The sequence below is a fragment of the Hibiscus syriacus genome, unplaced genomic scaffold, assembly GCF_006381635.1.
Source record: "Hibiscus syriacus cultivar Baekdansim isolate YM2019G1 unplaced genomic scaffold, ASM638163v2 tig00111427_pilon, whole genome shotgun sequence".
NCBI classification, from domain to species: domain Eukaryota; kingdom Viridiplantae; phylum Streptophyta; class Magnoliopsida; order Malvales; family Malvaceae; genus Hibiscus; species Hibiscus syriacus.
Genome location: NW_024063088.1, coordinates 5172520 through 5233467, shown reverse-complemented (window position 1 = coordinate 5233467; position 60948 = coordinate 5172520). Strand labels below are relative to the sequence as shown.

At 33.9% G+C, this 60948-nt stretch overlaps 3 protein-coding genes and 1 pseudogene across 3 annotated transcripts; 1 reads left to right on the top strand and 3 right to left on the bottom strand.

Annotated features, from left to right (window-relative positions):
* Positions 1-312: 312 nt before the first annotated feature.
* LOC120163194 (integrin-linked protein kinase 1-like) lies at positions 313-18114 on the bottom strand. The gene is made up of 13 exons (XM_039173188.1): positions 18022-18114; positions 10369-10662; positions 10195-10269; positions 9359-9475; positions 8922-9016; positions 8488-8608; positions 8293-8372; positions 7942-8001; positions 7611-7732; positions 7449-7534; positions 7247-7362; positions 6955-7066; positions 313-654 (listed from the first exon to the last, which is right to left on the bottom strand). Exons 1-13 carry the CDS (start codon positions 18112-18114, stop codon positions 313-315), a joined length of 1713 nt encoding a protein of 570 aa, XP_039029119.1.
* A 10-nt stretch (positions 18115-18124) lies between these two features.
* LOC120163193 lies at positions 18125-20599 on the top strand (annotated as a pseudogene).
* Positions 20600-20707: 108 nt separating this feature from the next.
* LOC120163169 (sphinganine C4-monooxygenase 1-like) lies at positions 20708-21717 on the bottom strand. Its single transcript, XM_039173169.1, has 2 exons — positions 21461-21717; positions 20708-21414 (listed from the first exon to the last, which is right to left on the bottom strand). Exons 1-2 carry the CDS (start codon positions 21683-21685, stop codon positions 20863-20865), a joined length of 777 nt encoding a protein of 258 aa, XP_039029100.1. The 5' UTR covers positions 21686-21717; the 3' UTR covers positions 20708-20862.
* A 5457-nt stretch (positions 21718-27174) lies between these two features.
* Positions 27175-28739, bottom strand: LOC120163170 (sphinganine C4-monooxygenase 2-like). Its single transcript, XM_039173170.1, has 2 exons — positions 28463-28739; positions 27175-27727 (listed from the first exon to the last, which is right to left on the bottom strand). The coding sequence occupies exons 1-2, from the start codon at positions 28682-28684 to the stop codon at positions 27176-27178; spliced, it is 774 nt and encodes a 257-aa protein (XP_039029101.1). The 5' UTR covers positions 28685-28739; the 3' UTR covers position 27175.
* Positions 28740-60948: the final 32209 nt, after the last annotated feature.

Below are 60948 nucleotides of genomic sequence, written 5' to 3'. Positions count from 1 at the left end.
CGTGATCTTATCTGGGTGTCATTTTTATTATCTGTTTGAAAACTAACCTTGCTTTTGTCTTTCAGTTTCCTCAGCCAACTTGCATTCTTCACAGAGCCAATCACCTTCAGAAACTTTTCGAAGCATTTCTCGCATAAAGTAACTGATCAATAGCATAATAACATAAAACTCACCACTTTTATCCAATGGGTTCTCGCTATTGCCCTCAATATTTTCTTCTAACTTGGGATGGATTTTGGGATAAATCTCAGATCTGCCTCCAACGACACTCTTGTTGCTTCCAGAATGTGAAGATGAAATTTGGATCATAGTTTAACTACCACCAGAACCTCCATCCTTCATAGAAGGAAATGACAAGTCTAGCTTCTGGGAAGAGGGCACCTTTTCGGATCCTAAACTACAAACTGACACTGAACTATGAGATGAATTATTACAGTCTAAATCCTTGTTACAATAACTAAAATCTATATTTCCATCACCGGCTCTACCAGCACATGAAATACTATCAACACGGAATTCAACAACTTTAGAAGACGATCTTGCAGTTGCTTTACTTTCAATATTTTCAGACAAAATAGAAATAAACAAAACCCTAAATGTTAGAATAGAGAATGAGAAATACATGTGAAAACCCTTGAATTCTGACTCCCTCGTCTGCGGTGAATGGCCAAACCAGTGGGAGGTTGCAAAGAGAAAAAGGGAAAAGGAGAAAAATGGGGAAGCAAGCGGAGTGAGGGAAGGAGCGAGAAAAGATGAAAATAATATAAGGGGAAAAATTAAAATATGACTTTTAAAGATGACACACAATTAAAACTGTACTCCGTTTTTACAAATTTTTTTGATTATGACTATTAAATATGACACATTATTGTAAGTCATAAATCGTTCAGATTTTAAAAATAACATTTTTTTAATGACACACATTTTTTGTAAGTCATAAATTAGCGTGTGTCATCATTCGTGTGTCATCATTAGTGTGTCATTAAAGGTATATTTTCTTGTAGTGAAGCTGGGCTTTGTGTAATTCGACATATAACTTGTTGCATGAGACTAAAGGAAAACGGGTAGAAATTCCCTTGACATCATTGTTTCTTTACCACTGCTTTCTTAAAGATCTTGTGATCGATAATCAAAATGTTTGCTTTGAACATTTGACTTTTAACCATCATCATGATAGAGACTATGATTTGAAGATTTTACTTTCTCAACCATCTTTGAGCTTCTGAGGATCTTAGGTTTTCTATCTTCAAAACATAACAATCCTTCTGCCATAAGGTCTTGGACTTTTAATTTCATAATTATTCAATTTTCTGTAGAGTGACCAAAATCTCCAGAATGATAACTGCATGGATTCTTGACATTTTGCCAATTTGGATGCAAATAAGTGCTAGGAGGAATAGGTGTTACAAGACCACTTTCAAAGAGAAAGGGTAACAATTCTGAATATGAGATTGGAATTGGAATGAGATGTGTCATCATTTTTTTCTTCTTGCCTTTTTTATTCTTTTTTAATGGGACTTGTTCCATGTTCTCTTCTTTGAACCAACTTTAATTTTCATGTCCTCTTTCATATCTCCCAATCCTTGAAGCTCAGTTGGTTTTCTGATTTCACTAACATGATCTTGGTCATTTTTCATCATATCAATAATTACATTATTGAAATCCAGACTTTTTTCCAATGCCTTCATTTTCTCATGCTCAATAGGGTCTTATAGCGTCTTCTCTCCATACAGTAGAGTAACCATCATACTCATCAGTTTAGACATTTGTTTTCTAGACTCATATTAGAACATTCTTGTTTATTCAAACATTTCTCGTTGAGTTTCTATAAGCTGCTCTTGGATTCTCTCAATCTTTCCAACTCGAGCTAATATTCCATTCATTATTTTGAATTTTTTTAAAGACCTGCCCCTATTTTCAGAACTCCTGATTCTAAATCTTTCACTGATTACTCCCGTGTCATATGTTATCATGTTATGCAGAATATGAATGTAAATACAAATATAAATGTAAATGTATGTATGAAAAGGTGTAATTCAAGAATGATCATTTTAAAACAGCTTCCATTGAACACAAAAAGGGTTTTTTTATTACATCCAAAATATCATTACATATAAGGGATATCTTTCTCTCCTAATTTCTCTATCTCCTTAAAAAGCCAAGTTAATTTCCATTTGTGCTCAGGAATTAATTCGTCATTCTGCTTTAATTCCCTTTAAAACCAGCTAAGTTTACCAGTTTGTGGGCCACCTTGCTTGCTTGGGTAGAAGCTTTCTTCATGTCATTATCTTTCTTTTGAATCCTACTTGTCATCTACTAAAATTATAAACAAATTGCCCATTTTCTTTCATAAGAGAGCCCTTGTGTTCAAGAAGTTCTTGTACTAGATCTCCATAATCATCTACCATCTTCATCAATGTGTGATTCTTGGCTCTAGTGGCTTTTAATTCAATATCCATCTCAAACTGGCTGAACTGATACAAGCTTCTATATTGGCTATAGTGTTCTTCAACATCTGGTTTTCATCTTAACATTTCCTAAATTGATGATGGTTGTATTTCACAGTTCCTAAACAATCTGTAAGTTATAGGAGAACTTCCTTGCTTGATCCTCATGCATCTTTTTCCAGTGATCAACATCACTCTTCAGTTTAATAATCCTGTCACCTATTCTTCTGGGGTATTTCCTAAGTCAGCATTCTTGAAGGTTTGAATGATTTTTCGAAAATCATTAAGCATGGCTTCAACCTCTATTCTCAATTTCTTGTTTTTGTCTTTCCAAAAACGGGCTTGAGCTTCATAAAAACTCTCTCCCTTGTGACTGCTTCTATTAATGCTCTTACCATAAAATGCTTTTGGTACCATTTAACATGGTCTTTATGTGTATAACCTTTCATTATTTTGAGAGCTTCCTCAATATACCCTTCTTTGGTTGTATCATAGTTTACTTTATCATGAAACCCTTTGTGCATAATGAAAACCTTTGATTTTGATGATCACTCTTGAATCAATACTCTTGATCATGTCATGATTATGAAATGCAATCAAAAGATCATATCTTAACCTCATGCTTTCTAGTTTCATACTTTGTTTAGAATAACAACCCTAACCACATAATTTCTAGTTCGCATGCATTATTCAGAAAATAAAGTAATACTAAATAAAAATAAAAGGCTCAACCTGTTTTTCCTTGTGTACTAATCTTAAAATACCTAATCAGGTTAGGTTTTGACTTGACTCAAGTTCTAGGTTTATTATATGCTGGGTTTTGGCTATAAGGTAAAAAGGGTCAACGAATTGTCCTTTTGTTGATGCCCCTTGGACTGCCAAACCCTCAATCCTGGTCCATTACAGACTTTCGAATTAAGTTCAATTCGAAGGAACACACTTCCTTATGTCCATACGAAGGTGAAAACCACACGAGGAATATAAGGTGTGAGCTCAAAGAATGGTCCCTATCCCATACGGAGGTGAAAACCACACGAGGAGTAGTTTCTCATTCGAACTAAATACGTTAAGAACGGGGTTTTAGCTCATGTCATGAATGCAGTGCACAGTGGGTGAGGAAAAACATAAAAGGATAAAATAATACAACCTATTACTTTATTCTAAATACTCAAAATTAAATATGTACACAAATAAAAAACAAAAGTTAGTATTAAAATTATTAAGGAAGAAAAACTAAATTTAAAACAAATTTATAATTTTATTGCAAAGACAAATAATTAATAAATTGGTGGCATGACTCTCTTTTAAAAAACCAAACTGTCGAGACGTTTCTCTGTACGGTGATGGAGAGTGCAAATAGTACACCCCAAAGGTGTAACTAGTCACGAAAAAGTGAGTGTTTATCTTCCTTGAATCAGATGAAACACTAAGTTGTAGAGTCGCCACCAATCTTTTAATAAGGTAAGATTGGTCACCAAAGTATTATATTATTCTAATAAAATTCCTAAGAACAATATTAAAATAATACAGCACAGGGTCTGCTTACCAAAAAATGAGTTTGATAGTCAGTTACGTATGGGGAAGAATTAGCACCCCCACAATGCTCAAACTTGGTATCGGGGTTTTATAATTAGTGTCTTTGTAATAAATTATAAATTTTTTTCTAAATTTAAATTTACAAATAACTTAAAATAAATAATTATTAAATAATATTTAATATAAATATTAATAATCCTATTATAATATTTAAATATTATAAAGTTACCTTAATATATAAAAATATACTAATATTATAATTAATCTTATAATAATAAGTAATAATTAAAATATAAAATATCAAAATTAATTAATCTAATTTGAAATAATATTAAAACTATGTACTAATAATGTAATTTACCATAAATTAATATTCGGGACTAAAATATAAATAATTAAAATATAAAGGACTAAATCAGTTATTTTACCTTAAAGTATATATAGAGTAGTGACCAAAATATAAATGGATAAATTAAAAAAACGAATTAAAAGGATTAAAAACATGGTTTCATGACCATAATTGAAGTTTACAGAACCAAGAGGAGTGCAGATGTAATTTACCCATTCCCTGTTTACACAAAAGCCCCCTCTCCCAAAATGACACCGTATGGGATTGATATATGACCCAAATTCGGCCCTAAAGGCCTTACTCTTCCCATTTTCCTCAAAACACAAGCTCTTGCTTCTCTCTTTATTTCCCTCATAGGAAGGAATTTGTCCCCGACCGACCGCCTTGTTCCAGCGTCAATTGCCACCGCCGACCACCACTCACAATGGCCGAAAAATTTCAGATACACCAAATCGAAGCCTCTTTTACCCTAAACCCAAATCTAAGCTTCGTTTTGCCTAAAAATCTACCAAACTCTGTAAATCTATGTTAATACCTTCGGCTTTTAGACTTCCCGATGACGTTGAAGCTCCTCGGACGATGGTAAGCGCTCCTTTCAACTCTTCTTTCTTTCAGTTGTTGTTTTTTTTCTTGTTGTCCTCTATATTGTTGTTGCTTGGTGTTTTCGTTGCTTGCTCCCTCTGTCTCTGTCTGTTTCTATCTCTGTATCTTGTTTGTCCTCTTTTGCTTGCAGGTTCGGGCTTTTATAACCCTCAGAAGTCAGCCAAAATGATTATCCCTACCGGTGAGTCACCGGACCTATGGTGGTGACTCACCATAGAGTGATGCGTTGTGCGGCTCTTGTGTGGCCTCTGGAATCTTCGAGAGAGATTGGAGAGGCGGTGATGCCATGGCATCGTATGGTTGGAGCAGTTGGACGGTTGTAAATCGTCAGCGGCGAGATGATAACCCTAGGGTAATGAAACCCTAGGGCTTCTGCTGGAGTACTGTGGGGCGTTTATCTACGTCTAGATCAGACGATTGAGCTGCTGGCGGCGTTGAAGTTGAGTATTGAAAACCCTAACAACATTTGGGTCTTCTTGGGGCCTTCTCAGTTATTGGGCCTGAACCAGGTTATTGGGTTTGAACCGGCTGTAGACTGAGCCTATGAACTGGGCCTGAATCTGTATGTTGTAATCGGACCTGGATCTGCTTGTTGTAATTTGGGTCTTCGGGTCTTGTAAATAATCATAATAATTATATCATATAATATTATAATATATTAAAATACGTCACTCGGACGAAAACGACTGTCGACAATGCTCTACTTCTCATATGATTTTTCATTTTTATCCCTATTTATTGAATTCAGTAATCATTAGATTATTGGCACATATTAAGATTATATTATACATATCTAGATTATTTTATATGTAATTATAATATTAAATATTATTTTAATATTAAATATCTAAATAATTATTAAGAAGAATCTAAAATAAAAGAAGTTGATGAAATACATAAGAGTAGGTGACGTCGTTGATGAGTACATTATTCAGTCGATACAGAAAATGGAGAAAGGTGAGTTTGCATTTACGGCAGCGGAGCAATTCGATTACATGGCTTGCTTTATGGCGTCGGATCATTCGCCATTGATTATGTTGGCCATTGATTTTGAATAGAGGACGAGTGTTCAATTTAAGGAATCAGTTAATATCGTCAAGAAAGGCCAAGTCTTGATCCTCTTAAAAGGAATTGTTTTTGTATTGCGTAAGTAGTTGGTTGTTTAGTAAATTTCTTGATATTATTTATATAAATTTTGATATATGGGGTGAGATCTAATTAGATAGTGTAATTTTTTTTTATTTTACAAAAAAAAAACAATTTACAAATAATTTATTTATTTTTATTTATTCTTACAATTTATTTTTTAACATTTATTATTGGAGGCTCAATTTCTATCGTCCACCAAAATTTTAGAAATAAATCTGATCACAGTGATTCCAATTATATCGACAGAGAAATTCTAAAGCCTTGAAAGAAATAAATTAGTGCATGAAGACTTATATCGACTTGGCCTATCTTGGCGAGTCAAAAAATGATAAAAAAATAATTATATAAAACTTGAAAAAATAATTTAAATGTTTTATGTCCGCATCACTTTTATTTTTTAACGGTGGATGAACAAAACAAAAATAAAATTAACTATGATTTTGAGGAATATAATAATTTGATGATCAACAGAAAACTGAATAAATAGTTTATCCTTTTTAATTATATGTGGACTTATTTTAGGCTCTGGATAGGTGCCCCCTACCCTGATTGTGACGAGGTTCGGTGATAGTATTAAATTGTGGTTGTAGTTATAATATCACATAATATTATAACATGATTTGTCTTTTTAAAGAATAATTATGTATCAATACAATTAATATGTATCATGTTCATATTTGACAGCTGAAAGCTATAAAAGAAGTAGCAATGATTCTAAAGTAACAAATTCATCATATACGAAGACTTTCATGATTGGATTTGAAAAGAAGAAAGGAAATCCAGTCAAGTGGAAGAATCTACGTATAATAGTATTATCAAATGGGTTGTATATCATCGAATTCATCAGATTGAATGTCATGAATTGAATGCCTGCCAAGATTGATCGTTGGCTCCATTTTCCTTGCCCTTTTCAAGCCTCTTGAGAATATCCAAGAAGGATGGTCTCTGGTTCATGTCAGGAGCCCAGCACGCACTTGTTAAGCTAACCCAAATTCAAGATACTTCATTAGCATTCATCACTAGACACCTTTGAAAAGAGTTCATGCAAATCTTCATGCAGACATGATAGTTTATGTAACCAACTTATCTTTTTAAAGCTCAAGTTATGGTTTTAGCTTGTAAATGATGTAGCCAGACCATGCAACTTTTAGAGATGGCTTACTCTCTCAATTCAGAGACGAATGACTTTGAGCGGAAATTAGGCCGGTGTCCATCTGCAACAAACTTAGCTGCTTCATAAGGCTCGTGATTTGAAAATGGTGGTTCTCCTTCAATCATCTGCTCCAAGTAAAAGAATATCATCTATGTGAAGTAGAGTCAAATATATCATGATCAACATCGTTTCGATAGAGGAAGAAGATTACCTCGTAAAGTATCATTGCAAAAGAGAAAACATCAACCTTTTTATCATATTTCCGGTGCTTGAAAACTTCAGGAGCCATATAACGATCTATTCCAGTTCCAAGTAAAGGAAGTAAGTATCTGAGAATCATATTTTATGCGAAGGAAATATTTAGGAGACTCACAACTCCCGGTCTCGCCTGTCATTTTGTAGACATCATGAGAATTTCGAACCTTGATGAGCTTGCTCAGGCCAAAGTCTCCAACTTTCAAATGATCTGCGCTAGAGTTTACCAGAAGCACGTTCCTGGTAGAAAGAAACATATTTTGCCATGAAGAAGTCCATGTAATTGAAAGTTTAGTCATGGAAGAAAAAAAGAAAGAAAGCGTTGTGCTTTGAGAAAAACCCCAAATTCCATTAAACATCCAAATCCTAGAGCCTTGAACCAGCAGATTGTAGAACAAAAACAGGATTGTGCCACAGCAAAATTGAAACTGAAATACAAACCGACTCGCCTTGGTTTTAGGTCTCGATGAATTATGACATTTGGCTCATTGTGAAGATAAGCCATACCCCTGACAACAAAATTTATAAAGTTCCTATTAGCAAAAATAGGCATATATATGAGAATTAATAGTCACACAGCAAAAACATATTTTGTGGATTACTACCTGTCAAAAGGAAGGGAAGTTATTCAAAACCAAAGACAATCAATGATTTTATCCTAATTAAGAAAAAAACATTATTAATGTTAAACTATATCATATTATCTCATTCTTTCCCCCCAACTTTTACAAAGATGTCAAGAGCGTTACACAGAGAGCTGCTCTGACTACACAGCTTCAGATAGAAGCTTTCTTATATACCTAGCAATGTCCATCGCGAAGTTGACGGCTGCTGATGAATTTAACCCATTCTTTAACTTGAGATACTCATGAAGATCACCCTGTAACAGCATATATGTGTATGATAAGAAGTAATTAAAGTAAACATTTTTTTTAAAATACTCTACAGAGAGAAATAAACTACTTTGAATGAGAAGTATGTATGCATTGACGTACCCCTCTTAAATACTCAGTAATTAACATAAGAGGCTTCTTCTCAGTGACAGCTCCGAGGAATTGGACTATATTAGGATGGCGGAGCTTTACGAGCAAATTCACTTCATGCCGGAAATCCTGTCTGAACCAGCACAGCAGAAACACAAGAGTTGCAATCTTAATACCCAAAAACAAAGGACAGGGAGGGAACTGATCACAGCTTCAACAAGCATCAGATAAACCATCAGAAATGTGGAAACGGCTTTCATCATTGAAGCTAATTACAAAAAGAAATGATAAACTAATAAAGAAAAATTTTCATGACTTTTTGGGTGAATTCATTCTCAACGAGTACATAATTTTCAACATATGACATGCATCAAAGAAAGCAGATATTCATGAACAGAACTTTGAAAGCAAACTATAGAGAAATATTCAAAAAATAGTGGGCTTACATCACCAGTCTGTCATCTGAAAGTGATGGAAGAATGCGCTTGACAGCTACAGGTGTTCCTCGCCAAGTGGCCTTTAAAATCTCACCAAATGACCCCTGGAAATGTGAGATATAATCAGTACAGAAAGCACACATTGTATTAGGAAAATAGGCTGGGGGCTTTATATTAGAAATTTAGAGGGCGCTTTATATTAGAAATTTAGAGGGCGTGAAATTATAAAAATTTAGTATGTGTGAAATTAGATAATTAATAGAAAATACAAAGAAAATACATAAACTATGCGGAAATTTAAAATTTCCAGTGTATGACCACACCCCTCACTCCATTCATGCTTGCATGCCGAATTGCTGATAACCAAAACTTAAGCAGCTTATAATGAACTCAAGTTCAAAGCTGAGAGATTGAAAGTTAGCAATGTTGATAAATTGAAATCACACCTTCCCTATGATATTTGAATATGAGAAGTCCAGCTCAGAAGGGTCAATTTCCCAGTCACACTTGTTTGGTAGAGGGGGTGGAACTGGCCTTGGCTCAAAGTGGCTTCCCTTTTGGCCCTGCGACAATGAAATCTTTAACTTTTGGTCCATAAAAGTAGTCAAAATGCAAGCTCACAAGTCTAAAAGTGTTTCCATCAATTAAACTTGTTCATCTATCTCCAACATCAACAGATCACAAGAAATGATGAAGAAGCAATAAGATCCCAAAATCAGTGAGCATTTCGTATTTTATGGGAATTGCTAAGGAATTACAGTAAAAGATAGCATGGTTACATCAATGAACATGGATATATGGAAACACACAACATTTGGTTCAAGAAGCTGTCTCTAACAGGACAGAAGCGTGAATTTATATTAGCAAGAGAACTTATAAAATTTTAAGAGATGAATTTATAAAATGTTGGGGAGAAAAAATATATTATGAATAGAAAATAGAAAAAAAAACTTAAATTATATGGTAATTTCCAAATTTTCAAGGCCGACCTCCCCCGCGAGTCACTAAGTCCATCCCTGATCTCTAATATAATATGATATACCTTTGACAACATGTTATGTCTAGTAATCCATGATAGTTGGCCAAATAATATCACAAAAGATCATGATCAAAGTTCCGATTCCCGCAACCAAATATCGATCGTACTGTTCAAGCTGGCTATTAAGGTTAAAAGCAATTACAAGAACATGCATTTTAAGAATTCCTCTCATTTTAGCTACTGAAAGAAAATAGTTAAAAATAGATGAACAATGAAAAATGCCAAGTAAAAAGCGAAACTTACGTAAGATAATCCGCCATATGATTTCAATAGCTCGATCATTCTATGTTTCTTAGCTCCTTCTGCATCAGCTAGAGGCTGCAATTACCAAAAACAGAACAACAACAACAACAAACTAACGGTTAATTAATCCAAAAAGAGAAAAAAAGTATGGAAAGTGTGAAAGCGAAGAGGCACCGTATTCCTCCATCGATCTTGGGAGTTGACATCGGCGCCATACTCGAGGAGGCACTTGGCGATTTCGATCCAGCCATAGAGTGAAGCGACGTGGAGAGGCGTACGGTTGTCGTAGTCCCTGGCATTGACCAAAGATGCATCCTCCTGGAGAAGCTTTCGTAGAGCGGAAGCGTTATTGTGATGAGCATGCCATAAGATGTGCGAAGTCCTGCTCAATCTGGCCTTCTCCTTTTGCTTGTCGGACGAGCTCGTGTTCCCGCTCGATCCGCCGGATGAGCTCATCGTCAAATATTTCTGGGGTTACACTTTGAAGCGATATTGGCAGTTTTTCCTTCTTCGTGAGGGAGTCTTCGTCGATTCGAAATCGGAGGGAAATTAAATAAATACATTTGGAACAGAATACAAATTAATTATAAAACCCTTTTACTTTTTCAACACCACTCTCCTCAGGGAAATTATTTTATATATAAAATGTTGCATTTCTGTTATTATAATTGCTTATGCTTATTTTAATGAATGAAGCCATGATTTATATTTAAATAATTTAGATTTTATCTTTATAACATATAATCTTCTCTAAATAACATTAATGCAATCTATTTATAAAATATTTTATTTCATGAACGTATATAAAATAATAATCTTTTTCTTTATTACGCACTAGTTATATTTTCAATTTTTTTCTTACTATTATAATTAATCAACTTTTTTTTTTTAAATTTCAAAACTATCCAAAATGTTGCAACTGGGTCGCTATGGGAGGTTAGTGGAACATAATTGAGTATTTTTAGTTGTAAAAAAATATTATTTTTTGTTATATTTAAATTCAAATAATTGCATTTGTGATAATATATTTAAAAAATTATAAATAAATATTATTTTATAATCACTTAAAAGTATAAAAAGAATTCATCATTGCATGCCATAAAATGGATAGAATATCATTGGATTGATTACTAAAAAAATCATCGTTGTTGTTCTTAGAAGTTATGGGTTTAAGCACCAACAACTATAACGATCATTCAAAATTTATTGTTAAATAATTAAAAATATTTAAAATAAATACTATTTATAATTACTTTGATTTGATAAAAAAAATACTATGGATAATGCGACAAGATGGCAATAGGATGGACTGCTTATTGTTTGCATCGATTCTGATCCCACATACTAATGGAGTAATTCGACTCCAATTTTAAAATATTTTATTTTTTTCAATCCAAACTTAAAATTAGAAAATAATAATAAAATTATTGATATGGACTATTAATGTTATCCATCCATATGTATTATTTTTATATATTTTTAAAAACTTAAAATACTTAAAATTCAATTAATTCTATTTAAAATTAAATTTTAATCATACGAATCAAACGACTTCAATAATAAAGATATTTATTTTTATTCTTTAAAACTTAATCAAATCTTAAATTTAATATATATATATATATATATATATATATATATATATATATATCAAGAATATAAGCGACAAAATAGATATGACTAGTCCAGTGACCCTGAAGTCATCGAGTTGGTGTGAAGCTTCACGTTCAAAATCAAATGTTTGTAATTCTGGTGTTAGAGAAATGGATGTTAGGAACTTAGTCCCTTGTCTCAAAAATCTGATTCACCCGGTCTTCAATTTCAAATAAAGTTAATAAATAAGTACATTTGGTATTAAACAATGGGCGTTTGGATGGGGAATGTGTAATTCCCATGGGAATAGAATTCACATTCTCCCGTTTGGTTAAATCGGGAATCTCATTTTCGGTAATGTAAGATTATCAATAGTAGATTTTTTGAAGTATATTATTGGGAATGTCATTACCTCCATTTCCTTAGGTATTGTTGGATTACCGGTGTTTTGGACTAAAATGCCCTTAATTTTTTTAAAAAAAATATCATTCTTCTGTCATTGAATAATAAAAATTCTACGAAGGTTAAATTATAAATTTATCCTTAAACTATTTTAAATTTACAAAAAAATCTATAATTAAAATTTTATATGAAGTTCAGGGGTTAAAATAAAATTTTACCATTTCATTAACCTTTTTATATTTTCAATTTTGTATATATATATATTATGAATTTAAATTTGTTAAAGAAAATATATAAATATTTTCCAATTTGTTAAAAAACAAATATATAATAAGGACAATTTGGTCAAATATACATTTCAATAATCTTTTATTCCTTTAATCAAACACCGTAATCTTACATTCCTACTAAACTAACCAAACATAAAATACAACATTCCCAGTAATCCTATTCCCTGGTAATCTTATATTCCCATTAGTAATCTTACATTCCGTGAACCAAACGCACACTGTAATACTCTAATTTTATCCTAAAATTAAAGAAAGAACAAAATGTAAGGACCAAACTTGTAATTATATCATTGTCCGAAAATTAAAGAGGGAACAAAATATAATGATCAAGCAAACAGTTCTACCATTTGTAATTTGGTGAGGGCTTTAAAAGCCAATAAAAAACCGGGAAACACCCCCTCTCCCTGTTTTTTGTAAACCAGAATGAAATAAAAAAAAAGGGTTCTCTCTCTCCTTCTTCACGTTTTTTCTTTCATATATATATATATATATTTGGTTAAATGTTAATGCTTTCTCCATTCTTTGAGTACCCATTTGATAATATATTTTTTTGCGGAATTTGTAAATTGATTTGATCTATTTTATTTTTTGAGTTTCTTCTTCATCCTCCCTTCATGTGTTCTCTGTCATCTAGCTTGAAAGCTCCTCAAATCTGTCCGATTTTTAGGAAATATTGTAGATTTTTTTTGTTAATGATAATCTGGGATTTGGTTAATGTTGATAAACAAAATCTACGCCATCCTCATTTCTAGCTGCATCTTTATAGAGTTGAATGTAAATTAATGATCGGCTTTGTTGTTTCTTTACTTTGTATATTTGTATAGTTCATTGTTGCATATAGGCCCGACCCAATACATGTGTCACATGGGCGACGACCCATGGCAACATGTTGGGGGCAGTTTTCTAAGGCTTAATTTATATGTTACACGGTTTTATTCGCCTAAACCAATTGATTTTTAGTTTGTTTGATTGCAAAAAAAGCTTAAAATCGATCAAATTGTAAGCTTTTTTTTTTTTTGCTTTTTGAACAAATCAATCACAGAGTGTAGTTTGTTTTTGTCATTGTTTGTCTATTGGGAAAGGAAGAGGCAAGGTAACAAAAATTTGATTTTCCCCTCTCAATTTTTATTAGTATGGAAACGGTTTCTGGAATTTGATGTGGATTAACTTTCTAGGGTTTTGTAAAAGCTTACAATTACTGAAAATTGATTAATGATTACTTGATTAGAGCTAAGATTGAAGCGATTTTAATTCACTTTTGCACGTTTTACTTTGTTTTTATTCAGATATTTTTTTTCCTGTTTGACCTTTTTAAAGAACATTACTAGTTTAGTTGGAACTAGAATAGATCATTACTAGTTTAGTTAGAACTGGAACAGATCACAAATCATAAAATAGTGATTAGATTGTATAAGAACAATGGAGGGAAAGATGCTCTCTTTTTTTCTTTTCGTATTGAGGTGGTTTAAGAGAACAAAATTCTATCTTTCACTCTTCCCCTGTTTGTAATCTTATAATATTCATTTGTTGGAGAACAAAGTTCCCCCACTTCTTTATGTTAGATTATTGACATTGTCAGCCTTTGTTTTTGAGTTTGGAACAATTTTATTTGTTGGTAATTCTACTTTGGGGTCCAACCTTTTGAATTGGGTTTAACATAAAAGCATGTTGCTGGTATGATGGAACAACCAAAGAATGAATTATTGGTGCATTTTCAGGTGTCTTGAGAATATGAATACAACTTTTTTTTGTATACCATTTGAGAGTTTTCATTTTTATTTTTATGACATATGAAGTGGTTTTATCCGATCCAATGAAAATTGGTCAATCGTTTCACATTCATTTCTCAACATGCTTGTCATTTGCTGCCACTAATAAGGACCATGGTTGAACCATTGACTATTGATGTTTGTTACTACTACAATAAGACTGGAGAACTTTGAAAAGTTTGGAATACCAAGTTTATCTTGCAAGCAAATATATTGCTAAGTTTTCGATTTGTATGTGTATCAGTTTGGCTTGATTACAGAGTTCTAAGTCTTGCTTAAGTTTGATCCTATAGTTTTAGCTTTTATTGCATCACTAGAACAATGTTTTTTTATGGTCAAATAAATGTGGCTAAATATTTTCGTTCAAGACATTTTTTAGAGTGATTCCTTCTTATTATTTTGATTTCATAATTAATTTTTCAGATCAGTTGATTGTGAGAAAGAACAAGTCAACAACATAAACTTCGGTCACCGGTTAGGTTGTATCTTTCCTTGCTAATTTATCTGTTTTATTGTTTACTTGCTACTATATTTGTTTTATTGATTACTTTTAAATATGTTACCTCGAAAACAACCATCGGGTGCCCAAAATAGAAAACGAAAAAAAAATGGCTAATTCTTTACATGGGTCTTTAGATAGATTTATTTTTAGACCGGTTAAACCTTCTAATAATCCGATTGGAAATTCCAATGATTCACCTAATGATTCGGTTGATAATTTTAAAGATTGTGAGAATAATGAATTTTTTGATAAAGATAAATCAAGTGATTTTAATATTTTTGATCCTAGAGTGTGGGATGACTTAGATTCAAAACTGAAAGATTTACTTTGAAGAATATAGGGAAATTGAGTTTGACAATGCTATTAATGAAGCTAAAGAAATAGCATATAATATTAGGGTTGAACCTTAATTTCTTAAAAAACGTATTTCTTATAGAAAAAATAATTTGATGAAATTCCAAATACCGAAAGAGAACATCAATCTTCTCAAGAAGCATTTCGAAATGATTACTTTATTATTCTTATAGATATGACTCTTATTCAATTGAAAAGTAGATTTGAACAAATGCAACATTTCGAGTCTATATTTAGTTTTTTGTTTGATGGTTCAAAGTTAATTTCATTACTTGATGACGAACTAAAAAAATGTTGTTTAAATCTTGAGTCCAATTTGACAAATGGTGAAGAATTTGATATTGATGGAAAAGATTTATTTATGGAGTTACAAATTTTGCAGAAAATGTTACCGGATGAAGCACACAAAAGTGAAAGTCCATGGACATCTATTCAAATAATGGAGTTTGCAAGAAGAATGGATATGTTCCCTAATGTGTTGATAGCATATAAATTTTTGTTGACGGTACCGGTTACGGTTGCTTCCGCGGAAAGAAGTTTTTCAAAATTGAAGTTCTTGAAATCCTATCTTCGAAGCATGATGACTCAAGATAGATTGAACGGATTAGCAATTCTAAGGATTGAAAGTCAATTTTTACAAAGTCTTGATTATCGTAAAATAATAGAGGTTTTTGAGTCAAAAAAAGCACGAAGACATTATTTTAGGTGATATTTGTAGCCTTGTAGTTTTTGGTTTGTATTAGTATTGATATTGTTTGACTATAATTTCTATTACATTTTTGTTTTAAAAAAATTATTTATGTTTTATCTATTATATGGTACAAGTATAGGGGCATAAAATTATTATCTCGCACAGGGTATTAAAACTCATCGGACCGACCCTGGTTGCATATCAACTATTGATGGATTGCCCCTTTGTTGATTTTGATTCACCTCATCATGCTAAACAAAAGTATGGGAAAACAAAAGTATGGGAGGAATCTTCTCCTTCGTTAGATTCTTTATATGTTCTCAAAAACATGTTTGAACGAAGAGATGAAAAAGCTTCATATTGTTTTGGGTAAATTATGGTGAGGTCCCTGTACCTTTAGTTTGTTCTTACCTTTAGTCACCTATTTCGTGGGTTAATCGCTCATAAATCTCCCAGTTTCAGAGCGTTTCACGCTTTGGTCACTAATAGGGGGAAATCACATTTAAGCCCCTTGTATTTTAGCGTTTGTTGCACTTTGGTCAATAATTTCTTATTTATTTCGAAAGTGCATGCACATTTTACTAACTTTTAATTTGGTCACTATTATGTTATGTTATTTATTTCAAGTTAACTATTAACTTTTATTTTATTGCATGTTAACCACTAACTTTTATTTTATTGCACTTTAACCATTGTTATTTATTTATTTACTGTTTCTAATATTCAATTCGACCTTGTGGTGACCTATCCGGGGTATGATATGTGTTATTATCGTTCGGATTGTGCTAACCACTAACTTTTTTCATTTTATTTTATTTTTATATATTTGTTTGAATTATTTGATTTGACTTTGTGGTGACCTAATCCAGGGTATGATCCACATTATTATGGTTCGGACCCTGCTAACCACTAACTTTATTTTATTTTATTTTATTTTGTTAATTTGTTTGAATTATTCAATTCGGCCTTGTGGTGACCATATCCAGGATATGATCCACATTATTATGGTTTGGACTCTGCTAACCGCTAACTTTTCTAACAACTAGCCTTTCTAACCACTAATTATTAACTTTATGCACTTTTATTTTCATTGCATTTTATTTTTGTTATTTAACTTTATGCACTTTTAAATTTATGCAAATTTATTTTCTTTAATTAATTGCTTTAATGTTCTAATTATTTATTTTTATCTCTTTATTTTACAGTACTTTAATTTTATTCGTTTAATTATTGTGTTTTATTATATGTTTATTTTACTTCTATAATTTAATTTTTGCATAGTTTGTTTCCTTACATTTTAACATGTATAGATATTATATATTTATTCGTATTATTTATGTATGTATATATTCCTTGCTCTTGGGAATTGATTTTGAACGCTTGTACAAAATGTTTGTTTTATTCATTTTTAACCTTTTTTTACTCTAATATTTTCAAGAAAACTTATTTGTAGAATGGGCGTGGAAAACATTGCTTAGTCGAAGTAGTGTGATCCGATACGACATTCGAACAAAATGTGACTTTAAATAAATCGAAGTTCTTAAAAGTGCTAATTAATTCATTGTTATTCTAATTCAAATGATGTAATGCATGTTTTTTTCTTTAATAGTAATTTATTTTATGCAAATGTGGATATTCAATTTATATTTGATTTGTTTTTTTATTTATAAATTTAGGCGGGAATATTCTTTTTAGACAAGAATTAGAATAGATAGTTTTTCCGTCGGAGGATGAGTAAATCTCGATATTTCTTTTCGAATTAAAGTATTTTCCCTAATAAATAATTCGAAGCAAATTAATTAAACTTTAATAAATTAATCATATTTTAACTATATATTCGATTCATAATTTCCACCATTTACGAAAATGTATAAGTGACTAAGTACCAACTTTTTGGCATTGTGGGGTGCTTATCCTTTCCCACATGTAATTGACTCCCGGACCCGTTAAATCAAATTTTTGGTATCAATTTTCGTCTCAAAAAACATTTTTTTCCTGAAAATTATTTTAAATGACATATTTAGATATTCAACCTACCTAACACAAAGATCGATGACGATTCCTATTCAAAATTTTCAAATTAATTAAAAATCACTAATTTTTCTCAAATAAAAGTCATAATTATTTTTTAAACTTAATTGTTTAAAAAAATGGATACACCACTCACTATTTGAATATGAAATTTTAAAGAATGACAATAATTATTTTAATATTAATATCTTGTACGCGAATCGAGCTAAATTCTATCGACCTGGTGAGGAGACACCTTTGGGGTTTAGTTGCAACACTGTCGGGAGGCTCTGAAAGGGCCCTTTCCATGTGACTATATCAAATGGGTAAAAAACCGAAACAACTGTGTGTTGCAATGGTCAGTTTGTTCTTCCATTTCTTAGCAGCTACTTTCTTTCCACTCTCAGTCACTCGCTTCTGCAATGACCACCATCCTTTAGATGCCATTATTCAGATCATGCACCAATCTCAGATCACTGGCACAACTCCATGCCCACTTTTTCGTTACTGGGCTTCACCATGACCCACTCCCTTCTACCAAGCTCGCTGAATCCTATGCCCAAATGGGTTCCTTTCAATCTTCATAGCTCGTTTTCAACTCCTTCCCGAACCCAGATTCTTTCATGTGGGGTGTTCTACTAAAATGCTCTGTTTGGAGCAACTTTTTTAAAGAAGCCATTTTTCTCTACCTTACTGTGATTAAGAATGGCCAAGTCCAGATCAGTACTTCATATTCCCTTCGATTCTGAGGGCTTGTTCTGGTTTTGGTGATCTGGTTATTGGCGAAATGGTTCATGGGGCCATTGTAAAAAATGGGTTTGCAAAAGATTCTGTTATCCAGTCTTCACTTCTTTCAGTGTACGGTGAAATGGAATTCTTAAGTTATGCTAAGAAAATGTTCGATGAAATGACTGTAAGAGACTTGGCTTCCTGGAGTTCGATTATTTTGAGTTACGTCGAGAATGGGAAATCAAATGAAGGATTGGAGATAATTCGTTTAATGGTTTTAGAATGTATTAGACCGGATTCCGTAACAATGCTTAGTGTAGCTGAGGCTGGTGGTGTCTTGGGATTTTTAATATTAGCAAGGTCGATTCATGGTTATATAGTGAGGAGGAACATTGAAAGTTATGGATCATTGACCACTTCTCTTGTTGCTATGTATAGCAAGTGTGGTGACTTGGTTAGTGCAGAGAGTATCTTTCTAAATGTAACGAACCGTAATACTTCATTGTGGACAGCGATTATTTCTAGCTATTATAGAATTGGTAGGTTTGTAGAAGCGTTAAAATCCTTTGTTTTGATGTTAAACTCGTGTGGAACCCAATTCAGTGACCATGACGAGTGTTTTAGGTTCTTTTGCAGGGTTAGGCTGCCTTAGAGATGGGAAGTTGGTTCATTGTTACATAATTAGGAAAGAAATGGATCTTGACTATGATGTTTTAGGGCCAGTTTTCATAGAACTATATATGAAATGCGGAAAGTTGAATTATTCAGAAAACGTTCTTCATGTTGTCAGAGGAAGGAATATTGTGGCTTGGAAAATGATCATATCGATTTGAATCGAGAAAGGGTTGATAACAGAGGCATTGGCACACATTGTGCAGATGCAGACCAGGGGACTAATGCCTGACGCATTTAGCCTTGCGAGTTCTCTCTCAGCTTGTGCTGATGGAGGTTTCTTGTTATTTGGAGATCAGATACATGTTCATATCATCAAAAGAGGCCTTTTCAATGAGTTTGTCGAGAATTTGCTAATTGATATGTACTCGAAATGTGGTTTTGCGGAACTAGCATACATGGTATTTGATGAGATCAAGGAGATAAGTGTCGTAACATGGAATTCTATGATTTGTGTATTCCATCAAAATGGAAATTCTGTGGAGGCGATTAACCTCATCGATCAAATGTACTTGAATGGCCTTGAGATGAATGATGTGACCTTCTTAAGTGTGCTTCAAGCATGCTCCAATTTGGGTTATCTCGTGAAGGGAAAATGACTTCACCACAAGCTCGTTTCCTACGGTGTTAGGAAGGATCTCTATATCGATACAGCTTTAACCGATATGTATGCCAAGTGCGGAGACCTTCTAACAGCCCAAAGGGTTTTCAACAGCATGCCAGAAAAAAGTGTGGTGTCATGGACCGTCACGATTTCCGGATATGGAGCACACGGTAGGGTGAACGACGCCATCTCACTGTTCAATCAAATGATGGAGTCGGGTGTAAGAACTCATCAAATTATCTTCATGAATATTCTTTCGGCTTTCAGTCATGCAGGATCCATGGAAGATGGAAAATTTTATTTCAACTTGATGAGGGATTTCGCTGTGGAGCCTAACTCAGAACATTACACTTGTATGGTTGATCTTCTAAAGTCGTGGTGGTGACCTCAATGAAGCATATAGAATCATCAGATCGATGCCATTTCCAGCAGATGCAAGCATTTGGAGTGCACTACTTAATGGTTGTAGAATCCACCGCAGGATGCACATGATCGGAACCATCGAAGAAGACCTTCTAAACATTCATACAGATGACACTGGATACTACACCTTGTTATCTAATATATATGCTGAGGAAGGAAACTGGAAGGAATTTGAGAAGGTGAGATCGGTAATGAAAGGCATAGGTCTTAGGAAGGTTCCTGGTATTAGTTTAATTGAGCTTGATAAGAGAATTTATAGATTTGGAGTTGGATTTACTTTTCTTCAAACTGAAGAAACTCTTAACTTTCTTGGAAAATTTCCAAAATATGTCTCAAGAACAAGTTTATTATTTAGAAAACCAATAATATTTTTCGTATAATAATTATTTTAATTCAAATGCATGTCCACAACGATGTTCTTCATGGTGATCTATGTGGAGAGCTTTACATGAAATTGCATTTACATCATATTCAAAGCATACAAGCTTCAACTTTTATTTATAATATTTAGTTTCACACCAGAATTACCTTTATTCCCAGTGAAGCATAGTAGTATACATAATACATGTATTGATACGTATAAAAACTAAACGATCATTCATCATAATTGGCTAATTATAATTAGCCAATCAATCATGTTTTTGCTCTCGATCACCACGTCGTACTTCAAGTCTTCCTTGAGGATTCTTCTCAAGTGAATAAGGCATATAGGTTCCCAGAAGTTTATCCCATATGACAAAGTAGACAGAGAAGTTGTATTTGGCACCATAAAGCTGATGGTGGATATCATAGTATGCAGAATTGTTGTTGAAGAGGTAAAAAGGGTTCCCCGGAAGCTTCATCCCGCAATGATCATCCACTAATTTAACGATCGCAACAGATATGAAAAACATGCTGGTTCGAGGAGACATGCCGGACAGGAGTATAGCTAATGTCCCACCCATGATGTCGAACAGTCCCTCTATCGGATGCATATACTGTGCTCCGAACGAATACGGAACAACCAGCCGGTGATGCGGAACATGAACGTGTCGGTACAAGAACTTGTTCTGATGCAAGTACCAATGCACGAAAAACGCCCATGTATATATAAACACCATTGCTATAATCACTTGCTTAGCTAAAACAAGGAAGGTTGAAGGTTTCATGTGAGATGCCTCACCCTGCTGTTCTCTTGTAGCCTGCAAACAAAACAAGAGTAGAAATAGAACAAATTACTACTCGTACCGCAAACATGAAGAGATTAATAGCAATTTGCATGGTTTGATGGATAAGAACGGCTTTCACGACTGTTTTTCTGGACACCAAATTCTTCTCTTCCCCTTCTTTCTGGGAGTGCAACTTGTATTTCTCGAACCACGACTCGAACATCACATACATCAATGAATATATCCAATAAACGGCGATCGGCACCAGAGTTGCCAACAATTCCTCTGACGTTACCAAAGCCATCCCAACTTAATTGCCCTTTCAACTGTTGAGTTCTAATACTATATAGCAATGGATATGTGTTTTGCTTCTCCAATTACACCATGCAATAGTTTACATATACTTCATATTTTATAGTGAGTAGTGACTCTAGTTTTTTTTTTCTTTAATCATTACAATGTAATATATGTTCATATATTTCTTAATCTTTAATAACGCACACACATCCTGTAGACACAGCTATTCGAACACATGACCTCAAGAGAATAACACTCTCTTTAACTACTAAGATCAATTTTTAAAAGTGACTCAAGTTTTTAAAATGTAATTGGAGCATAAAATAGGGAGAAATATACATTCCATTAATTGTTAACTATTCAAATAAAAGAAAATAAAGAGACTTTTCTAACTTTATGGTAAAAAATAAAGATATTCAAATAAAAATTGTTTTTATTCGACGTTCACATATCATTAATGTAATACCCTAATTTTGTCCGGGCCTTTTAATTTCATTTTGAAGATGATCAAGAGTTAATTTGAAGATGTTAGTGCTCGATGAAGAATTAATTCAGCGTGGAATTTCACGTTTGAAAGCTTTAGGTGCTCGATTGGAATTGGAATCGTATATGGAAATCGGGGCACAAATTGAAATCCAAATTCTAAAATTAAAGTCCATTTACAAGCCCAAGTTCAAATAATTGACTCAACAATTACAAGACCCGAGTTGACCATTGCTTCCCACGTGAGACCACTGGTGGCTGTCATCCATGCCTTCCATGTGCAGCACAGCTCCTTAGCAACTGTCTCCCACGTGAAATGCTAGAACCGAGCAGCTTCCCATGCCAGCACCAAACCCGAGCAGAACATCTCGATTCTCTACTCCACTCCCAACAGCAGCTGGTGCCTCCCGAGGCCTTGTCCCATGTTCCCATGTCTCCTATGCCCATACTGCTGAAGCTCCACTGCCCATGCCAACACCAAACCTGAGCAAAACAGCTCGGTTCCCCATCACCCACCAACGACAACAGCTCGTGCGTGCCCTGCAAACAGCAAATCCAAGGTAATGAAGCAGCGCATTAATATAGAAAACAACATAACAGGGGGTCACGGGCAGCAGTGAACAAGGAGAAATCAACCACGAGACAGAACGAAAAATAGCAATCAAGATAGAATCACGGGGATATCAATTAATGAGGGGGCAGATTAAAGGCAACAAGGATTCACGGAAGAGAGAGATTTCATTAACCAGGGGAGGCAGGAACGAAAGGAATTTTGGAGAGGAATGGGCGTAAGAAGGCTCTGGGTTCACGAACGGAAAAGGATTCAAAGGGTGGGGGGATTTTGAGAGTTTGTAATAGGGGGATTCCCTGGGAAACAAAAGGGAGGAAAAACATTGTAATTCTACCCATTTCGGGAAATTAATACAAAAAGATCTTCTCATCATTCAAAGAAAGAAAAAGCAATCTGTTAACAAGCAACAGAAAATTCCAGAGAGTGAACCCAAAGAAATCAGTGCCTTTCGAACCAAAGCAAAGTTTAGAGAATAGAAGAGAGTGAAGCGTTTACCTTGTTGATTCGAGTCCTTCGTCGCCGGTAACCACCACGGCGGTGGTCAGAGAGGTAAATAGAATCCATGTAAGTTATTTAGGAGTTTTTTAGAATTGAAACCTTGTCCATAGGAATAAGAAAGCATATAAAAATTTACCTTTTCTTCTTCGTTGTGGAAGTTCTTTTCGTCGTTAGGGGGAAACTCGGGCGATAGAGGGCAGCGGTGGCCGCTTGGCTTCGGTGGGGGTCTTGCTTGGAAGGTAATAGAACGTAGGTGTTGGGTTTTAGGTTAGGGGCTTCTTTTGTCGTTGGTTTGGGAGGTAGTCGGAGGCATAACGGCCACCGATTGGCGGTGGCCGGCTTTGGTTGTTCTGAGTTTCTCTGTCGGCCATTAGAGAAGAAGAATGAAAGTGGTGAGGGAGAAGATGAGAGGAACGGCTGGGGTAGTGTGAGTTTAGGTTAGGTTTAGTTTATATTTAGAATATATATTAGAAATTTAGGGTTAATCATCTATATGTTATCGTGTTTTAGGGGTTATTAGCGCGAGGTCCTGTATGTTTAACCTGTTTCATTTTGGTCCCTGAATACAATCTTTTTGTTAGTAATTTGGCCTTCTTATTCTCGGAGTTTTGCGTTTTGATCCTTAAATCATGGTTTTCGAGTTTCTGCTTGTGTCTCTATATTTTTTCCGTATTTAATTTAAGTCCCAAGTTGTAGTGTATTTAATTTTTGTTTTTTTAGACATTTAATCTATAAATCGTTGCATGTTTCTTTTTAGTCCAACTTATGTGTTTAGGGTTTAATTCAATATTAGTGTTGTGTTTTAATTCAGTTTATTTGTTCAACTTGGTAATAATTGTATTTTAACTTTGATTATTATTTTGCTTCTAATTAAGATAATAAACTTTTATTTAATATTAAATAGTCCCTATTTTAACAAGTACACGTATTTTCTAAAATTGGTAGTTTGACGTGCTTTGTTTCTATTGTTGTATTTAAGTCAAGTTTATGCATTATACGTTAGTACGCGTCTAGTTTGTACTGTATAGTATAAAAATTATATGTATATAATTTGTGTTTCTATATGTCACTTTACATTAGAATCTATAATATTTCTTTATTAAAATAATAATCATTTTTTTATCATTGTATGTTATCCTCTTTTGCAACTCGACCTAATCACATAATTGGAATAAGGGTAATACTCTTTTAATTTAAATATGTCGGAATGGCTTCTCCTAACTTACTAGAGAGTTGTTTTGGCAATTTTAGATTAAAATTATATCCCGTCAGTAACGTCTAATTAAATTTGGATTTATCACTGTAAAATTTGGGAACGAAAGAAAAGAAAATATTCGACTATTTAAATTTTTCGAGAAAAGGTCGTTAGAACTGAACTAAAGATTTGGTCTCGATATCTTTAAATAATCGAATACTCTTTTATCTTTCTAATGGCTTGGTAATCCTAATTTAATTTATTTTGTTGCTTTTGAATATCATAAATATCGCATTTTATTGTTTTAAGGGATCGTAAACCAAGTTAAATTCGAATTTGTAAATTTCGTTGCAAAGACATTAATTAATCGACTAGGTACCGATTTAGGGCGTTGTGGGGGTGCTAATCCTTCCCCACACGTAACCGACTCCCGGACTCAGATTTTGGTAACGTATACCGTAAATTTGTCGTTTTAATTAAAATTAATTTTTATTTAAAATGACAACGTTTTTGGGTGCCCAATCACACCCTAATCAAAGATTGGTGGCGACTCCTCGAACCATATGTTTTTATCGTAAAAGGAATTCCAAATTTTCGAAACGAGAGGTTTTCTAAAATTGCATTGTTTTTAATTAAAATTCAATCGTAAAGAAAATAATTGAAAATAATGCGCTTTTCCAAATCACCCTCGCCCCGTTTAAAAATCGTTTCGACAATTAACAGCTATTTTGCATTAGTTTATTCCATACGCAAACAATTGTCTAATTTTGATGATCCTGTTATTCACCTTTCTTATGAATAATAAAATGGAAGGCTGTATAATAGTGAATGATAACAGCAGAGCAAGAAAGATTTGAATTGAAGTTCTTAAACAATAATTTTTTTATTTGACATTTAACAGCCGTACGCTTGAATTAGGGTGTAAACAAGATAAGTCGACTTCGAGTATTGTCAAGTTTTATTTTATTTGAAAAGTTTAAATATGAGCTACACTCGAAAATTCACTAAGTTTGACTTGAATTCGAAATAAAAGTTCAACTTGAGCTCGAAAAAACTTGAACTCGAAACATTTTAGTATAATATTTTTTAAAAAAGAGTAATAAGTATTAATATTATTAATAATTTAATTTAAAAAATTAAATTTTTTGTATAATATTTTTTCAAGTTGCTAACGAACTTGAACTCAAATTTTGACCGAATTGATTATTAACCGAATTTTGACCGAATCAAACTTGAGTAACTTATAATCTATCTCATTTCCTTTATAACCCTAGTTTGAACTTCTTTTTTTTTTAACAAAAACACAAACTATAAAACACTTTAGCCAACATACTGCAACACCCTAAGGACCATGATCAAGGCACAGAAAAAATCTTCCTCCTCAACATAAAACACAACCACCCAGCGTTTTCAGGACAAGTTTGAATCCCACCACAATAGGCAACTCCATTTAATGTAGCTTGAGTGATATGGTATCAAGATTTTTCAAAGAAACTCATAAGATAATTGATATATACATGAAACATTTATCTTATCTAATATTAAAAAAACGTACAATTTATCTACGATTTTGTATATTGCTAAACGATCTTTTTTAAGTTGTGTTCAGATTGTCTTTAAAAAAACAATTATGCATGATGGTGTTATAATCCAATTTTAAAATTTCTTTAAATAATCGTTATTTGTTGTTTTTTATTATCAAACAAGTGTTAATATAGTTTTGATTATTTAACAGTTTATCAATGTCTATGTGCACGATTTGCACATAAGATATGATGCTACGCAAAAAAATGCATATATCTTTGTAATTTTAAGTAAAACAATTTAACAAGTTTGTAAACACAAAATTTGAAGTTTATAATTTGATGACATACTAATCTTTTTTTTTAATCTCAAATCATAGTCGTCGAATCTTATTTGTATCTTTATGAGGTAGGATTAAAGACAAATATTTTTTAATATCATTATCGATGGATAGAAGACTTTATGCTTGATGATAGTAATAATATTGAACAAGTATAATTATTATATGCTGTTTGTTTGTATGTATTTGCTACTATCTCTCAATTTTCGTTGATTTATTAGGTATGTTTATCTTTACTCAGTTATTAGTATTGTGGGGGCAACATAAATACATTTTAGACTCTTTTAACGTCAATGAAAAACATAAAAGAATTATACACAATTTAATATGTATTTATTCATTTATTAGATTTAGTATGACGTTGATCAATTTTAAGTTTTATAAAGCATCCCGATGATTTATAAATGGATAAGGGCCAGGAGAGGCTTAGTCACTGTTAGTGTTGTTATGCCTTAGCTTGAGCACAAACATGTCAACATCGAGTCAATAATGCTATGTTTTAGATCAAAGGCATCATAATTTTGTAACTAGTGATGACATCTTAATGCTTTATAAATGGATAAAGATTTGGAGAGTCTTTGTATTTGTTAAAGATAGTGTGTATTAGCTTGAGTGGAGGTATCTCAATATTAAGTTAACAGTGGAGGAACTCTACGTTTTAGAGCAGAGGCTTTTCAATGCCATAATAAGTGGAGGCTTATTAATTGTAAGTGTCAATTTTAAACGGTAAAATTGTATAAGTGAGGCAGATGCTACAATCAAGATTTATTTTTCAACTATTTTACGAAATAAAGTATGTACTTGCATATGACATACTATATTTCGAGGGGGGGGGGGGGGGAGAATAAACGAAGGACGACCTCAACTACCTTACAAGTATGTTTCATCATTTTGTCATTTTAATAGGCCTACCTTCAAACCCTCCTTCGGCTCTCTTTTCAAGAGAATAAGGCATGTGTGTTCCCATAATTCTATCCCACATCACGAAAAACGGTTGAGAGAAATTATATTTGCCTCCATACAAATGATGATGAACATCATGGTAAGCCGAATTGTTGTTAAAGAAGATGTGGAACAAGTTCCCAGGAAGCCATAGCCCGCTATGGTCGTCCACTGATTTAATGGTGGCGAAACTGAAGAAATATATGGAAGTTCGAGGGGACATGCCGGATATCGAATACGACAACGCACCACCGATTATGTCGAAGACGAAAGCCTCCAGCGGGTGGTTGTAGATTGCTCCAAAGGCGTAGGGGACGACAAGTCTATGGTGGTGAGAATGGAAGCGTCGGTACAAGAACTTGTTGTGGTGGAAGTATCTGTGCATGAAATATTGCCATGTATCCAATACGAACATTGCGAGTATAAATTGTCTGGCCATAATAGTTGGGGAAATTGATTGACTTTTGGAAGCTCCTCCACCTTCATTCCCTATCACCTGCAAGAATCACCCACTTTCTAAAATGAAATACATATTTATGTTTTTTATTGATAAAATAATTATTCAAATCATACTTTTAGGAGTTTAAATGAAGCATTCGACGAACTATTTGTGAATCGTTAGTATAACGTATGTTTATGTAGCTAAATAAACGGGTATAAGCAAAATTTTTATGCTCATTTAATAAACAAACGAATATGAACAATGGTGTCTTTGGTTCGTTTATGTTCATGAACAAGCTTAGTTCGTTTATCGGCTCTTTTATAAGTCGGTTTACCTTGTTCTCCTTTTTTTTTTAAATACTAGTGAACGTAGGGAGTAAATTGTATATATGGTAAATTTTAGAGTTCAAACCGTGTAGCGTAAAAAACTTAAGGACAAATGATGTAATTTTATCATTTTTCTTTGACACGTAGATGAAAGGATAAAAAGAGAATGTTGGTTGTGAAATGTGTTTCTGAACATCAAACGAACATGTTTGCAAATATTAAATAAATATGTTTACAAATGCTAAACAAACGAACACTCTTAAAAATACACAAACGAATACGGACATGAAATTAAAAAATTATATGAACACGAACCAAACATAAAAAATGAATAATTTTAAAAATAAACAAACGAACACAAATACAACCTCATACGTTCAAACTCAATTTATTTACACCCCTACGTGTTCCCAGTAAATAAATTACAGCATTAAGAGGAAGAAACACTTGGTGATATACCAACCTTATACAGAAAGATGGCGAGAGTAGCCTGAATGGTTTGCTGGAAAAGAACATTTTTGATGACATTTGATTTGGACACCAAATTCTTGTCTTCCTCGTCTTTTCTTGAATGCAATCTGTAGTTGTGTAAGGACCCAAAAGCCATGTTTATAGCTGAATAAACCCAGTAAACTAAGATGGGAACAAAAGTTCCCAGCAATTCATCAGATATTGCCAAACCCATCTTTCTACTGCACAAATGGGATGAAGATGAATGAAGTGAAGAACAGCAATGATATTAATGGCCGTGCAATTTCTAGGAGCTGCCACTCGTCAACTTATATTGGCGAACAGATATAGATGAGACGACTTTGAATTCAATGTCAATCCCAATTAAATGCGGCTTCTTTAAGTAATGCAATGCTTCTCATCATAAAAAGTGTTAATATTGAAATTATACGTGATTTTTTATTAAATATATTTTATATAATTATATGTGAAATTTTATCTTAAATCATTTTCTATACGTGGTTCTTTTGTTCTTTTTTCACCTCTGTGAAACAATTTTACGAAATGATAAAAGATTTTAGTTCCATCATTAATTTTATGATTACCCCACGGCTCCACGCGTTCACCTTATTAATTATATACGGAATGAAATAAATGTGTTTTATCAAAACTTGATATTTTAAAATTAATTTAAAAAAATATAATTAAATGGTTTCAGTGATAAAAGTATATTTGTAGAGTTTATATACAATATCAATAACTAAGAATAATTTTAAATAAATACTATCATATAATCATATATAATTATTAAAAAATTAATTTTAAAAAGAGTAGTAGAATTATGGTAAGTATTTCCAGTAGCTGAAGTAATAAAAACGCGAAAAAGTTAATTGTGCCTCCCTGATGAGGTAGGTAGGTGGAGCTTGGTAGATGGTGCATTAAATTAGGCAATATCCATTGTTTTTATTATAGTGGGAATCAACGTATGATTTGTTAGATGAGATGAATTTATAAAATTAAAAAAAACAGTTTGTAAAATTTTAAGAATCACAAAAATAAATTTTTAATTAAAAATATAAAAAAATATTTAAATTATATAAAAATTTAAAATTTTTAAAGAATAACTGCCTCGTCGTATCCCTGCCCGGTGGTCGGAGAGTGGTAGGAGAGATGATAAGGTCCTTCACATGTCAATCTGCTTTCCTCGAATTGCATAACAAATGTTAAATGGTTTAATACACTGCTACATATTCAATGTAGCTTGGCCACGTGCATGATAGAGATAGACTTCGATTAGCTCAAAGTTTGTCCATCTAAATAATAAAGATAATTATTAAAATTACACCTGAATTTTAGTTAAATGTATATTTCTATATATGATTTTTGATTTTTTTGTTATACATATACAATTTTAATTTAATTTGATTGCGTGGAATTTTAATTTTGATTTAATTGAACGTGTTTAAAAAACAAATGTCTTTTTATTTTTGTATTAAGCAAGTATAATTGTTTATGTACATAGATATCTTAATAATAATTTATCAAAATTAAATGAAACCAAAATTTTATGTGTACAACGAAGGGCGGAATTAGTATGAAATTATGGGAGGGATCAAATTGTTTATCTTTGAAACTAATAATGTTCTAAAAAACAATTAAACCACAAAAAATAGATGATTAGGACTTAAATTCACTAATTTCAAAATTTTCATGTCCTAAAAAGTAATTAAACCAAAAAGTTAGAGGTAAGACTTAATTTCAACTTTAAAACCGATAATATCTTACAAAGTAAATAAACCAAAAAAATTTTAGGAGGCTCAAGACTTACTTTTAATGGTTTCAAAACTTTTAAAGGCTTAAAATATAATTAAACTATAAAAATTGGGGTGGGCTATGTCCCTTCCGGCCCCACATGGTTCCGCTATTGTGTACAACCAATAATCAATTAGTATAGTAAAATGAGACACTATATTTTTTAAGCAATATTAAGAGTTTAAATCTCGACGTTTGTGAATAGAGTAAATTGGATTGAAATGGTTGTCCCATAATGAGCCTATGAAAAATTTGATATGAATTAATCGGTTAATAGATCAAATACAAAAAATTAATTCCAAAAAAAAAAAGTTGCGTGTACAATTACATAAAATCAAAATTGTTTTTTATGATTGACGTACACGTACCTTGGTAATAATAAGATTGTTTTTTATGATTCCTTGTGGGTATTTATTTTTTTATCATTTATGTTCTAAAGTTTCGTCTTGATTAATTCGAATCGATCCGTATTAAACAATTAATTTTGAAAGATGAGTCTCCAAATAAAGATTTTATACATATATAAAAACTTGAATTTGAAAACTTACTTAAACGAAATTAAGTTACTTACTATTTGAATCAACACTTAATATATGTCATTACTACATCCAACCTCCACTTTTTTCCAATGTTTTGTTTTTGCTTTGGTCGGACCAATTTTTCCATTTGCACCTCAAAATTGATTTTTTTTTATTAAGTAGATACAATATTATAGGTAAATGTTGATATTCAGATTCTTATAAAATAAAATTAAATAAATATCTTTAATTATTTGATTAATTAATAAATTCCTTAAAATTAATCTTTGATTAGAGGAGGCGTGATATTTTACTTGATTTTATATTTAATGTGTCGTCCGATCCGCCAATGCGTAATAATTGTGGTGCAGGCCAGCTCTTTGTTGTTGGTTTGGGCTTTTCTACCTAAATATCACCTTAAATATCTAATATTCCAATTTTAACACCCCTCTTTCAATATTTTCCCAATTAACACTCATTCGACTGATGTGGAGAGAAAGTGCATTTCCAGGGAGCGCCTACCAGCTGGTATGGCGCCATGGTAGAAAGAACGTTTCAAGGGGGCTCCTTCTGAAAGCTCACGTGCTTTTCACTTGATTTTGAATTAGGGTTCTAGTTTATGGGTTGGGTTTAAAGGTGATAGTGGTTTAAGGTTATTAGAATTTGATAATTTATTATGTAAATGATTTCGGTTATAATTTAATAATGATTGAATGTATTTTTTTATTTTTTTTATTTAGGGTTGGAGTGATTTGGTTTAGATTGAAAAACATGTGAGAATTAACTGCTCTATTAATAGAAGGCGCACCCTCGGAAAAATATCTTTCAATGTGACACCAGAATCCCGCGAAGGCGCTCCCCCTACAAAGCGCCTTTTCCCGCATGCCAGTCCAGTCAGCAGAAACCCATGAAGGTGTGTCTCTTGAAATGCTCATTCCTCCTTGTCAGCAAAAATCCCGTTGAAATGCGCTCCCAAAAAAACGTCTTCCTTCCACATCGGTCGAATGGGTACTAATTTGGTAAATATTGAAAAAAAGTATTATACCGGGAATATTAGAAAAATAGGGTGAGGTAGAAAAACCGTTGGTTTGTCCTCTGAAAATTAAAAGGAAAAAACTTATAATTGCAATTATTTTTTAATAATCTCAACTGGTTTATCTGTCCTTTGTTCCAAAAGTGGTATGACATCAAGCTTTTGAGTAATCATATATTTAATCATTTAATTATTATTTTAATTTTATTTTAGTCACTCAATATTTTTTAAATCATCATTAACATTATATTTTAGTTTCATTTTAATCATTTAATGTTAAAAAATTAACAATGATATTAATGTTATGTGAATAATTCTATTAAATTTTTAATAGTAGATGATTAAAATAAAATTAAATGTAACATTAATAATAATTGTAAAAAACTTTTTTAAATAACTTAAAAAATAGTTAATGACTAAATATCTAGTTTAATTTAAGTTTTTTCTGTCTATTTATAAAGATATTTTTAAAATGATTATATGAATTAATTGGTTGAGTGAAGCTTTCTCTTGACTTAACTTGTAATCAATGAATAAAAAAAAGATGATTGACTAATAAGGGTTAGCTCTAATTTAATAACGTTTTAATAAGGTCTCGAATTCGAGTCATTACATATGTAGAAAATCTCTATTAGAAGATTCGTCCATTAAAATTATGTACGACATAAATTAATCTAAATTGGTCAAAACGAAACTTATAAATAAGAATGTAAAAAGAAATTTGACTCGAAAGCAAAAAGAATAACGAATACGGCATGTTCCCTCCTCCGACCTTGTCAAACTCCAAAAGCTGATTGAACATGTCGAATTTCAACATCATTAATTTCATCAACGCATACAAACCATTTAATTCAATTATGGGATAATGTTATATATTTGCAATTCCACACCGAAAATTTTGGGTGAAGAACCAGCCAGCAGTAGGGATGGCAACTCAACCCGAATCCGACGGGTTTCGATCTGATCCGATCTGATGAGGTCGGATTTTTTTAAAAAAAATTCGGGTTCGGGTCGGGTCGGGTTTAGGGTGAAAAAAATCCGACCCGACCCGATCCGAAAAATATATATAATTTTATCCTATATATTTAGGGATAATTATAATAATGTCCCTCCATATATATAATTTTTTTCAATTAAGTCACTGTTTTCATTGAATAAAATTTTTTTTATTATTATTTCGGGTCGGGTCGGGTCGGGTTTCTAAGTCATATATTCGGGTCGGGTCGGGTGAAACCTTAATTTCGTCGGGTCGGGTCGGGTCACGGGTGAAAAACCCTTTCTTCTCGGGTCGGGTCGGGTGACCCAAAAACCTGACCTGACCCGACCCATTGCCATCCCTAGCCAGCAGTAGTGGTTACCAAAAACAAACACGCCACTTCCTTCTGACATGTCATTTAAAAAAATCTATAATTAATATGGGAAATGATCAGGTGCGATAGATTTAATATACGTCTAAAAATATGCTATTGGTTTTATTATTATTATTTAACAAAATCGGTAAAAAATTATCGAAAATATTATTATTTCTATCAGTTTTGTTATTATTGGGTGTTTTACCGGTTTTATAAACAAATCCAGTAAAGTGCTACCGGTTTTGTTATTTTTTTATATCAGTTTTGTTATTATTGGACACTTTACCGGAATTGTTAAAAAGTATTAATATTTTAGATAAAAACAATAATCTTTTAGGTAATTTTTTACAAGTTTTGTTAAAAAATAATAACAAAACCAGTAGCACATTTCCTTAGATGTATATTAAAGGTGTCACACTGTATAACTTCCCAATTAATATGGTTAAGACTTAAAAAACCCTAGGCTTCTCTCCTCATGCGACCTTTTTTTTATCATCTTTGACCAGTATATCACGATATTAATTTTACTGTTAGTTGTTAATTATTAGTATTTTTTATTTATTTTTTATATCACATCTTTTTTTTAATTTTTTTTAGTTTTTAATAATTATATTTTTATAACACATTTTTTCTATATTTTGACATTTTTTCTTTATTAGTCATTCGGTTCTTTTTGTTTTATCTTTTTTATGGTTGGATTTGATGACGTCTCGACTGATCAAGATGATTCTTATTTGTTATCCTGTTAATCTTCCCTGCTTTGGACCCTATGATTGGATTTGGGTATGTGATTGTGTTCGTGGATAATCTACTCACGTCGCTTGACTCTGATTTGTGATATATTGGTTGTCTTTTACTAGTTTTAATCTTCATTTGTGGTTCATTTACCAATGCAGTCAGATCTATTTGTATATATCTTTGTTTATGTTATTTTTCTTGAGTGTTTAACATTTTCTTTATATGGTTATAGACACCCATTTTTGTCCGGGGCTAATTCAGAAAACGGTTTGAAAAACATATAATGTATACTTTTCAGAAAAAATCAGTTTTTTGAAAATATATTATATAGTTTTGAAAATTATTTTTGAAAATATATATATTATAGTTTTGAAAATTATTTTTGAAAAAATATATATATTATAATTTTGAAAACATTTTGAAAATATATATAATATATAGTTTTTGAAAACTTATATATATAATATATAGTTTTTGAAAAAATTTTGAAAATATATATAATGTATGGTTTTAAAAATATTTTGGAATATATATATATAATATTATTTATTATTATTATTTATATTATTTTTAATTTTTATATTATTGCTTATTTATTTAATTTTAATTTTTTCTTTCAGGTCCAGTAAAAGTCCAACAAGGATTCAAGTCCAACACCCAACCGAGTAGCCTAACCCAGCAAACCCGGTGGGAGCCCAGTACAAGATAAACGGGCCTGACACAGCCCAAAGGAAATTAGGGTTTTTATCCTTAAGCATGGCACCGCAAGGGAGCACGCGTGGAGCCGTGCACCCGAAAATATATCGAGTACCAACCGATTTTCTCGACCCTTGAACAGGGAATTGAAACATTAACCGACCAAGAATAGGGATTGAACCATCCCTAAAACCCCAACCAACAAACTAACGTGAAGAAATCAAAACCCTCAATCCCAAATAAATTGAGAAATAGGGTAAATAACCCCCGAAGCGAATAGGATTAACCTCGAAAAATCATTCTGAGTATGGCTATAAAAGCCCCTGCAAAGCACGAAAGAAATACTGCAACAAATACACAACAAGGAGAGCATCGCTAATCAATAACCACAAAATAACAAAATAACGAGAAACCAAAGCCGAAGGCCTCATATCGTGAAAGCTCGTCGGAAAACAAAGAGTCACTACTGAACTAAGGTAAGAAAATCTTTAGATCTACGTCGTTTGAGGTTTGAGTTGGGAAATCAGGGCTCATGGTTAGCTTTAGGATGTTGAGGAGAACATTTGGGGGGAGTTTTATTTTTATAGCCACCAGAGGCGGCGGTCGGCGCAACGGGGAGGTCATCGGAGGGTGGCCAGATTTTGACCTATTAGGGGAGTTGAGAGAATTCAGTGAGGTTGAGGGAGATGATATTTGAGGGAAAGGTGTAAAATGAAATGGAAATGGGGGTTTTGGGTATTTATATACCAAGGACCATGGTGTAATTAGAGGATTTTTAAATCCTTTCTGTAGTCCCTATCATTTTGATGTGTAATTCATTTTGGTCACCTATTTCAATTTTATCTCTGAATTTTCAATTTATTCAATTTAATCCCTATTTACATTTCTTATATTTTGCAAATTGGTCCCCTAACTTTTTATTTTTCTCTTGCAGCTCATTTTTAGTACCAATTTAATCCATCAATTTCAATTTATTTCAATTTGATCCTTTAAATTTTTAGTTATTCATTTTTTCCCTTTTTAATTTTAGTATGTTTTTTTTTTATTTTTTTATTTCTTATTAGTTTTATTTTATTACTTTTAAAATTTAAAATTTAAAATTTTTATATTTTTATATTATTTATTTTTTTCCTTTGATTTATTTAATATTTAATATTTTTTAATTTTATTTTTCCCTTTGATTTTTTTTATTTTTTCCCTTGATTTATTTAATATTTATTTATTATTTCTTATCTAATATTTTTGACTTTTTAGGAATACTTTCAATCGATCAAAGGTAATTAGTTTGAATTGAATTTTTAAATTTTAATTTTCGCAATTAAGACAACCAACAAATTAAATGGTACCAAAATGGCAGTTCAAGGGTGCTAATCCTTCATTGACTGTAACTAACTCCCGAATCCGACATATTTCTGGTAAAAAGCAGATTATGTAAGATGATGTCCGATCAACCTAAATATTGTTTTTAAAATGATCGGTGGTGACTCTAACATTTTATTCAAGTCGAAGCCCAATTCTGGGCCCACCTGAAAGATGGTTGCGACAGCTTGGCGACTCCACTGGGGACATGTAAGTGAGTCAAGCCAAAATTAATTTTCGGTTGTCTTTTTAAGTGAAAATAACAAGTTTAAATTTTAATTTATTTATTAGATTCTTATTATTTATCTTTGATTATTTTACAAATAAATAATTACACTGACGTTTTTTCCAATGATTTCAGATTTCTTAAAATTTTCATCTCTGGCTCTATACCCGAGCCCCAAACCCTTTTTAAGTGGGGATAAAAGCGACGCATTCGTGAGAATTTATTCTCCGCATGGGCCTAGCAAGTAACCTTCGAGATTCATATACCTTATATCTTCGTGTGAATTTATTCTCCGCATAAACATAAGGGAATGTATCCTCTCAAGTTTAACTTAGTCCACATAAGCTTGTAATGGGCTTAGGGCTAAAGGGCTGGCAAGCCCAATGGGGCACCAATAAAGAGAACTTGGGTACATTCTTTAGAACCTAAACCGGGTGACTACAGGGAATTAGCCCACCCCGAAACTCCATTTCAAAACCTAAAATGCTTGAATTATCTCCTATTTTACTTTCTGTTCAAAGCATGTGAACTAGACAAATATGCGATTAAGATTTGTTTGAAATTAGCATGCGGGGTAAAAAGCATGTATGGGTAGGAATAATAAGCGTGTGGGGTAGATATCATGTGGGGTAGGACTTTTTATTTTCATCATTGTTTTGATTATTATCCTTACCTTATTAACTCTTTCATTTCCTTTTTGTTCTATTTCATTTTATTTTTATCACTTACATCATTCAAAAGAGGTGTTGATCCACTAAATATTCGTTAAATATAAATAATTTGTATTAATGGACAAAGGGGTTATAATATAAGAGGTGAAAAACGCAGAGGTTCGACTATGGTAAGAAAAGACTCAAAAGGAAAAATGAGATAGTCTACAAGGCAACTATGTGTCACATTCAATCAAGAAGACACAGTGCCTACAATCGAAGAATATACCACTCTGTTGCATTGTGAAGGACTCAGAATGGATTGAGATTTACATCAAGTACATTAAAAGTTTACTTTTTCAAAAAATATGTTAGCAAAGGTTGTAGGGGCAAGACGAGAAAAAGGTTAATGACCTGGAGAATCCCTTCAAAGACAACAAGAACAAGATGGCAAAGCGATAACTGAAATTGGAGGCCATTGTTGACGAATTCAGGAAATAGGAAAATGAACTCCAGATAATTCCTATCGATGGAGGGCTCCAATGGCGTTTTCATTAGGGAACATGTTCAGCAAAGGATGAAAGCCAAAGATGCAGTCATTCGATACTTCTGAGAACAAGTAAAAAAATAGCTCATCACTTGCACGGTTTAGCCAGAGAAGCCGAAGCGGTTTGGCAGGGTATTCAACCGGTAACAAACGAAGACAGAAGACTAGTAAACCTATTAGAAGTTGTTTGGGGTCTAGAGGACTTAGTCAGAATATACCCTTAAAATGTTTTTTATCTCTTAAGAGATAACACTTTTGTCCCAATAAGGGTTATTTATAATAACAAACACGTTTTTGGATCAATGCCTCGAACATTTCATGCATCATGCATTTAAACATATTTTTCATTTTTATTTTCATTTCTTTACATTCTCATTAACTAGTAGAAGAATGTCTCATAAAAAAAGGGAGCAAACACTGTACATACTGCCTCGAGCATTGGACACTCTTCATCCTCATAACACCCGCTCAAAGAAGAAGAAGATAGAAGCCATAATTGCTTAACTCGAAGAGAACATGCTGAGGTTGCAAAAAGAGTTAAAAGAAAAGATAAGCAAGAATAACCAAAGTACTCTAGATACAATCACTAAGAGCCAAGAGTCATTGGTCGATCAGATTGTGGCAAAGTTAGCTGGCTTACATCATGCGAGTGCGCCTGGGGAAGGTTCGTCTGATAACGTAGCCATGCCACCTACCCCATAAATGGTTATTTCACCTCAAATCTTACAAGGACTAAAAGAGGACTCATCCGCTACAAAAACGAATGCCTCATTTACTGTAAGGATACAGACTTCTGTATCCAACCCTGATAATAGTCCAGATAATTATCATATACCAGATTTCGATGAGGAAGACAAGACGAAGAAAATATAAGAGAAAATCAAGCTGTTGGAAGACCAAATGAAGGTGGTTAAAAGAGACCATAACTATTAAGGAGTTGATGCAACAGAACTCAATTTAGTCATAGACTTGGTTCTTCCTCAGAAATTCAAATCCTCAGAATTTGAAAAGTTCAATGGGAATAATTACCCATCCGCCCATATCACCATGTTCTGTCGAAAGATGATAGGAAATGTAGGAAACGATCAACTCCTGATCCATTGCTTCCAGGAGAGTCTGTTAGGCTCAGCCATCCGGTGGTACAATCAACTAAGCCGATCCCATATCAAGACTTGGAAGGATTTAGCCAAGTCATTTTTGGAACAATACAAACGCGTCAATGACATGAGGCCAGATCGAGTTATGCTACAAAGCATGGAGAAAAAACATAAAGAAATTTTCAGACAATACGAACAGAAATGGAGGTATTTAGCTGTACAAGTTCATCCGCTCTTGGATGAGAAGGAAACCGAGAAGCTCTTCATGCAAACACTGAAGGCTTCTTACTTCTCTGACTTAATCATGGTCGGGGAGATGGTAAAAATGACCATAAAGCAAGGCAAGATTAAGGAATGGGAGGCCAATAAGAAACCTCCTATGAAAGAGAGGGATAGAGAGATTAACAACATCAACACTTACCACGCCAATAAAGGTATTACAATCTCCAACCCAAAATCAACTGTAACTGTATCGTCAGGTACTTACAGACAAGATCCAAGAGAACCTATTGTTGCGTGTTGTGAGTACTATAAAATATACGCAAATAATGTGCAAGTATACACAATCGCTCAAGTAATATAATGATGAGTGAGTATCGTCTCCACAGGGATTGGGTGAAATTACGAAAGTCTAACCAAAGCAACACACCAAATTATCTAAGTATAGTTAGTCTTGATATATACAAATGTCACAGTAATGGAAATGTGTATGCTGGTGAATGTGGATTGATGGTGTAGCAAATGGAAATGCAATGGCAATGATGGATGTTTAATGTTGAGTATGGTGAAATGTTGAGGCAATGAGAAATGATAAAAACAGTAAATAAAAAGATAAATAAAATAAGAAGAAAATAATCCTCACGTGACAAGCTTCCAATGAAATGAATGGTAGGGATTGGTCTAAGGTTGCTAAACTTATTTCTCAAGTATATTTAAGCTATCTTGTCTTTACTTACTCGACATGGCTTTCCTAAGGTGTTCAAAAGAACCTAACATAATAGGATGCCAAGGCATCTGCTCTCACTCAACGATGTTGGACAGCCTACCCTATTGATAAAGACACCCTTTTTAGTCGTTGAAATCATATCCTAGTCTCTTCCAAGATCTAAGGGATTAAGTTATAATATTCCTAGGCCGGTTCAAAGCCCCTTGAAAATACCATAACCCATTGGTTATGAGGATCTTATCTTGCGTTTCTTCCGAATACTTACAAGTATTTTTAGTTTAGGATTCTTCCGAATACCTATCCTTCATCTAAGAGATGGACATTTCCATGCCTCTTACAAGCCTAGATGGTGAAGCATTCATAAGAAAAGCAAATAAAGAACCAAAATAAACTTAAATATACCATTAAAAATAAAGTTTAAACAACCATTCAACCAACCACCACCAAATAAGTTAGTTCATGGTGGGGTTCGAAATATCCAAACACAAAGTCATGAAAATATTCGTTCCAACAACCCACAAAATAATATAAAAATAGCAGCAAAAAGGGAAGTGAGAAGAAGCCTTCGACGCGCCACCGGAGGTCTCCTCTCGGCCACCACGAACCACCTAGCTCGCTAGCTCCTTTCGGCGCCTAGCTTGCCACTCCTTGGAGCTTTATCAATGGAGGAATATTCCCAAGGAAAAAGAAAGGAAAAGGAGAAAATAAAAATCTGAATTTTTCTACTCTATCCGTGTGCTCACTCCCCCCTTTTTCTCTCTCTCCCATGAGGTGTCATATATAATAAATAAAATATCTAGGGGTAATGATGAGTTTGTTGGGTGCGAAATACCCCTCATACCCCTAGAATCACATTTTGTGCATGAACCTTATCCTCCAAGTGGCAGTGGTCCATTGGTAGCTCTGGCAGGTGGTTACAGCAGTCCTCCACGTGCAGGGACAGCTGTCCAGTGCCAACTGTCCTCATGAAGAAATATCTTTTTGTCTTTTTATGCGCCAGAAATGCCAAGGCATTTCAATCTGCTTTAGCAACGTGTGATGCCGCGGCATTACTTCCCAAAGAATCCTTTTCCTTGCTATTCCCTGCACACCATAGACAAACTGCACCTTTCCCTCAAACAGCACCATTGAGAAATAAAATAGTACAACCACCACAAATGCAACTATATGCAACTACATGATCCTAAAATGACTAAAATGAGCTTTTAAACAAACAATAACTTAAGTGAAAAAGGCTTTAAAAGTAGCCTTTTTAGGAAGTTAACACACCCCCAAACTTAAGCTATTGCTTGTCCTCAAGCAATGGATAGAAGTTACATAACCATAATGTCATGGCAAAGTTCGATAGTAAAACAGTAGGATAAAATTGAATTTCAACCCTCAGAACGATAGGCTTCAACATGCTAGACTTATCAAGAATTCAAGTACTTTTCCCTAGGTCAAAATCCTTTGTGGTAGTGTGTGTGCGTGATTGTATCCAATCTATACTTAGCGAATTTAGACAATTTCTAATTAAGTCCCCTAGTTTTTGTCAAGGCATTTACTTATCATTAAGCATATTTTTACTCCCTTTTCTTTGATTTTTTTAAACTATTACGAAGGGAGTCAGCTCATCACACCTACTCTCCCACACTCTAGATGAAAGGGAGCATACCTTCCATCCCCAAGCTAGTTAAGTAGAGTCATCTTGTGACTTCTTTCATTCACTCATATGCACAAGGCTTCCATTTATTAAAGAAAGTTCCAGGAAATGCCACGGCAAAGAGGAGTGTCCCTCTACAGCTATGCTTAAGCATTTATTCACAGTTTCATTTCTAAGGGAGTTTGTTTTTATTTTTCTTTTAAACACCATACTATATTTCAATGCCAAGGCTAACTAAAGTTCCTTCATAAAAATTTCCTAAATTTTCTAAGTATAGAGAACATACAAATCGTGTAAATATTTTTCACCAAGCATCAAGCCCTAGAGTGAGTTCTATCATTCTCAACAGTCATTTACATTCAGATTCTAGCCTAACAAAATTATCATCATCGGGTCCTCAAAACATTTTATCTAAATGTCCTACCATTTACTGATGCCATTGCATAATACTATGCTAATGCTATCATGCATATGACCTACCAAGAACAATACCTCCCCCAAACTTAAGGGAATCATTGTCCTCGATGCTTTAAAGAAAACTAAACTAACTATAAACTATATGTTATGCAATGAAATGCAACTAAATGAAAATGAATGCAAGAGAGGTACCTCAATGTTTACGTGATGGTGGTGCTTTGGAGGTGCTAGCAGCTCCTCGTCGGGTGAGCTTTCGGATAGGTGCTGGGCTGGACTCGAAAGAATTGGAGTAATAGTGGGCAATGCGTCCAGCTGTGATCTTGGTGCGGCGACCACTACGTTGTGCATGAGAAGGATTGGGTGCTGGGACGGGGCTGGGTGTTTCTTTGACAGGGAGAGTGGGCGGATATTCAGGAGTCTTGGACCGGTGTGTATCAAGAGTAGGGTCATCAGTAGGAGGATCAGGTACATCGTGCTCAGGCTCTGGAGATGCCTCGGCATTGAATGCTGGCAGAATTTCGTCTGGAAATCCAGGAAAATTCCGTTGTCCGTGGGGAATGATTTCTTGAAAGAATTATTCCACCACAGCATCTCTATGCTTCACATATCCAAAGAAGTTACGGATGTCACCGTGTAAAGCATGCATTTGAGCTTGAGTCTGCGTCACAGCCTCCTCGAGAGCAAGTAACCTTGCCTCGGCATTCGATTTTGTAGCACCTACAGATTGCTCATGAACAGGGTCGTTAGACTTGGGATTTTCAATTCCCAACAACAGTGGAAGTCTAGCCCTAGTGATGCCCGATAATCCAGGTAAAATTTCATCAAAAGCATTTTCCTCAACCTTTTTCTTACGACATAAAGCGGTAATTAAATTAGGAAACACCAAAGCACTTGCCTTTTTACCCAAACAGTCATGAACTTGCTGAACAATGATATGACCCACATCGATCGAACGGGATACCATTTATAGAATGCAAAAGCAATAAGCGTGAAAGTGATATCGTAGTGTTGTGGGAGGTGGGCATTAGTTTATGCTTGAGAAAGTGATTCCATAGCTTTGCGCGCGGCTGAAGACGTTCCCGGTTGACTGAGTATCTACTTGTCTGGCGACCATTCACTTAGTGTTTTCGAAATAAAGGTCCTCCAAGATCCCATCGTATGTGTTGCTATCTGCTTCCTCTTCGAACTTGGCATGGTTATCCACAACATCCTGCAAATGAAAATAACGATTAATAGCAGTGGATGTAAAACGGTTTTGCTTACCTCGAACGAAGATGGAGTGTTGATTGGGCTTGGAAATGTTCACATAGAACTCCTTAACTAATGAGGCATTCACCGAACCAGGATGACGGGCAAACTTCTGCCATTTGAGCGGCGTCACGATGTCCATAACATCGGGTCCAAAACCACCATCGGTTTCCTCGGTAAAAATAAATCCTAACTCAAAAAAGAGTTTTCGGTTCTTGAAGTTTTGGAACCGAGCCTTAGCCTCATCGTTCTCAAACTGTTGCCAAGCGGTCGTGTCGGTTGGAGCTGGTCTTGAGCGCACCATTTTCAGTGTTTTTGAAGTAAGAAAAATGAAAAAGGAAGAAGCTTTTGAAAGCTTTAAAAACTTGGATGTATTTCGGCTATGGAGAAATAACAAAGAAAGAAGATGAATGAAAGAAAGAGAAAATGTAAAAGTTAAAATGAAAGAGAAAAATTAATAATGAAAGATAAAAGAAAAAGTTAAAAATTTAGGAGGAAAAATGGGTGATAGGACGGTTAAGAGAGAAATTAGTGGATGGGGGTTGTGCGTGTATGGGGAAGGAAAAACTGCCAAAAAGCAATGATGATGATGGGACAAAAACTGTGGAAAGAGAAAAGTAAATGTCAGAAATTAAATTAAATAAAAAAATAAACAAATCAAAAGAATATATCTCCAAGTAATGCTTTGTCCTTTCCTCACTTTGGTAACCGCTCCTTGTACGGTTTGCAGTAATGTGGTCCCTACAAATCAGATCAAAAATTAATTATAAAATAAAATAAAATAAAACTAAAGAAAAAACTTGAATGTTAAATTTTATTTATGCACAGACACAAATTCAATGCCAAGGCATCGAATTTTGGTTCTCCTCTGGGCACGCTTCAGTATCGTGCAGCCGTAACACGTCCTTGTTGTGCGGTGGTGGAATTCCATTGTAGGCTTTCAGACGCTGGCCATTGACCTTGAAGATCTTCCCATTGTCTATTCTCTTGATGTCAACAGCTCCATGGGGATAGACATAATGCACCTCAAATGGCCCTGACCATCGAGATTTTAGCTTCCCAGGAAAGAGTTTAAGTTTTGGAGTTGTAAAGCAAGACTTGTTGCCCCACATGAAAATACCGTGGCATCAGTTTTTGGTCATGCCACTTCTTGGTTTTCTCCTTGTATATCCGAGCATTCTCATATGCTTGTGCTCTAAACTCTTCCATTTCATTAAGTTCTAATAATCTCTGCTCCCCAGCTAGTTGAGCATCGAAATTCAATCGCTTGATAGCCCAATAAGCTTTATGTTCAAGCTCAACCGGGAGATGACAAGCTTTCCCATATACTAGCTTAAAGGGTGACATCCCCAAAGGAGTTTTGAATGCTGTTCTGTATGCCCAAAGTGCTTCATCCAACTTTGGCGACCAATCCTTTCGCTTTGGGTTCACCACTTTCTCTAAAATATGTTTGATCTCTCGATTAGATATCTCAGTTTGGCTATTTGTCTGCGGATGATATGCCGTGGCAATCTTGTGTCGAACTCCATATCTCAGCAATGCCTTGGCAATCAACTTGTTATCAAAATGGGTTCCTTCCTCACTGATGATAGCACGAGGTACTCCAAACCGAGTGAAAATATACTTGTGCAAAAACTTGAGTACGGTCTTGGAGTCATTTTTTGAAGTTGCTATTGCTTCCACCCACTTTGACACATAATCCACAGCAAGCAATATATATAATTTTCCTTCAGAAGATGGGAATGGTCCCATGAATTCGATGCCCCACACATCAAATAGCTCTATCTCCAAAATATTTTGCAGCGGCATCTCATGTCGTCTGGAGATGTTTCCAGTCCGTTGGCATCGATCACATCCTTTGTAAAATGCTTGGGCATCTCTAAACAAAATTGGCCAATAAAAGCCTGATTGCAGGACCTTAGCAGCAGTCCTTGTTCCACCAAAATGGCCTCCACTTGGGGCCGAATGATAATGGTACAAAATATTACTTTGCTCCTCTTCAGGTACACATCGTCTAATGAGCTAATCGGCACAATGTTTGAACAGATATGGCTCATCCCAAAAATAGTGCCTTGCATCGTGCTTGAACTTCTTTTTAGCCTGACTATTCAAATCAAAAGGCACAATTCCACTAACAAGAAAATTAACAAGGTCAGCGTACCACGGGATTGCCGCGGCATATAAAATTTTCTCATCAGAAAATTCCTCTTGGATATCTACAGTGTCATGGCATTCAGAATTGTTCTCTAGCCTAGATAAGTGATCAGCAACTTGATTTTCAGTTCCTTTTCTATCTACCACCTCTAAGTCAAATTCTTGCAAAAGTAAGATCCACCTAATAAGTCTAGGCTTGGCATCCTTTTTGTTCACTAAGTATTTTATAGCCGAATGATCAGTGTGAACAATAACTTTAGTGCCTATTAGGTAAGGTCTAAATTTATCAAAAGCAAATACCACGGCAAGTAATTCTTTCTCAGTGGTGGTGTAGTTCAATTGTGCTTCATTTAATGTGCGGCTAGAGTAATAAATAACATGAAAAATTTTAACTCGGCATTGCCCCAAAACAGCTCCTACGGCATAATCGCTTGCATCACACATCAGCTCAAATGGTGATGTCCAGTCGGGAGGGACTACAATGGGTGCCGAGATCAGTTGTCGTTTCAGCTCAGTAAATGCGCCGAGGAATAATTCGTCAAACACAAAGGGTTGGTTTTGTTGAAGCAATGTGCACAAGGGCTTAGAAATCTTGGAGAAGTCTTTGATAAATCTTCTATAAAATCCAGCATGTCCAAGAAAACTTCTTATTCCCTTGACCGAAATTGGTGGTGGCAATTTTTCAATCACTTCAATTTTCGCCTTGTCTACCTCAATACCCTTGTGTGAAATTTTGTGGCCTAATACAATGCCTTCAGTCACCATGAAGTGACATTTTTCCCAGTTTAAGACCAACTCAGCCTCCTCGCATCTCTTGAGAATTTTTGCTAAATTATCGAGGCATCGTTCAAAATCATCCCCACAAACAGAAAAATCGTCCATGAAGATCTCCAGAAAATCCTCAACCATATCTAAAAATATAGCTTGCATACAGCGCTGAAACGTTACTGGGGCATTACAGAGTCCAAAAGGTATCCTCCTAAAGGCAAAAGTGCCATAGGGACAAGTAAATGTAGTCTTCTCCTGGTCCTCTGGTACGATGGCAATTTGATTGTACCCCGAGTACCCATCCAGAAAGCAATAGAATGCTTTGCCGGCCAATCGATCCAACATTTGGTCAATGAAAGGTAGAGGAAAGTGGTCCTTCTTCGTAGCTTTGTTGAGTTTCCTATAGTCCATACATATCCTCCATCCGGTAACAGTGCGAGTGGGTAATAGCTCATTATCCTCATTCGTAACCACCATCGTGCCTACTTTCTTCGGAACGCATTGGACAGGGCTCACCCATGAGCTATTGGAGATAGGGTAGATCACTCCAGCATCAAGCCATTTCAGAATTTCTTTCATCACCACTTTCTTCATAACAGGGTTGAGTCTTCTTTGTGGTTCAATTGAATTGCCGTGGCAATCTTCTAGCAGAATCTTGTGCATGCAGATCGTGGGACTAATGCCTTTCAAATCGGCCATAGTCTAACCAATTGCTTTCTTATGCTGCATCAAAACACTTAACAAACTTTGCTCTTGGTTAGCAGTAAGGTTAGCGGAAATAATCACCGGTAAAGTCTCATCGCTACCTAAGTAAACATATTTAAGATGCCCTGGCAAAGTCTTAAGCTCTAGATTGGGTGCATGCAATAATGAAGGCTTAGGAGAAATGAATTCATCAAAATTCAGAGGTTCAAAATTCATACCTGATCTAACTTGTAATAAGCTAGATTGCTCCTCCAAAATTGGAAAGTCGTCGGACTCCACTAAGCTTTCATCATCCACCCAATATTCATTTTTCTGCTAGTTGAATGAAGTTGTTCTGGCAAAGATGTTAAGTCTCTTCTTCAATCACTGAGTTCAATTCAGAAATGCCTTGGCATTCTTCAGTGTCATCAACATATTTGAGCGTTCTAAAAAAATTGACAGTCACACACTGCTCAGCCACTCTCATGGTGAGTTCACCTTTTTCACAGTCTATCAAGATACGTCCAGTGGCTAGGAAAGGTCTTCCCAGAATGATTGGTGCCTTGGCATCATCTACTTCGCAGTCCAGAATTAAGAAGTCGACTGGAAACACAAACTTGTCCACCCTTACTATGACATCCTCGACTCTCCCTTCAGGTTTAACATGGGATTTATCGGCAAGTTGTAAAATAACTGAGGTGGGTCTTGCATCTCCTATGCCAAGCTTCAAGAATATCGATTTTGGCATTAAGTTGACACTTGAACCAAGATCACATAAAGCCTTTCCAAAGAAATTAGCTCCAATTGAACAAGGAATAATGAAGCTGCCCGGATCATTTCTCTTTGGCGGCAACTTACTCAATGAAGAACAAAATTATGTTGCCGTGGAAACAGTCCCTACTTTCCTCTTCTTGGTACAGATGTCCTTCAGAAATTTGGCATACATCGGCATCTATTCAACAGCTTCCAAGAGAGGTATATTGATGTGGAGCTGATCAAGAATGTCTACGAACTTCTTGAACTGAACTTCATCATTGTGCTTCTTCAATCTTTGCGGGAAGGGTGGGGGAGGTCTAGCTTCCTTAGCTGTAGGCATAGAATTTTCTTTTGCCTTGGCATCAGAATCTGGTACCTTGGCAGAATCCTCCTCCTTGTCCTTCTCAGAAACTCTATCATCTTGTAATTCAGCTTCAGTAGTGGGATTAGAATCATCATGTTGTGGCCCACTATCCTTGACTTGTCGATTGATTTGTATTCCACTCCTAAGAGTTAACACATTGCATTGCTCTTTTCTAGGCCCTTTAGTGACTTCAGTATCACTTGGCAAACATCCTTGCTGACGCTCTTGCAATGCCGTAGCAATCTGACCAACTTGACCTTCCAAAGCTCTCAGAGACGAGCTATGGCTTTGAAGTGAGGCGCCTTGACTGTGAAGTAAAGCTCCTTGATTTTTAATTGAAGTAGAATGGTCTTGCAACATTGTCTTCGTAGTAGATATGAATTCTTGAATTGTAGCTTCTAAGGAACTTATGCTCGCTGAAGATGAAGCTCCTTTGTTAGCATTATGCCATGGCATAGCATTTTGGTAACTTTGAGGCTCATTGTGATTCTACTGCCTAGTAGGTTGATTAGCATTGTGGGCTCCTTGATTTCTCCATGAAAAATTAGGATGCTGACACCATCCAGCATTATAAGTGTTTGAGTAAGGATTGTTGTTGCCTCGATTGTAATTACCAACAAAGTTGATGGACTCATGGTTGGTTGGGCATTCGCTCTCGTGATGATTGCCTTGGCATAACAGACATGCCAGACTAGTTGTTTTCACTTCCTTCACATCAGTGGAACATTGTAAGTTCTTCAACATATTAGTAATAGCGGAGAGTTGAGCGGACACCGAATCTTTGGCTTCTAACTCGAATGCTCCAGGTGCTCTCCTCCCACTCCCAAGTCTTGAGGAAGGAAATTGATAATCATTGTTAGCAATTCTGTCCAAGATAGCAAATGCCTCCATAGGTGATTTATCCAGCAATGTCCCATTTGCCGAGGCATCCAATAACATCTTCGTGGGTACATTGACTCCATTATAGAACATGACTACTTGAGTCCAATCATGAAAACCATGATTTGAACACTTTCGAAGCAAACTCTTGTAACGATCCCAACACTCATACATGGATTAGTCGTCGCCCTGGCGAAAAGATGATATTTCATTCCTTAGCTGCGTATTCATATTCGGTGGGTTGTACCTCAATAAGAAGTTCTTGCAAAGATCGGCCCATGATTCCATCGAACCTGCTGGTACACCACTCAACCAAGCTCTTGCTCGGTCACGCAATGAATACGGAAAAAGCTTTAATTTCAGAAAATCCTCATGCACTCCTTCTTGGCGGAAAGAATCACAAACTTTCAGAAAATTACGAATGTGCTGCCTGGCATCTTCAGTTGGCATACCCCCCAAACTGCCCAATGGAATTCAACATGTTGAACATGACTGGTTTCAGCTCGAAATGTGCAGCTTGAATTTCGGGTGCCACAATCCCAGGATTCAGATCATCCAGCATCGGATTTAAATGATCTCGAATAACACGAGGCCTGATAGCAGGTTCAGCATTGTTTAATGCCTCGGCATTCTGATTTCCGTCATCTTGACCAATGCCTTGGTTTCCAATCTGATACATATTTCTTTGAGCACGTCTTCTTCTTCTAAAGAGTCTTTCAATCTCAGGTTCTATTGGTTCCAAAGGCTCTTCAGAATTTCTTCTAGGCATACACTAAATAAACCTGAAAAATAAAACAAAAATATCAAGTAAACTATAAAAAAAATAAAAATGCAAAACAAAATAAAATGCTCTGGCAAAACTAAATAACTTCAGGCTACCAATCCCCGGCAACGGCGCCAAAAACTTGTTGCGTGTTGTGAGTACTATAAAATATACGCAAATAATGTGCAAGTATACACAATCGCTCAAGTAATATAATGATGAGTGAGTATCATCTCCACAGGGATTGGGTGGAAATTACGAAAGTCTAACCAAAGAAACGCACTAAATATCTAAGTATAGTTAGTCTTGATATATACAAATGTCACAGTAATGGAAATGTGTATGCTGGTGAATGTGGATTGATGGTGTAGCAAATGGAAATGCAGTGGCAATGATGGATGTTTAATGTTGAGTATGGTGAAATGTTGAGGCAATGAGAAATGGTAAAAACAGTAAATAAAAAGATAAATAAAATAAGAAGAAAATAATCCTCACGTGACAAGCTTCCAATGAAATGAATGGTAGGGATTGGTCTAAGGGCTTTCCTAAGGTGTTCAAAAGAACCTAACAGAATAGGATGCCAAGGCATCTGCTCTCACTCAACGATGTTGGACAGCCTACCCTATTGATAAAGACACCCTTTTTAGTCGTTGAAATCCTATCCTAGTCTCTTCCGAGATCTAAGGGATTAAGTTATAATATTCCTAGGCCGGTTCAAAGCCCTTTGAAAATACCATAACCCATTGGTTATGAGGATCTTATCTTGCGTTTCTTCCGAATACTTACAAGTATTTTTAGTTTAGGATTCTTCCGAATACCTATCCTTCATCTAAGAGATGGACATTTCCATGCCTTTTACAAGCCTAGATGGTGAAGCATTCATAAGCAAAGCAAATAAAGAACCAAAATAAACTTAAATATACCATTAAAAATAAAGTTTAAACAACCATTCAACCAACCACCACCAAATAAGTTAGTTCATGGTGGGGTTCGAAATATCCAAACACAAAGTCATGAAAATATTCGTTCCAACAACCCACAAAATAATATAAAAATAGTAGCAAAAAGGGAAGTGAAAAGAAGCCTTCGACGCACCACCAGAGGTCTCCTCTCGGCCACCACGAACCACCTAGCTCGTTAGCTCATTTCGGTGCCTAGCTTGCCACTCCTTGGAGCTTTATCAATGGAGGAATATTCCCAAGGAAAAAGAGAAAATAAAAATCTAAATTTTTTTGCTCTATGCGTGTGCTCACTCCCCCCTTTTTCTCTCTCTCCCATGAGGTGTCATATATAATAAATAAAATATCTAGGGGTAATGATGAGTTTGTTGGGTGCGAAATACCCCTCATACCCCTAGAATCACATTTTGTGCATGAACCTTATCCTCCAAGTGGCAGTGGTCCATTGGTAGCTCTGGCAGGCGGTTACAGCAGTCCTCCACGTGCAGGGACAGCTGTCCAGTGCCAGCTGTCCTCATGCAGAAATATCTTTTTGTCTTTTTTTGCGCCAGAAATGCCAAGGCATTTCAATCTGCTTTAGCAACGTGTGATGTCGCGGCATTACTTCCTAAAGAATCCTTTTCCTTTCTATTCCCTGCACACCATAGACAAACTGCACCTTTCCCTCAAACAGCACCATTGAGAAATAAAATAGTACAACCACCACAAATGCAACTATATGCAACTACATGATCCTAAAATGACTAAAATGAGTTTTTAAACAAACAATAACTTAAGTGAAAAAGGATTTAAAAGTAGCATTTTTAGGAAGTTAACACTTATGAAGGAAATGGAAAGAGAACATTTCAACTCTATTCCCATGACCTACAAATAACTTTACCAACAACCTTTTGACACTCACGTAGTGTCATCATACCCAGTGGAACCCATGAAGCCCCCATACCCCAGGTGGTATGATGAGAATGCTCATTATGAATATCATGGTGGTGTCCCAAGGCACACTATTGAGAACTGTTTCGCATTCAAGAGAATCGTGCATAAAATGTGTAACAAGAATTGGATCGACTTCAACAACTCGGGGGCATCCAAATCAGGAAGAATATCATTTCATTCCATCATGAAGCTTTATTCCATTTGCAATATTTTGTTTGAACTTGTTTTTCATATTTTCTTAGCTTTTTCTAAGGATATTTAAATGAATTTATGCTACTTTAACAATTGTGAGAAATGAATCAAATTTGCAGACTTGAAATTATTTGAATATCAACTGAATTAAAAAAATGTATAAATGATTGGAGTTATAAATCTTTGACAAAGTGACATGATTAAAATTTGGTATAACAAGGACCATGACCTTACTTCAGAAAGAAACGCTCGAACACCATACCCTTCTCTTGCAAGAACCGATATAGTCTTCTCATCTCATAAGGGAATAAAAAAGAGGTTTGGTATTTAGGTATGTATAGGAGCGGACAATATGGAGCATCTTTTGCATATAACATTAAAAACTAGTTTAGATGAATCTAGTATAGGTCAGTTGCTTGGAATAAGTCTTTTGCAGACGTTCAATGATGATCATGATCCTTACAGATGGAATAGTCAAGTAGGTGAATCTAGTTTATGTCAGTTGCTTGGAAATTGAATTATAAAGATGAGATCTTTGACTTTCAACAACATCTAGACTATAACAGGTTCTTCTTGACAATATTAAGAAATTGAATCCGTAAAGCTGAGCTATTCCACTAAGGCAATTGGTTATAGAGGAAACTTGAAAGTTCTGGCTTTATGAATAGATTATATTCAAACCATTACATTGCTCGGACACTTGGGCAATTCGGTGTTTGCTCCACTACAATTATCAGGTCAAAGACTTTGTGATGAGATGAACTCTTCAGTTAACCTGATAAAAGATTATAATATTGAGTTATCCCTCTAGAGCAATTAGTTAAACGCCCCAGCTTTATGGATAAGATTCAGCTAGCAAGACAATGACAAATTAAATCAAATTTATCTAAATAAGGAGTTTCGACAAAGATGGACTAAGGGAGTTAAGGAACACCTGTTATAGTCAATTTCACACGAGCACTCAGGAATTTCATTTTTAGACCGATGTTTTTGTATTGCCTTCGTTAGAGGAGTCTACGAAGCTTGGACAAATGAAAGATTTCAGAGAACTGAAATAGAAGTGTTCTAGAAAGTCTAGTAATTGATTACACTAGTTGCTTTATTTTGTCCGCATCCGATTAAAATACCAAGCCAGGAAATAGGGACATGTTGTAACGTTCAAAAGGACCAAGAAAGAAATGACGTTTTGGTGGCCGAAACCTTAGAAAATAGGAAGCTAACCTGAAGCCAACTTATCAATTTTGATACTTGTTAAAGAGTTATAACTCTGAAAGCATTAAAGAGCTATTGATTCTTTTGATATTCTTTGAACCCATGTTTATGATTTGATTATGAGCTTGAATTAAGAGACAATGTTTTACAAAATTCTTATATTCTTTTTTTCTTTCCTAAAATAAAAGAAAGGAGAAAACATTTTCAAACAGGACAGTTTCAAATGTGAAATGTACTTGAAGCTGGTGAGGCTCATTTTGCCTCTATTGAAGAAAGAATAAACAATGCCCGAATTATGGAGCATTTCACATTCTTGAAAGTAAATAGTCCAAGTGATCAGATATAACTTGTGACATTGTCAAATACCCCAGAAGAAAGTGGGACATGGTCGATTCCAAGGATAAGACCAACAGACAAAAATAAGGCTCCATCCAAGAGATAAAACAAGAGCTAATTCATGTTGCATACATCTTAGACATACTTAAGAGCATCACATTTATCATTTTTCGCATACATATTTTTTGCAGCTTTAGAGTCAAGTTTCTACTTCAAGACGAAAGATACTTAATTAAAAAGCATCTTCAAAAAATATCAATGGTGGTGGCTTAACTAAATAGCGAGAAACTACACCTCAACCAATTTGGCCAATTGAAAGAACGACAGATCTTAAAATCAAATTCAGATGGGTTCGAGAGTCAATTCAGAATAGATCCATTCAGCTTAACTCACAACGAGTGACTAGTTTCCATTAACGTTTTCAACCATATTTCAACTCCACAACGGATGATATCCGACTGACAGAATATACCACTTTGTTTTCCTGTGAAGGGGAGTAATTTAAAGAATTATGATCGCTTTAGACCCGTGAAGGGAGCCATTTTTCACTTAAAGGAACTATTCACAGCATAGCTCAAGGCGAGAAGGGCTATCTTCCAGCAAAAAACCTTCAAGTTCGATACATTCAGCTCAAGGACATATCAAATTTATAGCGTAGCTCAAGGCGAGAAGAGCTATCTGTCAACAAAAACCTTCGAGTTCGATTACATTCAGCTTAAGGACATATCAAATTTACAGCATAGCTTAAGTCGATAAAATGTATCTGTCAACAAAAAGTATTCAGTTCGATGACATATCAACCACATGGTAGCAGTGAGGAACTACTTTCCGGTTGAATTTTAAACCGAGGTCTTTAAGTCAAGGGAAGATCTAGGGAAATCACTCAGCTTAGTACAACATAACTCAAGGCGAGAAGGTTTATTTGTCAATAAAAATTTCGAGTTCGATTTCATTCAGCTCGATGACGTATCAATTACTTTCCTATTGAATTTTAAACTGAGGTCTTTAAGTTAAGAAAAATACATGGGTTAGCTGTGTTTTAGTGACAAGAAACTATCTTCCAGCAGCATAGCTTAAGTCGAGAAAATCTATTTGTCAACGAAAACTTTCGAGTTCGATTCCATTCAGCTTGAGGGCCTATCAACCATATGGTAGTGTCAAGGAACTACTTTCCAGTCGAATTTTCAAACCAAGGTTTTTAAAATGAGAAAAAGACCAAGGTTGAGTACGATTTGGCAACAAGAAGCCACATTTCGATTCAAATTCTGAACTACAGTTTGAATTTCATGAAAAAGGATATCATTTCATGATTACTCGACTTCGCGACGGAGGAGTCATTCGTAACTCAATTTAACAAGGAGTTATTCCTAATTGCAATATTAGAGTCAATTTTCAACTCCACAAGGGAGGATATTAGACTTAGAGACCCTTTCAAACCAAATGAAAATTTGTGTCATTTTATCTTTGTTCTATTTTTGTTACACGAAAAAGGACAAAGAGGGGCAGCTGTAGACACCCCATTTTCGTCCAGGGAATATTCAGAAAATGGTTTGAAACATAATATATACTTTTAGAAAAAAAAATCAGTTTTTTGAAAATATATTATATAGTTTTGAAAATGATTTTTGAATATATATATATATATATATTATAGTTTTGAAAACATTTTGAAAACATATATATAATATATAGTTTTTGAAAACATTTTGAAAATCTATATAATATATAGTTTTTGAAAACATATATATAATATATAGTTTTTGAAAACATTTTGAAAAAATATATATAATATATAGTTTTTGAAAATATTTTGAAAATATATATAATGTATGGTTTTAAAAACATTTTGGAAAATAAATATAATATATATATATTTAAATAATATTATTTTTATTATTTTTATTATTATTATTTATATTATTTATTATTATTTATATTATTGCTTATTTATTTATTTAATTTTTTCTTTCAGGTTCAACAAAAGTCTAATAAGGGTCCAAGTCAACACCCAACCGTGTAGCCTGACCCAACAAACCCTGATAAGAGCCCAACATAGGATAAACGGGCCTGACCCAGCTTAAAGGAAATTAGGGTTTTTACCCTTAAGCATGGCACCGCAAGGGGGCGCCGCAAGGGAGCGCGCGTGGAGCCACGTGCCCGAAAACATATCGAGCACCGGCCGATTTTCTCGGCCCTTGAACAGTGAATCAGAATAGTAACTGGCCAAGAATAAGGATTGAACCATCCTTAAAGCCCCGATCAACAAACCAACGTGAAGAAACTGAAACCATCAATCTCGAATAAATCGAGAAACGGGGTAAACTACCCCGAAGCGAATGGGATTAACCCCGGAAAAACATTCCGAGTATGGCTATAAAAGCCCCTGCAAAGCATGAAAGAAATACGACAACCAATACACAACAAGGAGCAAGCAAAACATCACCAATCAAAAACCACAAAATAGCAAAATATCAAGAAATCAAAGCCGAATGCTTCGTATCGTGAAAGCTCGTCGGAAAACAAAGAGTCACTGCCGAACCAATGTAAGAAAACCGAATGATTTTCTTTATATTTACGTCATTTGAGGTTTGAGTTGGGAAATCGAGGCTCATGGTTAGCTTTAGGGCGTTGATGAGAACATTTGGGGGGAGTTTTATTTTTCGGTGGGGAGGTCATCGGAAGGTGGCTGGATTTCGGCCTATTAGGGGAGTTGTGAGAATTCGGTGAGGCTGAGGGAGATGATATTTGAGGGAAAGATGTAAAATGAAATGGAAATGGGGGTTTTGGGTGTTAATATATCGAGGACCGTGGTGTAATTAGAGGATTTTTACCACAACCCTATAATTTTGATGTGTAATTTGATTTGGTCACCTGTTTCAATTTTTTCTCTGAATTTTCAATTTATTCAATTTAATCCCTATTTTACTTTTCTATATTTTTCAAATTGGTCCACTAACTTTTTGTTTTCTCTTGCAGCTCATTTTTAGTACCAATTTAATCCATCAATTTTCAATTATTTCAATTTGATCCTTTAAATTTTTAGTTATTCATTTTTTTACCTTTTAATTTTAGTATGTTTTTTTATTTTTTATTTGTTTTTTTACTTCTTATTATTTTTATTTTATTACTTTTAAAATTTAAAATTTAATATTTTTATTTATTTTATTTTTTCCCTTTGATTTATTTTTTATTTTATTTTTCCCTTTGATTTATTTTTTTCCCTTGATTTATTTAATATTTATTATTTAATATTTTTTACTTTTTAGGGATACTTTCAATCAATCAAAGGTAATTAGTTTGAATTGAATTTTTAAATTTAAATTTTCGCATTTAAGACAACCGACAAATTAAATGGTACCGTTCCTTGATTGTAACCGACTCCCGAATCTGACATATTTCTGGCAAAGCGCAAATCAGATAAGATGGTATCCGATCAACCTAAATATTATTTTTAAAATGATCGGTGGTGACTCTAACATTTTATTCATGTCGAAGCCCAATTTCGGGCCCACCCGAAAGACGAATGCGACAATAGTCTTTGCATGATCTCAAGTAACTAGTTTCTTGTGTTAATGGTTATAGCAAAATATAAAATTATATGTTTAGTTTACGATTATAGTTGTAAACATTCATTGTAATTCTGAATTTTTTTATTATATAATCTCAATGACTAGTTTTTGTGTCAATTGTTATATATAATTTTGTCATTATACCTTTCTCTTTTTAATAAAGTTAATGGCTTCCATTAAAAAAAAACTTACTATGTACCGTATGCTCTTGAATTGTTGTTCATCACTGTAGTAATTTTGGTTGATTGTTTTAAAATATGAATTTATTGTAGCATTAACCAATTTTGATACATCAAATTGTTACATCACTTATCCAATAGTCAATAGGATTGTTTTAGCCTCTAATTTTGACTGCAATTGTTATAACAATTGATAATATAATTGTTTCTACTAAATAAATTCAACCTTAATATTCATTTTATGTTATAAATTCAACATATAAACACCAAGACATTCAACATTTTCAAATTATGCCAGAAACACTATCTTTTCCTTTCTTTTACAAAGTTTTTCTTTTCTTTCTAACTTCTGATTTTAGAGAAGAGTAATAATATCACCATTGTCTGCTCCAAACTTCGTGTGTATGATTTCTTGGACAGACTATGTTAACCTCGAGATATCATCTAGTGCAGTGATTACACCACACCAATCAAGATGAATTTATTTCTAAGAAGTGGTTCGATATGACACAATATTTTATTCCTTTATTTGATTTATTATTTTATTTATTATGTCAATGCTAACGCCTTATTTTACAATACTTTTATCAACGATTTACAGGTAAAGTTTTTATACTACAAAAATGTTGATCCCAATTACAAGTTTATTCTTATTATGTCAAAATTTGATGCAATCGATGGAACCAACTATTGGAGGTGGTCACAAAGAATCTTTATTTTCTTCAAGTAGCTTGATCTTGACTACGTCATGCTAAAAAAGAAGCCCATCCAACAACTTTCGACTCCATAGATGCTATAGTTATTGTGGTTGACTTTTCTGCCATTAGAGTTTCCTTAGACAAGTTCAAGAACGATAACAAAACCTTCAGAGGCCATCTCTTGAGTAAAATTTCCAACAAGTCTTTTAGTATGTTTCTAAAAAAATACGAAAAATATATGAGATATGTTGGAAAATAAAATACGAAGCAGACAATGCGAGCATTAAGAAACACGTCGTTGGAGAGTGGTTCAAGATGACGAATGATAATCTCATCATAGACCAAGTTCATGGTTACGAGAAGTTGGCATCCAACATCCTCACTGAAGGAATGCATGTGTGTGAAATTCTACAAGCCAATGTTCTTATTGAAAAGTTGTCAAGAAGAGAGATATTCCTTCAAATGAGCTGATCAAACATATGAAGATTGAGGAGACCAATCTTATCAAAGATAATGTTTCAAACTCTTCTAGTCAATTTTCGTTTAAGGCTAACCTCGTGAAATCTGGTTCTGCTTCAGGTTTCAAAATTAACAAGCCCAAAATTCAAGACAAATCAAAGAAGTCCAAACCTCAAAAGACAGTCAACTTCAAAATGTCAGAAAAAGATTAGTCACAAGGTAAGCCTATCGACTCCATTGATTGCTATGGAGCGAAAGAGTTAGACACAAAGTCTACCAATGTCAACAACGCTTAGACCATCAGAATGAAAGCTTACTACAAGAAAACGTTACTGAGAAATTGTTTTGGTTTCTAAAGTAAGCCTGATGGAAAACATCATTGAATGAGTCATGGATATTGATATTTCTAAATATTTTTATGTCAATCAATAAATGTTCACCGATTTTAAGAATATGGGTAAAGGTAAACAAGAATAAATGGGGAGCTCGAACAACTTAGAAGTACTTAGTAAATGGAAGATTTTACTTAAACTTACTTATGGTAAAATTATTGCATTGAATATTGTTCTATGTACCTGTCTTACACATGAACTTCATTAGTGGCGAATTACACAAACATTAAATTAGTCTTCGAATTAGATAAACTTGTACTTTCTTGAAATGAAATTTATGTAGGAAGAAGATATTTAAACGGGAATTTATTTATAGTAGAGACCATGTTTAATTAAATTAATAATACCACCACTTCTGCTTATATTACTGAGTCTCTTGATATATGACATGCTAGATAAAGTCATATGAACATTTATCACTAAAAAGACTTACTAAAAGAATCTGATTCTTAATCTAGATAATAATTTTAACGAATGTAAAATTTGTGTAGACGTCAAACATGTTATACTTCCCTTTAAATATGTGACTAAAAGAAAGATTGAAACTCTTAAAGTTACTTCACATTAATTTTAATAGACTTAGAAATTGTGAGAGTAAGAGAGATAAACATTACTACATCACATTTGGAGATGATTATTCTTGATATATAAAAGTTTATCTCTTAAGATCAAAAGATGAAACTAAAGATTACCCTCTAATTTATAAAATAAAAAGTAAAAAATCAACTTGATATGAGTAGGCCTGTAAACGAACTGAACGCACACGAGCGGAGGTATGTTCATGTTCGTTCATTTAATAAATAAACGAACACAAACATAAACGAACAATTTTTTTTTTGTTCATGTTCGTTTATTAAGGAATATAAATTGTTCATGTTCGTTCATTTAATAAATAACGAACATAACGAATACGAACATAAACGAACACGAACATAAATGAACACAAACTAAACGAACATAAACGTTGGAGACCCTACCTTCCATTGTTCTTTCATGAAAAATAGTCGACAATGCAAATCAACCAAATCTACGTTATTCTAATAAATTCGCTTGCTAAAAGTTTTGTGACATCAATGTCAGATTTTAGTGACGTTTGTTAATAATGATCCTTTCCGTTGGCAGAGTAGAAAATTTAACACAATGAAGATTTCGAACGGTATAAATTGGACTACAAGGCAATAACATAGATCCGAAATCCCTTCGATGCTACATATTGTAACTGATATTATTGCTAAACTACCATTCAAAATTTTAACGTACCTAAAGTCTACTCCACAAATGTCACACAAGAACTATGAAACAAAAGTTCATTGTCAAAGTGTATTTTCTACTTATTAATGTGTTCTTCCTGGAAAACCCATTATTTTCGCTATTACACTCTTTCAGAAATTGCATAGAAACATTTGTTTTTTTCGGCAAATTCTATTATATTTTCTCTTACTGATGCTCATATACTTTCGATTGTTACCTTTATCTCCATATATTCTAGAAAGAAGTATGATTTTTCTTGAGTTTTAGATGTGAAGATACCCAATAACTTTACATATCAACTATTAAACCAAATAAAACAGAGAAAGAGATGAAAACAGACATGTAAACTTCAGATTGTACTATAATATAACTTGTTTTGAAGCTTTCATAGATTGTCTCCACTCTCCAGTGAACATTAGAGTTTGGGGAAAAAAAGGGGAAAATGAATATAGGTGCGAGGTGCCTCACGGGTTAACATATTGGATTTAATATCTAAATAAAATTGGGTTAATTATGTAGTTGATCATCAGAATATCAGATTAATTAATATTTTTAAGATACTTACAAATTGGTCTCCAAAAATGATTTAAGAATATTGGGTTAAACATAAATGAATGAACATAAACGAACATAACCGAACGAACATAAATGAACACGAACGTAAACGAACGAACGAGACCTATGTTCATAAAGATTACCCTCTATTATTAAAAAAAGTAAAAATCAACTTGATATGAGTATAAAACGATTAGATCTAAAGAGGTGATAATGAAACAACTCTAACTTCCTTAAATATATCTGATAAGGTCATGAATATAGCTATAATTTCTTCAAAATATGGGTCGGTTTCTACTTAAATAGATCTTTTAGAGATAGAATCCAACTCAAATAATAATATTTTCAAATATTATAATATTAAAATATTATACTAATATTAGATATTAAATAAAAATATGGGTTTTAAATAGGTTTTTCAATAACCAAATCTAACCCTATATTATAGTATTAAAATTATTATACTAAATGATGAAATATCAAAAAAATAGATATCGGTTTTGATTTAAATAATTTTTTTAAAATCAAATCTATCACAAATATTATATATTAGAAGTATTGTATAGTTATAGGATATAATAAAATAAATGTCAATTTTGGATTAATACATGTATAATGACTAAACTGAATAGTAGTAAACTTCGTACATTAAAATATAATTTACCCAATTTATTATACTTGTAAATAAATCCTAAATTAATTTTTAAAATTTAAAAGGTTATTTTAGTGGAAAACACGGAGTGAGGAGGCTTCTTCCGCCATTTCAATACTAAAAGTGCTCTTAACTGGTAGTGTTTTTAAACAAGATGACTGAAATGAGTATCATTTTTAAAACAAATTATTTGTGTACTGTTTTGGTAATTAAGAATATATTAATCCCATAAAATTGCATGAAATTTTAATAATTTTAAGGTAAATTACACATTTAGTACTTAAACTATCATATTATTTCAATTTAGTACCTTAACTTTCATATGTTTCATAATCATACATTTTTTTGTTGTTTTGTTTTAGTACCTCGTCTTTAAAAATTTAGCGGAAATGTTAAACATGACACTTTTTTATGGTAATTATATCATTCTTCACTCACTATCTTCTCACTACTATTTTTGGTC

Bases quoted from the DNA above. Each gene is read 5' to 3' on its own strand.
- LOC120163194 (XM_039173188.1), bottom strand. From the start codon at position 18,114: ATGGAAAGGGCCCTTTCAGAGCCTCCCGACAGTGTTGCAACTAAACCC. The intron at 7,733-7,941 runs GCGAGTCGGTTT...TCTTTCTACCAG, and splicing joins CATCGAGACCTAAAACCAAG to GAACGTGCTTCTGGTAAACT. The intron at 655-6,954 runs GCATTCAATTCA...CATTCACCGCAG, and splicing joins CCAACGATCAATCTTGGCAG to ACGAGGGAGTCAGAATTCAA.
- LOC120163169 (XM_039173169.1), bottom strand. From the start codon at position 21,685: ATGGCTTTGGTAACGTCAGAGGAATTGTTGGCAACTCTGGTGCCGATC. The intron at 21,415-21,460 runs GTACGAGTAGTA...TTTTGTTTGCAG, and splicing joins TTAATCTCTTCATGTTTGCG to GCTACAAGAGAACAGCAGGG.
- LOC120163170 (XM_039173170.1), bottom strand. From the start codon at position 28,684: ATGGGTTTGGCAATATCTGATGAATTGCTGGGAACTTTTGTTCCCATC. The intron at 27,728-28,462 runs GTTGGTATATCA...TGATTCTTGCAG, and splicing joins TCGCCATCTTTCTGTATAAG to GTGATAGGGAATGAAGGTGG.